Source organism: Coffea arabica, chromosome 2c (genome assembly GCF_036785885.1).
Source record: "Coffea arabica cultivar ET-39 chromosome 2c, Coffea Arabica ET-39 HiFi, whole genome shotgun sequence".
Lineage (NCBI taxonomy): Eukaryota > Viridiplantae > Streptophyta > Magnoliopsida > Gentianales > Rubiaceae > Coffea > Coffea arabica.
This window is the reverse complement of record NC_092312.1, coordinates 40,397,033-40,469,121: the sequence shown is the minus strand read 5'-3', so window position 1 is coordinate 40,469,121 and position 72,089 is coordinate 40,397,033. Positions and strand designations below refer to the sequence as shown.

At 37.5% G+C, this 72,089-nt stretch overlaps 1 protein-coding gene and 2 long non-coding RNA genes across 5 annotated transcripts; 2 read left to right on the top strand and 1 right to left on the bottom strand.

Moving 5' to 3' along the window:
• The first annotated feature begins 43,920 nt into the window (after window positions 1-43,920).
• On the top strand, window positions 43,921-44,997 carry LOC140035339 (uncharacterized). Its single transcript, XR_011839467.1, has 2 exons — window positions 43,921-44,134; window positions 44,258-44,997. It is a non-coding gene; the product is annotated as an uncharacterized lncRNA (long non-coding RNA).
• A 6,380-nt stretch (window positions 44,998-51,377) lies between these two features.
• LOC113727313 (UDP-glycosyltransferase 86A1-like) lies at window positions 51,378-54,718 on the bottom strand. 2 transcript variants are annotated; one of them, XM_027251399.2, is made up of 3 exons: window positions 54,030-54,718; window positions 52,833-53,431; window positions 51,378-52,599 (listed from the first exon to the last, which is right to left on the bottom strand). In XM_027251399.2, exons 2-3 carry the CDS (start codon window positions 53,356-53,358, stop codon window positions 51,659-51,661), a joined length of 1,467 nt encoding a protein of 488 aa, XP_027107200.1. In that variant the 5' UTR covers window positions 53,359-53,431; window positions 54,030-54,718; the 3' UTR covers window positions 51,378-51,658. The 2 variants fall into 2 exon arrangements, with proteins under 2 accessions (XP_027107200.1, XP_027107202.1); XM_027251401.2 differs by having other exon boundaries at window positions 54,293-54,718.
• A 1,186-nt stretch (window positions 54,719-55,904) lies between these two features.
• LOC140035338 (uncharacterized) lies at window positions 55,905-59,614 on the top strand. Of its 2 annotated transcripts, XR_011839466.1 has the most exons (3): window positions 55,905-56,124; window positions 57,924-58,004; window positions 58,730-59,614. It is a non-coding gene; the product is annotated as an uncharacterized lncRNA (long non-coding RNA). The 2 variants fall into 2 exon arrangements; XR_011839465.1 differs by having other exon boundaries at window positions 57,924-59,614.
• The last annotated feature ends 12,475 nt before the right edge of the window (window positions 59,615-72,089 follow it).

The following is a 72,089-nucleotide window of genomic DNA, read 5'->3' as shown; positions in this document are numbered from 1 at the left end:
GGGCTTGACTACGGGATTGCGTTATGATGGGGTTTCGACGAGAAGCTATGTTTAAATATTACCTGAGAATTTTTTGAAAGATTGCCTTTAGATTTAACCCTCGCTTAGTTATTCCAATAAAAATAAAGAAAAGAAAAAGAAAAAGGCAAGAGTTAGTAGATATCCAGAAAATTCGGATGCATGTCCTATGGGGGAACCCTTTTTGTGCCAAGGGTAGGCCTAGCATGAAAATGCAATCCTCTAGAGTAGGCACTATACCATACCTGAGGGATGCGATCAACGGATTGAGTGAAAAATGATTGAAAAAAATTTGGAGCGAGAAGGAACATTTGTCCTAAAAGAAGAGGACAAAATTCGAATGGATTGCTAACTTTGATCAACACATGATATGTGAAAGAGAGCTTACTTCTTGAAAGGATCGCAATGCCTTGACTAATTTATTCAGTGAACTTTAGATTTAAACCCTAAAAAGGAATAAACAGATCAAGAGGATAGGATGAAATTGATAATTTATTCAAAAATTGACCGAATCACCTTTAAAAGGGTAAAATGGTCAAATGTATTGAATGAAATTTGATTATTTATTCAAAATTGAATGGACAACCCTAAAATGAATTAAACTACTCAAATGAATTAAATGAAATCAATTGATTAAGCGAAATGATGATTTATTCAAAATCGCCCGAATTGCCCTAAAAATAGGTAAACTGGTCAAATATATCGGATGATTTATTCAAAATTGACAAGATCACCCTAAAAAGGGTAAATTGGTCAAATGTAAATTGAACGAAACTGATGATTTATTCAAAATTGATTGAATGGGTGAACTAATCAAATGAATTAAATGAAATTGGTGGTCTATTTAAAATCGACTAGATTACCCTAAAAATGGACAAATTGATAAAATGGACTATATGAAAATGAAGAATAAAATGGTCCAATGGAGGGAATTGAATTGATAGCTTATTTGAAAATCAATCTATCCACTGGTAGCTTCAAAAATTTATTGCGATGCATTAGTCTATGAGTCTTCTAAAATCAAATTTTGGCCTCAATTTATTTATCGTCTCAATAGTGAGGAATTACTTGTGAATTTCTTCAAATTAATGTCCTTTAAGCAAGGGATTTTTACCAATTTTGATAAAATGGCCAAAAGGTGATTATTAGACGCTCATAATCCAAAGATCGCTCTTGAAAATGATCGGATCCTACCTTACCTCGTGCACTACCCCTTCGAATGGTACAAAATGTAAACGTGCAAATCTCCTTGGATTAAGTATCCGAAACACGAGGTGGTTTATTCCTAACACGAGATCTCCTAAATGGCATTCCCTTTCTAGGGTTTATGCATGATGCCAGTTTATCAAAACCAGTAAACATGCAATACACAAATGAAACGTGTCCTAAAGGAACCCCTTTTTGTATGCCGGGGTGAGTCTAAAATGAAGTGTATTCATGCGGAACATTGAATTTAAACGTGTCACATCAAATAGGGTAGGCTACTAGAGAGTACCATGCCAGGACTCTTATTTTCTAGGGCTTATGAATGCAATTAGAGACAAAACCCAAGAAAAGTTAGTTCAATAAGATAAATTCACATAAAACGTTGTAGCAAAGCAATAAGAAGATAAATCAACAAAAGGAAAAGAGGGGTTGGATCCCTCCCCTCGTGAATAGTGTCCCTAATAGGGTAAGGCAGACTCTACCCTAAGGCAATTCTAATATGGATGCATGAGACTTGGCTTACTAATGCATCTAGACTCGATAGGTCATAGGTCCCCGAGCCTTCAGACTTGGAAACCAATGGTCATCAATCCCAAGATTCTTTATCGGTGGCTCGAGCGATTTCCCAAACACTGCTATGCACACATCGTGTCACAGCTACATGTTTGAGTGAATCTATCAAAAATTCTCAACTTTCGACTAAAAGCCAAAGGCTATCAACCCAAAGTTTAAAGCGGAAGATCGAGTGACCCATCGGATCATGCTACACACACATCGTGTTGTGATCACACGTCCAAGTGGGTCGCCTAATCCTAATAGGGTGGAGTGGCGTGACAAGCCACTAAAAGAAAAATAAAGGAGGGAATAATAATAATGCGTATGCACGTATGCTAGTGCTTGTTTGAAGGGGAGGGATTGAGAACCAACACGAGGCTCTAAGGAAATATCCCCCCACCCAAATGCAATGCAAAACGCGAGATCACATCACATAAATAAACCATCCATCCATCAAATCAATCGTACGCAAATAGGTGAGGGAGTGAGTTGATACGCGCGAAATGCAAAAGGTCCTAAAATGAAAAATGCAACCCTAATATCCAAATGCTACGCATAACAAGGGTAGAAAACGGAAAAGAATGGCTAAATCAAATGTATGGACCCACATAGGATGTCCCCAGTGGAGTCGCCAAGCTGTCGCACCCCACTTTTTGAGGTGTGAAAGTAGTGTGTGGGATGTGAACGTGTGTGAAAGTGAGAATAAAAGGCCGTGAAATTGTGAAATGCGACGTTTTGGCCAAACAAAGGGTTTTAGATAGAAAAGGAGTCGCCACTTGGTATAGAGTTAGGGTGTACCAAGTCATCCAAAAAAGTGATTTTGTTTTTGGAAAGAAAAATAAACAAACCCTTTTTAAAGAATTTTTTTTAGGTCTACGTAACCAAAGAAAGGGATCGGGGGTCACATTTGATAAGGGAGAAGGCAAAGGCAAAGCCTAAGGCACTCCCTTACCCTAGCCAAAGTTAGTTGCGTGACTCAACCCTTCTTTTCATAATTCTTCAACCCAAAGTATGTGTTGCATGTTGGATATGACTAATGAATGCGAAAAAGAGAAAAATGCAATCATAAATCTAAAATGTCTCTTATGAAGCTTTTTGGTCCCAATCACATGAGTTGTGATGGCCAATAAGGAAAACTCTCATAGAGGTCACGAGTAATGCAAATGAAGACCCAAATATGAGTGCAAGTGTGAAAATGTAAGAAGAATGCAAAATAAAATAAAAATAAAAATACAAATATAAGTGCAAGTGTGCAAATGTAAGAAAAGTGCATGTGTGCAAATGTAAGAAAAGTGCATGTATGCCAATTGAAAGAATAAAGGTGTTTGTGTGCAAGTGGATGAAAATATGGTATAATAATAGTAAATGCATATAAGTGCAACTGGGTGCAATTTGTGAGGTAGAAAAATAAATAAGTGATAGGGAAAGAAGAGAAATGTGTGAACATGGCATGTGGATTGAGAAAAAATATAAGTAGTGAGAGAATGTGGATGAAAAAAGTGAGGAAGGGATAAAAAAAAGGAGAGTGTATGAACCTAGAAGAATGCATCAAATCGGGTACGGGAATGACTCCTAACTTTGTGATTTTAATTTTCCTTTTGATAGAGGGAATACAAGCGTGCTAAGGTTTAGAAAAAGCCACACTCGTCTATATCCCATATTTAAGGGATAACTCTCAAGCAAATATACCTTATAACTAGCATGGAGATGCAAAAAACCTAAAATGAAAGGGAAAGGGTTGAAGGGGCATGCCAAATGCTAGAAAACTAAGAAAAATGCATGAAATGTAGTGAGACATGCAAGTATGTACTAACGAAAGGGGACAACCTATTGGGTCTAGCATTGGACTAGCCCTTTTCTAAAATTCTCTCACAAGCATTGGACTTGGGAGAGCTCGAGGGGAAAGACCATGGCCAGCGTTGGACTAGCCACGGTGACGCATTCATCCATCACATTCATCTATGACAATAGAAAGCAAGTAGACATGCCAATCACCTATAAACACGTAGCACATAACACTTAGCATGCTCGACTAAATGCAAGAGCCTAATAAAGCAAATTAACACATAGCAACAAAAGCAAACAACCAAACTAATGAACCTATTACATTGGCTAACTAAAACAAATGGGAAAGGGGAAAAGTGAATAAAAATGCTCTTCAAGCCCTATCTATTACAAGCCAAGAGGTGTACACATACCCCATAAAAGAATAACTTAATAAAAGCAAAAGTAAATGAAATAAATGAAAGGAATTAAGGAAAGGCAAGGAAAGCAAAGTAGACATGCAATTCTCACTTAGCACGTTGGATCACATAGAGGAGAGACAAAAAAGGATAAAAGAAATTATACCTCCCCGTTTGTGATGTTAGTAAGGTGAACAAAACTTAACTTGGGCTAGAGTCACCAAAGAAAGAGATAACTTGGGCTAAAACCATCAAAGTAAGGGATTAATGCACCACTTTAAAGATAAGTAGAATAAAAGGCAAAAAGGAAACTCAGAACACCTTAGAAACTTCAAAAGGGGTACTAGCAAACCACCAAATTCTTCCTTAATTGTGACTTAAATGAAATCAAATAATGCATAATTTTCCAAGAAAGTAAAATTATCGATCAAATTTTAACATAGAAAAACTACCAAGGACTCAATTGCAAATATTAACCAAATCACTCAAACCCAATTAACACATTTTGGGAACTTAAAGGGTCCAAGAGCAAAGAAAGGGCCAAGTATGGTTGAAATTGCAATTACTTTAGAACCCAATTGCAAGAAAATAGAACATGATTGGGCCACAGTAAGATAAAGGGAAACCTAGAGGGGCCCAAGTGCAATTTCCTTGGACATTTTTCATGCAAAAGCATGCAACCCACTTAGAAAGCTTTCTGCAAATATTTTCTTATGCTTTGAAGCTTTGACAACCTTGCATGACAGATTTTTAAGAAAAAACAAAAACTCTCAAACCGAAACCCAACCTCAAGTTCCTACCAAACTTATCATGCATGCAAGAGCCAAAACGAAGATGATTTTTATGCAAATTTGATACGACAACTGAAAAACATTCCAGCAACAAGAGAACTTTCAGCATCCAAGCTATTCTTATGCAATTTTCATCCGCAAGCTTCTGCAACTTGCGGCATTTAGTAACCCATCAGGACAATTTGAAACAGAGATTCATGTGCGAAGAAAATCATTTGAAAACCAGCATAGCAAAGGGAAGAAAACCTTGAGCTTTGAGTAACCAAAAGAAAATTCCACACTGCTGCAACAAGCCGAAAGCTTCGAGCCTGTTGCAGCAGATTTTCATGCGCAAATATCAGTTAAGCACCATTTGAATTCAGGCCACAAAGTCCTCCAACAATCTTCCTCTTTTGCAAACGTAAAACCTTTGAATTTAAGCATGAAATTTAGATCACAAACGCAAACTGGAAACTTTCCGTGACTTCACAAACTGCAAGGAAGTTTCTGCAATTTTTTTGGTTCAATCAGCCCAGATGTCTCATGCCTCTCAAATTAGAACTAGTAAACGCATCAATTGAGGTACATTAAAACCCGTAACCCATTCTAGTGAACATCCTCAGCCCTTGAAAACCCACACAAAGGACAATAAAATGGGAATCGCAAGGCAAGGAAAATGAAATGAGCTTCGGATGGAACCTGGCAGCGATATCATCAGGAGCCAAAAACAACAAGAACTCCCAACCCCGTAACCAAAGAAAACAGACCAAACCCATACACTAAACCATTTCAAGATGTAAAAGACCGTAAAAAAGAAGTGAAACAGCTCAACAAAATGACGGCAACCAACAAGGAAGTCCGCACATCTGAACCAACACTAGGAAGACTACATTTTTAACAAGAATCTGAACTGAGCATTTTCAAAATACAGAAACAGCACCATGAAAGCTAGCCTTCCTAAACCTATTGCCCCAAATGCCGGATTGAGCACCCACAACAGAAAATGAATTCTGAGTTGAAAGGGAGTGACTTGCAGATTCAAATTCATACACAAATCTTGAGTTCACTATTAACCAGGAGGAAAATAGTAAACTCTATCCAACAGGCCACAAAACAAACTCAGAGGCAGTGATATGGAGCCCAAATCTAAATCAATCAACGCATGGAAAATGAAAGAACCGAAAGAAAGAAGACAAATCATGAGCACAGAATCAAAGATCGAAACTTTTGGTTACGGAGGAGAAGTATGTGCAAGCAGAGAAAGATGAAACGAAAAAGATTACCTTGAAAATCTTAACGTGAGGAAAATGGAGACCCGCGAGCTTGGAAGATGATCGCTTCTCACAGAAATCGAAAGGGACCTGCTACTAGCTCTGATGAAGGCAACGCAAAATCTGGAGTTCTTCTGGTTTTTTCCTTCCTCAACCTCTCAGTTCTCTCTAGTTTTCTTAGTTTTCTCAGCCGCTCTCATTCTCCTAGCTCTCCCTCTCGTTTCTTGCTTTTCAGCCATCACCTCTTGCTGGTTCCCCTCTCCCACTCTATCTCTCACACTAGCCGCCACCCAGATCCTCCAAAAACTCTCCCTCAGCCATCATTAGCTTCTCTCCTATCCGTCCACCCCCCAGTTCTCTCTCTATCTCACTTGCCTTTCACTCTGTTTTTCTTTTCTTTCTCTCGGCCTTTCTACTTAAACCAGCCGCCAACTTAGATCCTCTCTTTTTGCAGATTTTTAGCCGTCATTCCGGTGCTCCCCCTTACACCTAACCCCCAGTTTCTTTTTATACCCCACGACCAACTTAAACCCTCATCTCAATGGTTTCTAAACCATCTCAGCTCAACGCCTCTCCCTGGCCATCCGATGGCTATTGTGTCCGGAAGGCTTTTGATAAAAATCCAAGGGGATGAGGTGGCCGAATGTTTGGAAGAGAGGAAAGCTAAATCATCCGTGGAAAATGGTATCTTTCATACATCTGCTGCATTGCATGGCTTTTCCTTTTTTTTTTTTTGAGTATATAACAGTATGAAGACAAAAAAAAACTAAAATAAAATAAACTAAAACAAAAATAAAATAAAATAAAAGCTCTAGAATTGATGCCAATAAATCTATTAAATTAATTAAACAAATAAAGTTAAAAATAAAAAATTTGGTATCTACAGTCATTCCTTTTGCTTTAAAGGTTGTAATTCATACTATGCCATTTTTACTATTAGGCCTCCAACCTCTAAAATTTTCATATTATGCATTCTAATATATAATCATTATTTCTAATTTTTTTGATTTGATTATGGAAAAGCTTAATTGAATTGCATAATTTTTTATGATTAATAGATGGATACAAGTATGACATATCCAAATTCAATCACTATTGAAGAAGATAGTAATACTGGGAGCAGTAGTGATAGCATTGTGGAAATAGGTCACAACAACCGGCAATCTCAATGTCCTGACCTTAGTGCAAGAGGGAAAAAAGAAGTTACCTCCAAAAGCTACAATCAATGTGCTTGGCAAGAAGAGGAGATTAAGTTCAGAAGTTTGGGATTACTTAGACATTATTCCCAAAAATGATCCAAATGAAGAGTTGAAGTGCAAATGCAAGAAATGTGGGAAGGAATATACTGCCGAGAGTAAAAGTGGGACAGGTAATTTGCATCGACATATAAAGAGGTGTTTAAAAATGATAAAAAAGGACATTGGGCAGTATCTAATCATTTCTAACAAATGTGCTCTGGTCACACGAAATGCACAGTTCAGTCAAGATAAATTTAGAGAATTACTTGTGCATGCCATAGTAAGACATGATCTGCCATTTTCATTTGTGGAGTATGAGGGAATTAAAAATGTCCTTACATGTTTGGAACCCCAAATTAATCATATCACTAGGAACACGGCCAAGTCGGACATTAAAAAATTGCATGCAAGAGAAGTTAATAGATTTGGTAGTGAATTGCGTGGATGTTCTAGTCGAATAAGTTTAACTTCTGATGCATGGACATCTATTATTACTGATGGATACTTGAGTTTGACTACACATTTCATTGATAGTAATTGGGTGCTACAGAAAAAAATTTTGAAATTTTCTTTCATGCCTACTCCTCATAATGGTGTTGTCTTGGCTGAAAAATTTTATAGTTTGGCTAGTAGTTGGGGTATTGAAAAGAAGTTATTTGCCATCACATTAGATGATGCTTCTGCAAATGATTCTTGTGTTGAAATGCTTAAGAATTAGCTTAAGTTAAAAAATTCTTTGATTTGTGATGGTATGTTATTTCATGTGCGATGTTGTGCACATATTCTCAATTTGATTGTGCAAGATGGTTTGAAAGAAATTGACAAATTTGTGGAGTTAATAAGAGAATGTGGCAAATATGTCAAGGGTTATCAAACAAGGAAGTTAAGGTTCACTGAATGTGTAACACAGACTTTTGTTGATTCTAAAAAAGCCTTAGTTCAAGATGTTCCTACTAGTTAGAACTCTACATATAGGATGCTTTTCAATGCACTTTATTATCACCTTGAATTTTGTTACTTACAATTAAGTGATTCAAATTTTCGATGCATGCTATCCATCTCTTGAAGAGTAGGGAAGAGTTGAAAAAATTTGTAACTTTTTTCAAGTTTTCTATGTGCAACCAATACATTTTTGGGGTCCAAGTATCTAACTAGTAACTTGTATTTCCCTTAAGTTTTTCAAATTCAATTAATGTTGTCTGAGGTGTGCAATAGTTCGGATGATTTTATGAGGAGGATTGCTTCCCAAATGTTTGTGAAGTTTAACAAATATTGGTCCGAATTCAATCTCTTGTTGGCAATTGCTGTGGTATTTGATCCTCGGTATAAATTTTAATTTATTGAATTTAGTTATAGTAAGTTGTATGGTTTGGGGTCTAATGAATTATTCAAGGTCAGGAATGCACTTTTTGATGTCTATAATAAGTATGTGAGGACTTTCAACATACCCGGTACATCATTTTCATGCTCTCAAGGTAGCAATGAAATCTATTCTCATGGAGCCAAGGAACGAGAAGACAACCAATCATTTGATGTTTTAGAGATATGAAAATTAAAATTTTGTGATTTTATTGCGTTCTAAATTATGATTGTTATTATGGTTTTTAACTATTTTGTTTTATTATCATATCTCATATATCTCTATTTGTAACTTATGTAGAAATTTAATCAATTTGACACTTTTGAATTTGCCTCTACTGCACAAAAAAGCCAATTGGAATTGTATTTAGATGAGCCAAGAGCTAAGCAATCCTTACATATTATTGTTCTTGATTATTTGAAGACTCAACAACTTCGATTTTTAGATTTGAGTAAATTAGCAAGGGACATTCTATGTGTTCCAGTATCAATCGTTGCCTCTAAATCTGCATTTAGTCTTGGTGGTAGGATTTTGGATCAATTTTGTAATTCACTATCACCCCAAATTGTTGAGGCTTTGGTTTGCGCTAAGGATTGGTTGTTTGGAGATAAAATGTATTTTTTTCATTCTTAAAATGTAGGATTTTTAAATATGAATTTGGAGGATTTAACTCAAAATATTTTGTGTCTAAATATCAATAAGGTGATGTAATAATATTTGAGGATTCAAATTCTAATGTTGTTAATCTTTAATCCATGATGCTTGGTGCACGGTGAGTTAATCTTCAAATTTGATTAAGAATATTTCATAAGACTTAATACATGGTTTAATAACCATAATGTTATATTTGTTGCTCTTGTAAGCTAAAAATTATTCAAGCAGCAGAGTTAAAATGGAATTGCAACATTGTTAATATTGGCAAATGCATTTGCAAACTTCTCATTTCTGTATTTCATGCTTTTCCTGAAGCCAGTTGGACTATTAATAAGTGAACTATGACTTTGTCTTTATGCATCTTTCTGACTTGCCACTTGTAGTCATATGTTTCATGTGGATTGTAATTTATTGACTTTAAACTTGTATTTAGCTGCCAGCCTTATGTTTGGATTGTTCTAATTGAATTTGTTTGACTTGTGTGAAGTTGGAGTTATTAGATTTGGAGAGATGATGTATTACATTATTTCTACTTTTATAGTGTCTTAATCTTAATTTAGTTTAGATTTGATTTGGGATTGTTTTATCAGGGTCTTTATTACTTGATTTTGTAATTAATCTTGTGTGGAATTGGTTCTGTTAGAAATTACAGTGGTAGATTAGTAAACTAGAATTACATTTCAGGTCACATTGGGTCGTCCAAGTGACTCGTCAAATTGAAAATTTCATATTGACCCATCAATAGGTCATATTGGGTCACCAGGCATGTTGACCGATCACGAGTTGGCGGGTCGTGTTCGGGTCAACAGGTCTCCTGTTATACTCGAGTCTTGACTCGACCACCAATCCATTTTTAACCTGATTGTCACCCCTATAGATGATGAAGGATGGACTCTATTCAAGTGAAGAAGGAGATGAAACTCTCTTACATCTAATAAGGCAAATAAGGTCTTAACAAGAAGTAGGATGGTTTGGAAGAGAAAAGAGAAAACATGGGGAAAATCAATACCATTCGTAATCTTCGAGAAAACCAAGTTTTCAAGCAAAAGCTGCGAGTTCCTATCACTTTAAAAGAATTCATGCCCAAAGAATTATTTAATTTTGATGTGGTCTCGTGTTACACAACTCAAGTTGATGATATTGAAGAACAAAAATATGATACTCACAAATCTCTTTATGAGATAACTCATGTGCCTACTGGCAATGAAGATGTAGATATCACAAATATCACTTTTACTAGTGAAGACTTGTTACTTAGATCAACACTACATAATCATCCTTTGTTTGTGATTGGTTATTGTGAGGACTTGTAAAATCCCTCATATTTTTCTTAAAATTCCCTTTTATTTGGAATCCATTACTTTATAATAGCTTTACTACTCATTCACTCCCTCAATAGTTGCAATTAATCATAGAATCAAGGATTTTTCCTTTAGGTTCCTAGTTTGCGTAAATTAGGATTTTTGTATATTTTGATAGTGTGATTAATTGATATAGATTGTGTACTAAATTTGGTGGTTAAGAGTGAGTTTTATATAAGAGAAAGTGTGTGATTAGAAGTGATAATAATAAGTTAGTGAATCATAAGTTAAAACACTAGTACACGTGAGTTAAGGAAAAACGGTTTGATCCTACGTGTACTGTTCACTACCGATTGAATATACCATTTGACCACCACCTTATTACTTTAATCTCCTTGCTATTATTTCATAAATATCAGCCTTCATTACCCTTCAGAAGGGCCAAAAATGTTGACCACAAAAGAAAGAGGAAAAGAAGAAAAATAGGAGATTTGATCCTACGGCGACACTTGGAGGTCATCTACCCAACTTTGACCAAACCAATTCCTATCTTCGTATCTTTATTTTAGCTTCATTTCTTCCCCATATCCTCCATGGTGGCTGAGAGTTAAGGAGAGAAAAGAGTGAAGAAACACTTCCATTCCAATCTTGATTTTTGGCCTTGTTTGAGTTGAATCCAAAATGTAAACCGATTAAACTTTCACTTGGGAACTTAGGAAGTTTTGTGTGGTAAAGTTTTGGAAGGAAGGGTTGTAGTTTTCACCTACAAGTAGCCTTTGTAAGGTATCATGGTTTCCTTTCCTTTTCTTGTACTTAATCTTGTTAAAATTTGGATAGAAGCTTATGTTCTTGACTTATGATGGTTAATTAGTTAGTTTTGAATGATATGGTGGAATGCTGAGCTAGGGTTTGAGATTTTCACTTGTGTTTATTGTTGTTTATATAGTATATGATGTTGATGAGCTTGGATAGGGACTTGGGGTAGTGATTCAAGACATGAATGTTATTTTTAAACATTGAATCATCAAATTTCCAGCCTTAATGATGAATCTGCCATGTTTCTGGCCTGTATGTTTGTCCTTGTTAGAGGCCAAATTAGGTCTAGATTAAAACATGAAAGTTGTAGGGAATGGAGATAACTAGCTGCATGAAAAATTGTAGCTCAATCGGAGTACTGTATTTTGTGAAATAATTAAAATACCCCTGACTGCCCCAATGCCCTCTTTCACGGGCAGCTTTCTATTTTTTTCTGAGATTTCATATTTTGACATTGAAAATGCATGAACTGAGTGTTGATGTCTTCATAAGAACTGTATCTCTCTATTTTAGCTTCGAAACGCCATAAAATTTATCTCAATCCGATAAGCGTAGATTCAGTTGTGACTAAATTGCCGAGAGACATCAAACCTGCTGTTTTGTTATTTGTCTTTAAAATTAGTTTTTGGTCGCATTGCTAGAATTGTCTTGTAATTGAATGACATTAAGTCTAGTTGAAGGGTTATTGTGTTAACATTGCTTATGTGTGACTTTGGGCTGAATTGAGGAAAATAATAAAGCCATAAATGGCTGAAAAATAGCAAAATACAAAGGGTATGCCGCCCAAATTTTCACTCGAGGGTTAGGCGTGTGTACTCGCGACTTGAGCGAAGATTTGAGGACGAATTGAACTTGATTTGTCTAAGGTATTCGAGTCTTCTTTCGTAGAGGTATATAAACTGAAATTTGGCCGAAATTCGTACCCTTGAAAAAATGAAAGTAGCGACCAATAGAAATACGTTTTCCTCGTCTTTTCGACTCAAATGGGAATTTCAAAGTTGTAATCACTTCATTGCCAAAACTAAAAGAGCGAGCATGAGTTTCTAGGACATGATAAGTAATATGAATATTACCTAAATGAGTTTCAATTACTTGATTTTCATTAAACGAAATGCTTAAGTTTCGAACCTTAGTTGATTTCAAAACTCTTAAACGATGTTTTATCGCAGATTTGGATTCTAAACGAGGAGTAATACCTGAACGTGATCCATAGAAGCACTACATCTTTGGTGAGTACTTTCAAATATCTGATTGAACTTGACACTTGTTTTCAATACTTGACCAATGTGATTACATGATATGTGATTGGTTTGATCGGGTAAGAGTGTACTTTATCGCACTTGCCCTAATATGATATATTCTTGTTCATTGATTGAAATTGAATTGATATACATGCATATGACTTGTATCTTGTCTGAAATTTCAGAAACCCTGTGGCTAATTAATCGAGTCGAGCCTGCAAGAACTTGGTCGATTAGATAACGAACCCTGGGTCTTTAGTTTTGTCGAGTGGAGTATTATCTTTTCGACTAATCGATATACTCGAGTATTACTACCAGTGTTTATTTTGGAGTTCGGCCCGGTAAGGGGTTTAGTCGGTGGACAGAGGTTGGAGTTAAGTGGTGTATTACTGGACTAGTTACCTTACTTGAAAGTTGACGGAGTGTCAACTACTACTTGATCAAGCTATGGTGGAGCTAGTTTGCAAAAGCAACTGTATCCTTTTACTTGAATTGTTGAATACTTAATGTTTGGCCATACGAAATGTTATCGCTAATTTTCTTGGCTTGTTATGCTCGCTACTCTGTCACTTTGATACTTTCACTTTTAACTAATGGTCAATTTGCTATTTGGAACTTAACTGAGTTTTAACTCACTTTATTAGTTTTGTTTTCCTTACAAGGGGTACGAGCGAGGCGTGAGAGTGGTACAGGCTAGCATAGTCTAATTTTTAGAAATTTTGTAATTGTACTCGCACTAGTTGCTCGATTAGGGTTGAATGTATTTAGAACTCTAATCTTTTGATGTATTTGAGAGTGTATGGAAGTTTGAGACAGAAATGAATATATTTGTATGTTCCAAACTTGAAAACTGTTGTTCCATTTACGTTCGAGATCGTTAATTATTTTACCCGAGATTAGTAAGCGAGTCCTGACGAGAGTTGTGCAGGCGGTCCGCTAAACCCTGGGGTATGCCCTAGGGGGAGGTGGGGTCGTCACAAGTAGTATCAAAGCCTAGGTTTGAATTGATCTGGGTAGAGTGAGTGATTTATACCTGATATGGCTTGATTATGATAGTCTAGGGTTTTACACTCGCGAATGGGTGTTTAGCCTAGTTTGAATTGTCTAACTTGCTCATTTATACGATGTTACTTGTACTGTAGGTATGGAGGGTAAAGATGTGAGTGAGAGTGTCGGGCCATCTCGGCCAGCACCTACCGGTCAGACGCATCTTCAGGGGCCTATATGTCGTGTACTTACTTATCAGGAGCATTCCGGTGGTCCAGTGTGTCGGTGGTCTCTAGCGCGCAAGATCCGATACTGCAACTATTGGAAGATCTACTCCTACCTCGATAGGATAGTACTCGCGATTGCTGATGAGAGAAGACGATTGGGTAGCCCCAATCGTAGGTGCCAGATGGAGATAGAGCGTCTAAAGTCAGTCTTCCGAGTCCAGGGTGCCAGGATCCGAGAGCTTGAGGCTTCAGTTCTTGAGGAGCAGGAATGGACTAATGCCTTCAAAAAGCAGGCTCAGGCGGCTAACGGTCGCCTTATTCAGGCAATTAGCGACGTGAGAGACCGGGCCGACCATATTTTGATAGAGTGTGAGGCCTTAGTAGAGAATGTGGTGCAGAACTTGGCTGAGAAAGGTCAAGAAAGTGCAGTCTCTGGTGATCTCGAGGAGGATCCTGAAGAGGACCCAGAGGAAGAGCCGGCTGCACTGCCTGTACCCGCGGAGGAGGCAGAGTCGGTTGGGTTAGTGACTGACTAGACTAAGGATCTAGGGTTTGAGAGATTTTGAGGTAGTTAGGGATATAGTAGGATGATACGTCCCCTTTTGTTTTTGAATTTGACGTGTCAAGATGGATGTATATAGGATTTGCTTTTGTTCTATGTCTCTTGGCTTGCACAGTACTGTCTAACTCGTTGGCTATGTGTATAAAGAACATGTTTATTTGAAATGTGTTTTATTGCCTCTGCTTTATGATTTGGACGTTTATTTGAGCTGTACTTTATTTTGTTTATATTTATATAGTTGATTAGTGTTCATATTTATATAGTTGACAAGTCAAGAAGCATGGAAGGTAGACGAAGTCAGGAACAGGGAGCTACTCGAGAGCGCAGTTCTAGCCGTGACCGTGGGGGTAGACAGGCACGAGAATCTTTGCAAGAACCGAGAGAGGAAAGAGGTGAAACAGTTGAACCGTAACCTGGACCCCGAGCGAAAGGAGGGGATCAGGTGGCAACAGCGATTCAACAGATGACTAATATTCTTACTCGATTGGTAAAGCAGTAGGGTCAAACCCCTGTTAATCAACCTAGCGATCCTGAAATGGGGCAAGATAGGGCCCTAGAGAGATTTCAAAAGTTTTTTCCTCCTAAGTTACTGGGAGGGCTAGACCCTGAAATAGCTGAGAGGTGGTTAGAGACAATGATCAATAAATTCGCTGCTTTAAACTATGCGGAAGATAGGCAGGTGCATTTTGCTATCTTTCAGTTTGAGGGACCAGTCAGGGCCTGGTGGAATATTGTTCGGGCTAAGTGGGAGAGAGAGAGGAAACTGCATGGATCTGGTTGAATTTCGTGCGGGAGTTTAACGAGAAATATCTTCCACCTATAGTTCAGGAGAAGAGGGAGGACGATTTTATTAAACTCCGTCAAGGAACCCTAAGTGTATCTGAGTATGTGACTCAGTTTACGAAACTATCTAAATTTGCTCCCGAATTGATAGCTACGGAGCAAAAGAGAGTAAGGAAGTTTGTATAAGGACTCAATGTGAAAATACAGGAGGCCTTGGAGGCGGTTCAAATTAACACTTTTATGAAGGTTTTGGAGAAGGTCCAGAGAATAGAAATTGTCAAGGCACAAGTAAGGACTTTCCATACAAAACGGAGAGGTGCACCTGGTGGAAATCAAGGGCAGGCACATAGTGATCAGAACATGCCACCTCCTAAAGTCGGTCAAGGAGTTGGAGGTGGAAGGTTTACGGGTACATCTAGGGAAGGTACTCTGAAGGAAGCCCCAAGTGGAAGGGGGCAAGGGAGAGGTGTTTCGCAGGGAGGCCAGACATCATTTCCCCGAGCATCATGTGGGTATTGTGGGAAATCTAACCATAACGAGGATAATTGCTTGAGAAAGGCTCGAAAGTGCTTAAGGTGTGGAAGTATTGAGCACCAGATCGCCAATTGCCCACTGATTAGTGATTCCCAGTCGGCTGGCAAATCAAACCCTAAATCAACCAATGTAGGAAGGACCAGGTCAAGGGTACTAGCCAGAGTATACTCTTTGGACCAGTAATCAGTACCTGAACCATCGGAGGTAGTGGAAGGTACGATTCCTGTTTTCCATCGTTTAGCCAAAATTTTGATAAACCTTAGTGCAACCCATTCTTTTGTTAACCCCGCATTTATGTTTCGAATTGATGTGAAAACCGAAAGGCTACCATATGATTTGGAAGTGAAGATACTTACGGGTAACCAATCTTTACTTGCCAACGAGATGTATAGAAACTGCGATATTGGGTTGGTGAGCGAAAATTAGTAGTTGACTTTATAAGTTTAGCCATTAAGGGGTACGACGTCATTTTAGAAATGGATTAGCTAACTCATTATCATGCTCGGATAGATTGTCATATGAAGGTGGTCGAATTTTACATACCGGGTGAAACAACTTTAAAACTAGACGTGAGGGGTATTCTACCCTCATCTATCCTCATTTCGGGAATAAAAACTAGAAAATTGTTTAGTCATTGGGAACGGGGGTATCTAACTTTTCTAGTTAATACCTCAGGAGAAAAGATTAAATTAGAAGATACGCCGGTGATAAATGAGTATCCAGACGTGTTCTCAGAGGAGTTGGTGTCTTTGCCACCCAAAAGAGAGATTGAATTTAAGATTGATTTAGCACCTGGAACTGATCCCATTTCAAAAATCCCTTATCGAATGGCGCCTACTGAACTTAAGGAGTTAAAATTTCAATTGCAAGACTTGTTAGAACGGGGATTTATATATGAGAGCGAGTCACCTTAGAGCACTCCAGTGCTATTTGTCAAAAAGAAAAAAGGAAATTTAAGATTATGCATTAATTATCGAGAGTTGAATGCAGTAACCATTAATAATAAATATCCGTTGCTCCACATTGATGAGTTGTTGGACCAATTACAAGGGGCTGTGGTGTTTTCAAAGTTGAATCTTCGACAAGGATATTACCAATTAAAAATTAGAAAGGAGGATGTCCCAAAAACTACTTTTAACACTCTATATGGGCATTTTGAATTTGCGGTAATACCTTTTGGCTTAACTAATGTCCTAGTGGCATTCATGGATTTCATGCATCGAGTGTTTAAACCCTATTTGGATAGGTTCGTGGTGGTGTTTATTAATGATATCCTGGTGTACTCTAAAACAAGAGAGGAGAATGAGCAACATTTGAGAATAGTATTGCAAATCTTGAGAGAGCACCAGTTGTTTGCTAAATTTAGCAAGTGTGAATTTTGATTAGAGGAAGTGACGTTTCTAGGCCATATAATTTCGAAAGATGGATTTAAGGTAGACCCGGCTAAAGTGGAAGTTGTTGCCAATTGGAAACGGCCGAAGAATCCTACTGAAGTTTGAAGTTTTTTGGGTCTAGCGGGGTACTACCGCCGGTTTATAAAGAATTTCTCAAGAATTGCGGGACCCCTAACGAATTTGACAAAGAAACAAGGAAAATACATTTGGGATTTTAAGTGTGAAAATAGTTTCCAAGAGCTTAATAGGCAATTGACTATGGCTCCAGTGTTAGCTTTACCAAATGGGAAGGATAGCTATACAGTTTATACCGATGCTTCGAGAGAAGGGTTAGGGTGTGTTCTAATGCAAAATAGGAATGTGACTGCCTACGCTTTTTGGAAGTTAAAGTCTCATGAACAAAACTATCCAACCCATGACTTAGAACTTGTAGCAGTTGTGTTTGCTTTGAAGAAATGGCGGCATTATTTGTATGGGGTGACATTTGAGGTATACACAGACCATAAGAGTCTTAAGTATTTATTTTCTCAGAAAGCTAAATCTGAGACAACGTCGGTGGGTGGAGTTTTTAGAAGACTATGATTGTATTATTAATTACCATCCAAGAAAGGCCAATATTGTACCAGATGCTCTAAGTCGAAAGTCTCAACTAGTAGGTTTAATAGTGGGAGAGTGGAGCCTGTTAGAAGATGTATGTGAATGGGACTCACTAAAATCAATTACTTTCTCATACAAGTCAACAGAAATCAATGCCAAACCATTCAAGCTCAAAACTGTCCAAAATGAAGAAGCAGTCAACGGCAAGGACATCCAGGGGATCTACGAACAGAATAACTACACTAACAAGTACTTACAAACACTTGGAGAATATCTCCTAACCAGGCCTATTCCTAAAACTCCTTCTATAAACACCTCCTCATCAAATCCACTTTTCAAATCTCATGAAATACCAACCAAATTCCATAAAGACCTCCAAATCAAACCATTAACTCAATTAGAAAAACGAATAGCCAAAATAGAACAATCCTTTTCTACCCATCATCCAAGCAAGGATCAAACAACCAAGGATCCACAAGTGTTAGCCAATCATCTTGTACAATAACCAAAGAAAAATTTCAAGAATCTTTGGTTATAAATAAACTACAACTCTCTTCTTCACAAAACCAAATTATCAATTGGAAAAATCCACAAAAACTACACTACTGCAGAGCTACCTATCCAGATGTCCTTCTTGAAGAAAAATCCAACATCTTGCAAAATTCATATAATGCAAACAACATATGAATGGAGCATAGATGGAGTGTCAGAATACAACATTCTTACAATTCTTCAACAAATGACAATGGTGGCAACAACTTATCGAACATCACATGGATGTACCGACCAATTAGCTACTCATATCCTAATTACAGGATTTATTGGACAATTTAAAGGATGGTAGGATGAACACCTCACCACAGAAGACAAGGATAATATTCTCAATGCAGTCAAAATTGATATTAATGGTGAATCAATTCTTCAGGATAGAGACACCATCTCAGATGCGGTGGCAACATTAATATTCACTATTGCAAAAATATTCATTGGTAATCCAGGAATATTCAAGGAAAAATCTTCGAAGCTGCTAAACAATTTCAAATGCAAAAGCCTCTCAGACTTCATATGGTATAAAGATACATTCCTAACCAGAATATATGCAAGATTAGATGGAAACAAAGCCTATTGAAAAGAAAAATTCCTTGATGGCCTTCCTAAATCATTGCGAGACCTAGTTCGAGCAAAGCTTAGAACTCAATACAATGAGACTGTGCCATGGGAAACAATAACCTATGGACAGTTAACCAGTCAAATCCAACAAGTGGCACTCAAAGTATGCCGACAAGACAAGATGCTTAGACAACTTGCAAAGGATTGAGCCCAAAGGAGAAAAAATCTTGGATCCTTCTGTGAATAGTTTAGGCTACCAAATTGTTACAAAAAATCCCATAAAAGACCCAAAATGGGTCTTTTCAGACAGATTGCAAACAACTAGCGACTCAACAACAACTAACGAGAATGCGGACAGAATATATATATATTTTATAACAATGCAGTGGAAAAATAAGGACCCTAACGACACAACAAGGACAAAACACGGATATAACGGATGATACCTCAACCTAGGCTCTGAAGCCAATTGATACGCTCCTCAGTCAACACGTTCCAAGACTCGTACCACGTTTGCCTAAGGATCTATGGAGATTTCCAACCGTTTGGATTTGTGGCTCCTAGAATCAAGGAGGACGACACGACTTGACTCAAGGCAGTAGAACCGCGACTCCAATTGAGGTGGTTACTCAAGTAGATAGGCCAGATGAACAATCAAGGTCAATCGCGAGATTGCTCAAGAACCCTTGCCAAGCAAGTAATGGAATTGTAACTCTCGAATGTAAGAGAAGACAATGCTGAAATTGTATTATCAAAGTGTGTAACTCTTCAACCATACAAAGTGAACCTTTTTATAGGCTAAAGGACTAACGAAACCTTAAAGACTAAACTAGATGGAGGGTCAGCCATCCTTGGACACAAGTGGGCCGAGACTCCACTTTCCAACTAACAACTAACGACTAATAATGACACTTAGACTGAACTAACACTAAGGACTAAAGGCCTAGCCATCCATCTCCACAAGCGGGCCACTTGGATCTTCATGGACTTGGATCATCATGTAGACAACTTGGTTATCACCTTCCAAGCCTTCAATGTTCCTGTGGATCCCATGTTGGTCTTAGATACTTCGAACAAGGGGTTGAAGTTATTCTTTGAAGCGTTTAGCCCATGCACGCGTAACCAGGCCCAATGGAACTCAAATTGGATATCACGTGGGCTAAGGTCCGTGCACACATCATGTTTTGCTTTTGAACCTTGAACTCTTGTGTTGTTTCTTGCAATCTTGGATACCAAAACATAATTTGGGAAGTTCTTGAGCTTCTTGAAAAAAAATCTTGAAGTTCTTGGATCCACCAAATCTGATTTGGTAATTCTTGATTACACAATCAAGGGTTCTTGATACTTGAAACAATCTTCAATCTTGTCTTGGCAAATCTTGGAGTTGGATCCGAATTCAAGGAAATTATTGGGGCTGGAACTACGTGATTGAAGGAATCTGTTGAGCCACAAAGGAAACAAAAAAAAAAGAAAGAAAAGAAAAGAAAAAGGAAGGAAAAAAAAGAAAGAAAAGAAACGAAAAAGGAAGGAAAAAAAGGAAAGAAGGATAATTGGCTCTAGTTTCCTAATTGTGCACCAAGTCCCACCTTGACTCCAACTCATCCTAATTCTGTTGGGATTAATGGCAGCCAAGAAAATCAAGAAACCAAATCCAAACCTTCCTAAAATACCTTGATCTGACCACATCAGCCCAAACAACTTCTCTATGACCTCGTTTCCTAAAAATCAGCCGCTACTTATTACCCATTTGTTTCCAAAGTCGGTTGCAACTACAAGTGCAAACCGAATTGGTTAATCTGCTAGGGGTGAAAGCCGCACCAATTGAGTATCCTAAGACAGCCACCTTACACTCCAATTTCGTTTCCAAAACCCCAAAGCCAACCGCCACAACCTTGTGTGCCAATCTAGCCTGTGTTCTTGAATTAGTTGAGAAGCACCTTGTGACCCGATTCGGCTGAGTTTTAAGGGCTGACAAATACACCAAAACAGCACCCTTAACATACCAAAAATCCAGCCAAGTCTTGACCAAAAATACCAAGAAAACCGCCAACCAGATTTCCAGCAATAAGTTACTCTTTTTTAGAGTCTTGTCTAGATTTTCTTAAAATTTCAGCCGTGAGTTGTTGGTCCATTTTGTGTCCAGTTTCTTAGTCTTAATATTGAGTCTTGGTCAGCGTGGTCACCTCATAATTGTTCCATTCATTGCTGCTATCTTGTGTCACTTGTTGATTAGTCAAGAACTATCCTTGCGGTGATGCCTAGCATGTTTAACCCGAGCAACTAGCAAGTCTAAAGAATTGTTGGTGAGATTATTAGAGAGTGATACACTTGAATGAAACACGAGCGTGAGTGACCTATATATTGTGTAAAAAAAAGAGAGAGGTAGTTGTTTTATTTGTTTTGTAGGTTTACCTAAGCATGTTTAGTGGAGTTGGTGACCAAACCATGGACTTTAAACTACACATGGAGGCAATAAGGGATGAATTCAAGCAGAGTTTGGATGAAGCTTTCGAGCCTCTTCATAGACACCTTGACCGAATGGTGAATAAGAATATCAAGAGGAGGGGGTCTACACAATTTCATCCCAACGTTCAATCTACCTCTTCAAAGTCGGTATATTCATGAAGAAGGGAGGAGGTTCATTCGACAACAAAGCATGCAAATACATTATCCATGGATGAAGGAGTTGGTAAAGTGATTAAGAGTGAGTTTTAGATGATATTACATGTGTGATTAGCAGTAATAATAATAAGTAAAAACTCTAGTACGTGCGATTTAGGGAAAAATGATGTGAATCGACGTGTACCGTTGACTACCGATTAAACACAGCATTTGACCACCACTTTCTTAACTTGATCTCATTGTTATTAGTGCATAATATTACCCCCTCATCAGATCATTATGGCCGAAAATGTTGACCATTAAAACCAAGGAAAAGAAGAAAATTCAAGATCAAACTTTGTGGTGACAAGTGGAAGCAATCCAACCATCTTTGACCTAAACTAAGACCAAGCTTCTTAACCTTTCTTGGACTTCATTCTTCTTCATTTTGCAGCTATGGTGGCTAAACCTTGAGAGCAAAAAAAAGAGAAGAGAGCTTCAATTCCATCTTAAGTTTTAGCTTAGTTTGAGTGAGAATAAAAAATCTAAACCAATTAATCTCTTAGTTGAGCACTTGAAAAGCTTGAGGTGCTAAAAGTTTTACAAGGAGAGGTGGTGGATTTCTTTTGCAAGCATTTTAGTGAGGTATCATGGCTGTCCATCTTATTCCTTCCCCTTAATCTTGCTTAAGTTTATGTAGCAACTTGTATTCTTGGCTTACAATAGCTATTTAAGTAATTTTGATGATTATGGTGGATTTGTGAGTTAGGGTTTTGAATTGGTTAATTGTATTTCTTATTGTTTAGATAGAATATGATGTGAATAAGCTTAGATAGGGCGTGGTAATAGTGGTTTTATACATATAAGAAGATTATCACTCGAACGCATTAATTCCAGTTTTAAGTTTTTGTACTACTCTGTTTTGATCAGTTTCATTCAGCCATGATGGAGGCCGAATTGGGCTTAGCTTAAAACAGAAAAGTTGTAGGAAATGATGTTTTATATCTGGTTGTAAAATTTAGCTCAATCCAAGCACTGTATCATGTGAAATGACAAAAATACCCTTGACTGCCATAGGTAGAGTTTTGCGGACAGTTTTGACATTTCATCATTCTGGCTTCATTTTTCACCTTGATCCGTATTAAATCAGCAGTTGGTTAAAACATAAAAGTTTTAGTCTTGTGTTTTATCTTTCCAACGCATCTAAAAACTCCTCAATCGGACTTGTGTAACCTGAGTTATTGTCATTTGAACCTAGTGCTATTATCCAGCCTGACAGTGAAATTCTGGTTCTATAATCTTTAAATTCGACCTGGATAAACTGTGAACCGGGCTGAGTTGTCTTCATAAAAGTTGTAGACCTTTATTTTAGCTTTGAAATGGTATAAATTGTACCCCAATCCTATAAGCATAGTTTCGATTGTGACTGATACACTAAGAGACATCAAATCTGTCATTTTGTTCTTTACCTTAAACCTTATTTCCGGTCACTTTTCTAGCTTGGTTTTGTAATGGAATGACTTTTAGCCTATTGAAAGGCTATTGTAATGAGATTATTTGTGTGTGATTTTGGGGGCTGATTGAGGAAAATAATGAAGTCATAAATGGATGGAAAATAGGTAAATACAAAGGGCGTGCTGTCCAAATTTGCACTCTAGGGCTAGGTAGATGTACTCGCGACTTGAGTAAGAGTTGAGGATGAAACTAACTTGAATCATCTAAGGTATTCAAGTCTTCTTTCTTAGAGGTATATAAGTTAGAATCTGGCCGAAACTTGTACCCTTGGAAAAATGAAATTTACGACTAATAGAAATACATTTTCTTCATTTTTTTTGACTCAAATAGAGATTTCAAAGTTTTACGAGCGAGCATAAGTTTTACAAATATTTTACTCATGTCCTTTGGTTTAAATGTACTCTTTTCACTTACAAAACTATACTTATATTTTGTACTAGTAGTTATTCGAATTTTCTTTGGTTCACCTAAACTTTGGATGGTTTAACTGTAATATTTTCTCTTGGTTATTATTAGGGTTCCTTGTTGATTGAGGGTATTATCCGAAAGGAAACTTTGGACGTTATTTTGCTTAAATAGGTGAGTGTTCATTGTACGTTATGTTTCCAATGACTATGTGGATTGTTGTGACTATGTGACTATTTGTGAATGTTGCATTAAATGTTAAATGTTTTCAATGATTTCTAAAAATGAATTTTGCTAGGCGAGTGTGCGCTTTATCGCACTCGATCTAAATGAATGTGAAATTTACAATGATTAAATGATTAAATGTTTCAATACTACTTGTTCATGAATGTAAGCCTTTGGCTGAACTGGGCTCTTGCCCTTCGTTGCCGGTCAACTCGAGCTAGAAGCGGACTTGATCAGGCAATTGGTGAATCTGGGTTAATATTTGGTATACTCGAGTATGACCATGAAGTCCGGTGGAGACTGGCCAGTGTCTAGTAGGGGGAAAATGAAATGAATGAATGAATGGCAAGAACAATTGAGGGGTTTTCACTTACAAATAAAATTATTTTTTAATGCTGGAGGAATAAGGAAATGGTTGGTGGAATGAATGAACGAAGGGCTCCATGTGAGCATGTATTCTTTTAATGAATGTATTATCATTACTTTATATTGTAAATGTTTTCTGGATTACTTATTATTACATGAATAATGTCCTTGTTTAATTATTTGGCTATGTGTATGGAACCTCACTGGACTTTTAACTCATTCCGTTAGTTTTGTTTTCTTTGCAGGGGATGCGAACGAGGGCGTGGGCCTTGTGCAGACTAGATTGGTCTAGTTTTTTGAAATTTTATTTTTTTATTGTTCTCGCGCTAGTGTTTGCATAAGGTTGGATATAGTACAAACTTAAAACTTTTGTTCTAATTGGGATTGTATTTTTGTTTGAGATGGATATGAATGTAAGTATATGTTTAAAGTTTGGGAATTGTTTTTCGCTTAATCTCGAGGTTATATCTTATTTCACTTGATGAGAGCGATCGAGTTCTGGCGAGAGTTGGGTAGGCGGTCCGCCAAACTCTTTGGTTCGCCTTAGGGGAAGGTGGGGCTGTCACAGGTGGTATCAGAGCCACTTCGCGTGGTCTCTGCGCGGAGTGAGATTGGGCCAAGTGGTGTTATGGTCCTGATTTCGTGAATCAGTATGAAGGATTAAGTGCTCTTTTGAGCATAAGGTATGAATCATGAATTGTTATAGGTCTTAAATCTCTCTCATGGTACTTCAAGACAACAGATATATACCTCAGGTAGGAATCTCGATTGTAGATAATTTACTCTTAGGACTGGCCAACTCGAGTGGTGAATTATCTCGGATTCTTGTACCGAGTAAACGGGAGTTGAGGGCAATACTAAGGACTTGCAATCTTTATTACAGGGAACAGGAATGGGCTAATGTTTAGTGAGAGTAAGTGCCAAGGGTTAATGGACGTCTAGTTCGGATGGTAAGAGAAGTGAGAGATTGGACGGGAAATATTTTAACCGAGTGTGGAATGGTATGTCGTGTTTTCTTTTGTTTTGCCTCTGTATTGCTACCGTATGTATTTGGTTTGTAGCATGTTAATACTTACGTGTATAATATTTGCCATACTTGATTTCATTTTTGTTCAACTTGATATGTAGCTTTGTGAATTTGGTGTGTTATATCTTGTCGTTTTAGTCAATTTACTTTGTTACATACTAAATCACCTTTAAAAAAAAAAAGAGAGAAAAAGGGTATGGAGGGGAGACATAGTCGCGGACGTGGAGTTAGTTGGGGCTGTGGGGCTAGGCAAGCTGAAGAACCAAGAAATGAAAGAGAAACAACAACTGAACAAGATCGTGGGCCGAGGGTTGAGGCAGGAGACCAAGTAGCGACGGCGATCCAACAAATGACAAATATCCTAACGCGATTGGTAGATCAACAAGGTCAAATGCCAATGAATCAACCCCAGAATCCCGAGATAGGAGAGGATAGGGCTCTAGAGCGGTTTCAAAAATTTGTACCTCTTAAATTTCTTGGAGGGTCTAATCCAGATGTAGCTGAACAGTGGTTAGAGGCAATGATTAACATTTTCGCAGCCTTGAACTACACGGAGCAAAGACAGGTGAACTTTGCTATATTCCAATTCGAAGGACCGGCCCGAGCATGGTGGAATGTTATTAGGGCAAAGTGGGAGAGAGAACATACTGCATGGACATGGGCGAACTTTCTAAGGGAATTTAACGAGAAGTACCTCCCATCTTTGGTCCAAGAAAGGAGAGAGGATGAGTTTATTGGATTGCGTCAAGGAACCTAGAGCGTGGCCGAATATGAGACTAAATTTACTAAACTGTCTAAGTTTGCTTCCGAATTAGTGGTTACAGAGCGAAGGAGAGTAAGATGGTTCATACAAGGCTTGAATTTGGAAATCCATGAAGCTTTAGTGGCTGTTCAAATTAATACTTTTACGGAAGCTCTCGAGAAAGCGCAGAGAATTAAGGATGCGAAAGTACAAGTAAAATCTTTTCAAATGCGAAAAAGAGGTGCATCTAGTAGCATACTTGAGGAACCTAGAAAAAAGATAACGCCCTCCAAAGTGCAAAAAGTGAACCATTTACCTCATCCACCATGGACATTAGGAGCACTAGATGAAAGATCTACAAAAGAAAGTCAAAAAGGACAAGAGGGGATCTCGAGAAGGCCAAACAGTGGCTTCCCACGTGGCCTGTGGATACTGTGGGAAGACAAATCACACTGAGAATGATTGCTGGAGGAAAGGGCGAAGGTGTTTGATTTGTGGGAGTGACAATCATCAAATTAGCAATTGCCCAAAGAAACAGCCTCGAGAGAATAGTGCCCAACAAGTGAATGGAACCAAATCCAAACAAGTGAATAAAAGAGGGAATCGAACAAAAGTACCAGGAAAGGTATATGCCTTAGACAAGCAACAAGCGCTGGAGTCGTCTGAGGCAACGGAAGGTATGAATTTCGAGATCGAAATTCTCTTAAGAGGGAGAGAGTGTGAGAACTTGAAAAATCTCTTATATTTTTCTTAAAAATTCCCTTTAATTTGGAATTTATTACTTTACAGTAGGTTTACTACGCATTCACTTTCCCAACAGTTACAAATAATCATAGAAATAAGGATTTCCTTTTTACTTTCATCGTTACAATAAACTAAGATTTTTACGTCTTTTCGTAATATGAGAATCGATACGGAGTGTGTATTAAATTTAGTGATTAAGAGTGAGTTTTAGATGATATTACATGTGTGATTAATAGCAATAATAATAAGTTAGTGAATTATAAGTGAAAACCCTAGTACATGTGATTTAGGGAAAAACGGTGTGAATCGACATGTACCGTTGACTACCGATTGAACACACTATTTGACCACCACTTTCTTAACTTGGTCTCATTGTTATTAGTGCATAATATCACCCCCTCATCAGATCATTATGGCCAAAAATATTGGCCATTAAAACCAAGGAAAAGAAGAAAATTCAAGATCAAACTTTGTGGTGACAAGTAGAAGCAATCCAACCATCTTTGACCTAAACTAAGACCAAGCTTCTTAAGCTTTCCTGGACTTCATTCTTCTTCATTTTGCAGCTATGGTGGCTGAACCTTGAGAGCAAAAAGAAAGAGAAGAGAGCTTCAATTCCATCTTAAGTTTTAGCTTAGTTTGAGTGAGAATCAAGAATCCAAACCGATTAATCTCTTAGTTGAGCACTTGGGAAAGCTTGGGGTGCTAAAAGTTTTACAAGGAGAGGTGGTAGATTTCTTTTGCAAACATCTTAGTGAGGTATCATGGCTGTCCATCTTATTCCTTCCTCTTAATCTTGCTTAAGTTTATGTAGCAACTTGTATTCTTGGCTTACGATAGCTATTTAAGTAATTTTGATGATTATGGTAGATTTGTGAGTTAGGGTTTTGAATTGGTTAGTTGTATTTCTTATTGTTTAGATAGAATATGATGTGAATAAGGTTAGATAGGGAGTGGTAGTAGTGGTTTTATACATGAATAAGAAGATTATCACTTGAATGCATTAATTCCAGCTTTAAGTTTTTGTACTACCCTGTTTTGACCTGTTTCATTCGGCGCATGATGGAGGCTGAATTGGGTTTAGCTTAAAACATGAAAGATGTAGGAAATGATATTTTATAACTGGATGTAAAATTACAGCTCAATCCGAGTACTGTAGCACATGAAATGACAAAAATACCCTTGACTGCCATAGGTAGAGTTTTGCGGGCAGTTTTGACATTTCATCATTCTGGCTTCATTTTCACCTTGATCCGTATTAAATCAGTAGTTGGCCAAAGCATAAAAGTTGTAGTCTTATGTTTTATCTTTCCAACGCATCTGAAAACCCCTCAATCGGACTTGTGTAGCCTGAGTTATTGTCTTTGAACCCAGTGCTGTTATCCAGCCTAACAGTGAAATTCTGGTTCTGTAATCTGTAAATTCGACCTGGATAAACTGTGAACCGGGCTGAGTTGTCTTCATTAAAGTTGTAACCCTTTGTCTTAGCTTCGAAATGGTATAAATTGTACTCCAATCCTATAAGCATAGCTTTGGTTGTGACCGATATGCTAAGAGACATCAAACCCGTCATTTTGTTCTTTACCTTAAACCTTATTTCCGGTCACTTTGCTAACTTGGTTTTGTAATGGAATGACTTTTAGCCTATTGAACGGCTATTGTAATGAGATTATTTGTGTGTGATTTTGGGGGCTGATTGAGGAAAATAATGAAGCCATAAATGGATGGAAAATAGATAAATATAAAGGGCGTGCTGCCCAAATTTGCACTCTAGGGCTAGGTAGATGTACTCGCGACTTGAGTAAGAGTTGAGGATGAAACTAACTTGAATCATCTAAGGTATTCAAGTCTTCTTTCTTAGAAGTATATAAGTTAGAATTTGGCCGAAACTTGTACCCTTGAAAAAATGAAATTTACGACTAATAGAAATAAGTTTTCTTCGTTTCTTCGAATCAAATGGAGATTTCAAAGTTTTACGAGCGAGCATAAGTTTTACAAATATTTTACTTATGTCCTTTGGTTTAAATGTACTCTTTTCATTTCCAAAACTATACTTATATTTTGTACTAGTAGTCATTCGGATTTTCTTTGATTCACCTAAACTTTGGATGGTTTAACTGTAATATTTTCTCTTGGTTATTATTAGGGTTCCTTGGTCATTGAGGGTATTATCCGGAAGGAAATTTTGGACGTTATTTTGCTTAAATAGGTGAGTGTTCTTTGTATGTTATGTTTCCAATGACTATGTGGATTGTTGTGACTATGTGACTATTTGTGAATGTTGGATTAAATGTTAAATGTTTTCAATGATTTCTAAAACTGAATTTTGCTAGGCGAGTATGTAATTTATCGCACTCGATCTAAATGAATATAAAATTTACAATGATTAAATGTTTAAATACTACTTGTACATGAATGTATGCCTTTGGCTGAACTGGGCACTTGCCCTTCGTTGCCGGTTGACTCGAGCCACAAAAGGACTCGGTCGGGTGATTGGTGACCCTGCGTTAATATTTGGTATACTTGAGTATGACCACGAAGTCTGGTGGAGACTGGCCAGTGTCTAGTAGGGGAAAAATGAAATGAATGAATGAATGGCAAGAACAATGGAGGGATTTTCACTTACAAATGAAATTATTTTTAATGCTGGAGGAATAAGGAAATGGTTGGTGGAATGAATGAACGAAGGGCTCCATGCGAGCATGTATCCTTTTAATGAATATATTATTATTACTTTATATTATAAATATTTTCTGGATTACTTGTTATTACATGATTAATGTGCTTGTTTAATTATTTGGCTATGTGTCTGGAATCTCACTGGGCTTTTAGCTCATTCCATTAGTTTTGTTTTCCTTGCAGGGGATGCAAGCGAGGGCGTGAGTCCTGTGCAGACTAGTTTGGTCTAGTTTTTTGAAATTTTATTTTGTTATTGTTCTTGCGCTAGTGCTTGGATAAGGTTGGATGTAGTACGAATTTAAAGCTTTTGATCTAATTGGGATTGTATTTTTGTTTGAGATGGATATAAATGTAAGCATATATTTCAAGTTTGGGAATTGTTTTTCGCTTAGTCTCGAGGTTATATCTTATTTCACTTGATGAGAGCGATCGAGTCCTGGCGAGAGTTGGGCAGGCGGTCCGCCAAACCCTTTCGTTCGGCTTAGGGGAAGATGGGGCTGTCACAGTGTTAAAGAGAGAGAGAATGAATATTTAAAAGGGTTTAGTGTGAAAAACTTATTGCACGGTTCAGCCATAGTGGAAAAACAAGAGAGAAAGCAAACATCTACTGCAAAATCTAAGGATGTGAAGAGAATTTCTTATTGTACTAACCATCTTAACTTTGCATTGTCTAGTGTTTCTTCTTTTGTGCAAGTTAAGCAAAGTGCAATCAGCTTGATTTTAAAATGTTCCATTCCTACATCCTTTAGAGAATTGAAGAGCTTCGTGGAGTTTGTGCTTTAAGTGTGGTATCTCTTTGTTATCAACAAGTGACCAATTTCTCACCTAGAGTTGATTTGTTTGTTGGTGATCCGAATGTAGTTTCAAAGGGAGTACCTACACTTGAGTCTTATTCTATAGTTCCTTACCATTCATCTAGTGATACTTCATTATTTCCTTCTAAATTTTCTGAGGTTTTTAAAGCTGATTTCGCTTGTTTCTTTTGAAGGATTTATGGTTGTTCAAGTGTTACCAACTTTCAAGAATAAAGTGGTGAAAGGAGTACAAACTGTTCAATTTCAAAAATCACCATTACTTCATGAAATTGCCTTCCTTATTGTTCCAAATTCTGGTCCTTTACATGGTGAAACTTGTTCAGTATTTGCATATTGTAAAGCTATCCGGGTACCTCCAATGTTTCCTTAAGAAAAGCCATCGAATTCGAGGCAAACTATAGTACCTATTGCTGCCAGTTTTGAGGACTTTTCATCAATATTAGTTTGTGAATTTTCAAGCATAATTTTGTCTCTTAAAGCTGGTTGTCAATTGTTTCTTGTGTCTACTTTGAATTGTACTAACCCGTGTGCTTTATGTGATGGGGACTTCAAGCCTTTGCTACAGTACATGTTGGGAGATGTGAACACATGTGTTGAGCATTCAAATGTTGTTTTTAACTTCTTGATTCATGCTTCTAAGGAAGTGCAACAAGTTGCTTCAGCTTTATACGTGCAAGAAGTACCCTATCACCAACATCTAGTGATGCATTTCATCACTTTGCACAATCAAATTCGAGATTTTTCTAAGCTGATGGAGAGTCATCATGAAGATCCTTATCTAGTGCACGTGAAACATAAGTTGTCAAGTAGTATTAACCCTACATATACTAATTGTGTGATTTATTCTGTAGGTTTGAATTTGACATGCAATGACCAAGGGTTAATGAGAGAGTTTTGGAGTGCTATATGGAATTTTCACAAGCTTTATACAAGGTGTTTCTTGTCTTGGAGAATGTCCTTGTTCAAGAGCATCATAAGGTTGTCCAAGCGACATGTGACATGGCTGATGCTCATTCATCTCATTCCCACATTGCTATCCTATAAGCGCACCAACATGGAGTACTACTTTTTCCCAAGATTTGAGAACAAATCCTTTTCAAGAGGAAAGGAATGATGCGACTGAGCAAGCTGGCAGTGACACGTGCACGAGTCACATAGACCTGTGACATGTGCACGAGCTAAGAGGTTCAAAGAGTCACTTTAAGCCTTAGTTCATGTCGTACAAAATCAAGAGAAACCATGTCTAAGCATTGAGGGAATTAACTTGGAAGACTCTTGCAAGCCCACAAAGATATTGCTTACCATTGAGGATGCAAGTAATCCTGCTCCAAGGACGGATTGGGCCTAAACACATCAGCTCATGTTGAGCATAGGTGAGGATCGAATGGGCCTTAGTCATTTAGTTAGTTAGTTAGTCAAGTTAGTAATCCAGCCCAATGGGGATAGGCCTTGTTAGCCGAAATTAGTAGTTATTTTCCAGATTATATTAGGTTTAAAAAAGACTATAAATAGCCCTAAGTTGATGTTTACATTTAGTTTTTTTGCGATTATTGAATAAAATTTCAGAAATTTGCCTTCTTTGAAGCACTTTTTCTTTAACTTGTGAAAGCTAAGTTGAACACCCTAGAGTTGATCCTAGGTTGTTTCTTGACTTATCAATCAAGCAAACACTCTTGATTGTGACGTCTTTTACCATTGAATTCAAGTTTGAGTGGTCCAAGTTTGGAGGTTGAGTCCATCAAATTCGCAACGTGCCCTCTAAAGGTCTAGGGTTTGCTTCCGTGTGTCATCTCCTTGGTTCCTGTGGATCAAGGAATCACATCACATCTTGCATGTCGTTTGCTCAATTTGGTTTGTAACTTGATGTGCTTGAGCGATTCATGATCAGTATGTAAAATAAACTCTCGAGGTTGAAGGTAGCATTGCCGAGTTTGGAGTGCTCGAACTAAGGCCATTAGCTCCTTTTCATAAGTTAAGTAGTTCAAGGAAGCTGTAACGACCCCACCTCCCCCTAAGGCGTACCAGAGGGTTTGGCGGGCCGCCTGCCCAACTCTCGCCGGGACTCACTCACTTACTACATTCCTTAAGTAAATTACAAGGTACAACTCAAATAATACATCTAATTCTCCAAATTTACATATCATAAGCGAAGCGGAAACTAGTTCTAAGCGTAGAATGTAGATATACATCCGATTCAATTTCAAATATTTATACAGGCCCAAAGGTACATAAACCAAAACCAAATCTAAACTATACAAGATGTCGCCATCCAGCCACACAAAGATCCAAATACAAGTTCTTCCTTTACCTCGATCCCTGTGGAGAGAAGAAGATAATAGGGAGTGAGCTAAAAGCTCAGCGAGTGACCAGTAAAATCAGCAGCCAAGTATGTTTCACAATAAAGCATTGATATGATGTCATGATGCAGTAATCAAATGTTCATTTATTGCTCATGTGAGCCAGTGAAGTTCTTGTACTTAAATATCCAACGCTCGTTTAGATCAGGTAACCGTGAAACAGAGGTAAGGAGCCATCGGGCTCCAAAGAATATGTAAACAATAGTTGAGACATTGGTTCTAAGCACAAGACTTTCCAAGAACTCATTGGAGCCAAATTATGTCATGGCACACACCCGAACCCCAAATGATATGCAATGGAGTAATAAATGCAAGAATTAGTTCAAAGTAACTTTGGGAACAGTCGAGGGATCACTCACACAAAATATAGTGCTTCAAGTATTCACGTTCAACTATACTCCAGGTTTGAAGTCCAACTCTGCGATAAAAATCCAATTTGAGAACTTGAAACACGAGTAAGATTCAAAACTTAAACGTTCCGTTCATTAAGAATCAACCAATTGAAATTCATTTGAAAGGCATTCGTGAAACACTTGCTCGCTTTTCAAATCATAAGGTTTTGTAGTATAGATACTTGGAAATAACACTTGAGTTGAAAGTACAAGGAAATACAAGTTTACATTGGCCATTATGTCTTTTCCTCAAGGGTACAAGTTCGGCCAAGTCCTAATGTATAACCCTCGATAAACAAAGTAGCAAAGGTGCTTGCTAGTTCAAGTAATAATCACTTAACCTTTACACAAGTTACAAGTCTCGTTTCCTAGTCCTCGAGTGTAAATTCGGACAGCATGCCCTTTGTGTTTACCTAATTTCCAGCCATTTAGGCTTCATTATTTTTCTTCAACCACAACCCAACATCACACATATAAACAATTCAAGCCAAGAGCCATTCCATAGGCTCACAATATCATAAAAACAAGATTCACAACAATCACAAGTGCAGAAATTCAACTTAGCACAAGACAGATTTGACGTACGAATGCGGAAATAACATATCCGAGGCTACGCTTATCGGATTGAGGCGTAACCTATGCCGTTTCGAAGCTAAGACACAGAGCTGCAATGTTCATGAAGGTTACTTAGTCCAGTTCCTAATGTAACTTAGTCAAATCCTCAAATTACTAAACCAGAAACCAATTCATCGGCTATATAACCGCATTACCCTGTAATGGTCATATCTCAGAGTACAAAAGTCCGAATCAGGTGTTCTTAGAGGCATTTGAAAGCTAAGTCAGAATAATACAACTTTCATGTTTTGGCAAAAAGCTAAATCAGTACGAATCCTAGTCAAAAAACGTGATAAACTGGACAAACTGATCACACGGACTGCTGGGGAAAAACTTAAAACAGTAAGGGTATTTTGGACTTTTCATGACCTACGTTGCTCCGATTGAGCTGAAATTTTTTAGGCACCTATAAAATACCATTCTCTACAACTTTCATTCTTTGACCTAAGGCCAATTCGGCCTCCGACATACAGTTACAAAACCGGACAGAATGGAAGCAAGAATTTCCAGAAATCTGGAATTTTTAGTTTTTAATGCAATCTTCCTTAATTTCTCACTTCAATCACTACCAAAACCCCTTCTATAAACTTAATTACAACATATATGCATCATACACCAAATTGGGCAGAAATTCCTCAAACCCTAGTTCATCATATAAAAAGGGAAAAACTTCCAAAACATGATAGCATCCATGATTCCACTACAAATCAAGTTACTAACCTTAATTTAAACAAGATTGAAAGTAAAATTTAGAGATATCATCTTCCTTACCTTGATTAGAGTTCACCAAGTGTAGCCCAAGCTTTCTCTTTCCAAAATTTCACCAACAATCACTAACTAATCACTCAAAGGTAAGTTTAATCGGTTTAGAAATTTAATTTGTCACTTGGTTGGTTAGAATCAAGAAGAAGGAATTGTTTCTTGCTCTCACTTTCTCTCTCCCTCTTGGTCGACCAGCTGCTGGAAAAATGAAGAGGAAAGTGCAGAAAATTGGTTTAAGAAGGCTAGTTAATCACTTGGCCAAGAAACTCTAGGGTGGCGACAACCACCTTTCATTTTTCTCTTTCTTCGTTGCTATTTTCTAGCCTCAAATTTTCGGTCAAAGCAGCTGCCAAACAAGAAGATATTTTGCTCAAAATTCAATAAGCTTGTATGGTAAGAAAGTGGTGGTCAAGTGGTGCGTTCAACCGGTAGTGCGCGGGACCCGCCGGTTCGCGCCGTTTTTCTTAAAAACACACGTACTAGGGTTTTTACTTCCCATTCACTAACCTTATATTATTGCTACTAATCACATATTATTTCTCACTTAAAAGTCATTTTTGATCACCAAATTTGATCCTTGCTTCGTACCGAAAATTCATCCGGCGAAAATCGCGTAAACCCTAATTTTGCTCCAATCTTAAAACCAAAAGTGAAACCCTACTTTCTAGGTTCATTGGCACTTATTGTGGGGTGATTGAGTAGTAGGGCCATTATAAAGTGATATTTGTCAAAGAAAAGGGAATTTTTAAGAAAAATATAAAGAATTTGCACGGCTTCTGGCCGGATTCTCCACAAAACACTATTCACCAGAAATTTTTCCCCTTTTCTTCTGCCGCGGGGCGTCACAGAAGCTCTATTTAGCTTTTTGCCAAAGTAGGCAATCGGTCGACCTTCTTGGAGTAGAACAGCTCCAATACCTATACGAGAAGCAGCACACTCTATTTCAAAAGTTTTGTCAAAGTTAGGTAAACTTAAGACGGGTGCATGTGTGAGTTTGTGTTTAAGTAATTGGAAGGACTTAGCTTGTTCTTCCCCCCATTGAAATGGTGCGTTCTTCTTGACAATGGATGTAAGTGGTGCGGCTATGGTGCTAAAGTTCTTGACAAAGCGTCTGTAGAAGCTAGCCAAGCCATGATAACTCCTCACCTCACTTACATTGGTAGGTGCTGGCCATTCATTTATAGCCTTTACCTTTGCTTGATCAACTTGTACCCCCTATGCACTTATAACATATTCTAGAAAAACAAGTTGATCAGTGCAAAAAGTACTAGGAGTGTTAGTTAATTACAATTAGTCTTGAGTTAGTTTTGAGTCGTTAATAAGGGGAATAAAGGCTAAGGTCATGTTGACCATAATCAAGCCAATTTGAGTTAGTTAATTTGCTATTCTAGCTGAGTTAGAGTTTTAGAAAAGTAGTTATTTGCTTCCAAATTTATTTAGGAAATTGTGTCAAGTTTAGAAGTCAAGTCAAATAAGGAAACTTGTATTGTTTTCAACTTAGATTAGGTTTCAGAGTCATGTAAGGCTATAAATAGCCAACTTGATGTAACTATTCAATAACATGACGTTGAAGATGAATTAATAAAAAGAGAGTTGTCTCCTTTTATGGAGTTCCTTGATGGGACTTGAGTTTCTTCTTGAACTGTATCAAGTATTTAGTTTGGATACTTGTAGTGTTCAAGGCAAGATGTTTATCTCAATTCACATCTTTTGATGATTACAAAATAAATGGATGTTACTAATACTTTTTGTAGAGACCCTTTTCAGAAATGACACTAAACAGGTCTGTGGACTTAAAGCAAAAAAAAGATAAAAAAGGATGAAAAGTGCTGAGGAAGATGTCGGACGCACAAAAAGAGAGTATCGGACGTTCGACATCCTTTGAGTAACTTCGAACGTGTGAAGAACTCAGACTCGGACGTCCGAAGAAGACAAGCCAGGGCTTCTATGATTACTGATCATGATCGGACGCTCAACACCTGAGTATCGGATGTCCGACAAGCATTGCTGCACTTTGGACACAACACATTGGACGCATCGGCCGTCCGAAGGAATTAAAGAGGAACTTCCAAGTGTGCATCTTACCCTCGGACGCATGGTGTTAGGGGATCGGACGTCCTAAGAGATTCAAGAAAACTTCCAGAACTCATTGATCTCGTTCGGACGCATAAAAACTAAATATCGGACGTCCGACAGCACCAACGGCTAGTTGACTCTTCAATTGCCTTCTATCCGTTGACAGCATTAATTGAAGAATTTTTGGTCTCCTTTAAAAGGAAAAAAGTCAACCACCTCAGAATAACTTTGTACATCAAGTCTACATCAAATCGTGAGTGATTCTAGTGTTAGAATACTCAAAAGGAACTCTTGTATTCTCAGCTTGTGCAATTTTATTGTAGCTTTTCAGGTGTGATATAGCTTCTTCAATAGTGTAGCATTGTGAGGATTATCTGAGTGTTTGTAAAACTTCCTTGCTTGACCAAGTGTGGTTTGGGGCAAGAAGGAAGTGATCCTTCCCTTGTACACAAGATATTGGTTGCAAGTCTGTTCAACCTGAAGTAGCTTGTTATATATAGTGTATTTCAAACTCAAGTGGAGTTTGAAACCTGGTTTTTTTCTCTCTACTTCTGTTTACAGCTCTACTCTATAAACTGTTCATCTCTTCATCTCACGAACAACTGAGCTATTTTGTAATCTGATCCATTGAGTGGTTTTCGAGAAAAGAAGGGCAGGCCAGAAAAAAAGTGACCTATATCTTATCTGGTTTTAGAAAACCTAATTCACCCCCCTCTTAGGTTGTCTTCGATCCTTACACAAGATGATCACATCATCTTTTCTTTCAATCCAATAATCGATCGATTAGGTTTCTAGAGACAGGTTCTCTTTAGGTCTAGTAAGGCAGTTATTGTTTCATAATCTGATCAAGATATATCCTTCCACTGCCTGATCGATTCGATTTCTTCTCAAGCGGTCCTTGGAGAATCGAGCTCGTATCATCAGTATAGAGAGGTGATAGTTTTTTCTGCTGCCAAACCTTATCCGAAGCTTGTGAAATACGGATTTTGTCTTCGACGGGGTTCGTATCATCTGGCATCAGAGTTGGTTGACAAATACTAGGTTATATCTCTTTTTCTTTTTGTGTTTTTTTGTGTCAATTTGTTGCATTTTCAACTCTGGTTCTAGGGCTAAAAAAAATTTTTTAGGTACTGGTCATAGTACTGTAGCAATTATTGTTTATCATACTGTAGTAAAGTTATTGATATGATCCTTGATCCACAGGAACCAAGGAGACGATGCGTGGAAGCAAAACCTTAGACCTTAGAGGACACGTCGTGAAGTTGATGGAATCGAACCCAACTTGGACCACTCAAGAAGACTCGACGGTAGAAGACGCCACAATCAAGTGTGTGTGCTTGATTGATAAGTCAAGAAACAACCTAGGATCGACTCTAGGGTGTTTAACCTAGCTTTCACAAGCTAAAGGAAAATTGTTTCAAAGAAGACAAATTTCTGGAATTTGGTATTATTAATGTCAAAAACTGAATGAATACATTAACTTAGGGCTATTTATAGCCTTGTCTAAACCTAAGAAAGCTTGGAAACTAACTAAGGAAACTTGGCCAGCACTTGCTCTTTCTCTTGGCCGAAATTAACCCTAGTTAACTAACTAACTAACTAACTAAAGCACTACTAGAACTAAGGCACACAATGCCGGCCCTCTAAGCTCAACATGAGCTAATTAATCTAAGCCCAATCCGCCATTTGAAGCTTGATCACTTGCCTCTTCAATTGTTAGCAACATCGTGGTAGTCTTGCAAGGATCCTCCATGTCAATTCTTTCAATGTATGGTTTCTCTTGAACTTGGATGGCATGAACTAATGCTTGAAGTGACTCTTTAAACCCTCTTAGCTCGAGCACGTGTCACGGGTCCTTGAGGGACCTTCACAGGGTCTACGTGAATACCATAGTCAGCTTGCTCATTCGCATCAGTTACTGTTCATCATCACTATGCATCCCAAAGTTACTGTTCATTTGAATAAAAAATTCCAAAATATATTTTCTTGTTTGTTCCTTCGTTTGGGTTTCTTTCTTGTAGCGTCTCGGGCTTTGTTGTTAGTTTCTGTCCAAACCTTTTGGTGTTAATTTTTTTGGTTCCTTCACGCTTTTTGGAGTTCTAGTGTGTCAATTTGGTTATTTAATTTCTTGTTTCAGTTGCAAAATTTTTTTTTTCTAGCTGTATTTTGTTGTGAAGGAATTCATGAAACAAGTTAGGATTTCTATATCAACTTTTGTTAGTCATAACTTGTGTGTGGCTATACATACCTAGTTCTTGAATTTCTTGAATCAAATTCTGATTTTTTTTGGAAGTTTCTTGGACTAAACAAAGGATCTTGGAATGATTCTTGAAAACAAATCTTGGGTTTCTTGAAATCTTGAACAGGTTCTTGAAAATATCTTGAAGAATCTTGAATTCTTGGTCACCAATCTTGGGTTCTTGAATTCTTGAAGGTTAAAAGTTGTGGCTGCCAATTTTTGAAACAAATAAAATTCGAACAGCCATGACCACTCTTGAATTTTGATTTGAAAAAAAAAAAAACTCACCAGCTTGATTGAAACTTGTCCGATACAAGCTGTAGAAAAAAATTCCAGCCGCTAAGTCTTTGTTTCATTGAAGTTCTTGGTTGTTGTTATTGACTAGAATTTGATCAACAAACTTGTTGCTCCGGCCATGAATTTTGATCATTAAAACACTTTAAAAAAAGTGTTAATTATTTTTTTGGAAGCTTAAAACTCAGCTGGACAAGAATTAAAAGCAACCGCTACTAGTTTCCTAAACACAAACAGATTTCAATTTCAAGAAGTTCAAAAGATTCAAAAGCTTTAGCAAATCTTACAAAGACTTCACAAGAAGACCTTTTCGAAAGAAATGGAGATATTTCAAAAGAAAACTTTCCAGTTTCGGTTCTAGTTGACAAACAACTTTTGGGAGGTCTTAAATCTTTGTTTAACTAGTAAAAAGGTGGGGAAAATTCGTCCAAAAAAAAAAACAGGCTGCTATTATTTCAAAATTGATACGAACCCGTTCGGAGGTATGAACTCGTATCCCACGTAGTTCCCGGATTTAGACGAAAAAACCAAGTTGGTGCGTGGAGTAACACTCGGATCCCTAACTCTATGAAGCGAACCTTGGACTTAACCTCAACCCACAAACACTCGAGAAGGTGAAACGAAGTTACAAGTCGAAGAACGCCACAATCAAGGTGTGTACTTGATTGATAAGTTTAAGAATACTCTCGAGCAATTCTCAAGTATTCAAAAGGGAATTCTCTTAGACAAGAGAAAAGTGTAAACACTCAAATTTCTAATTTTTTATTCCGTCCTAAAACCGTTGGAAGTGTGGGCTATTTATATCCTTACATAGAGATGAAAAAACTAAAGTAATGTGGAACTAGTCTAGAAATCCTAATGTGAATTGAAATCACTTGTTCCCGAAAGCTAAGAAACTGATTTCGGCCCTTTTGTCTTTGGTGGGCTTGACCGAACCTTATGAGGTCATCCCACAAGTAAATAAAGCAAGGCTATGGACCATTAACACTTTTTCTCAAAAAAAAGCTCAAATACAATGATGAATTAGTGATTGCATTTGTACAAAAGTGAAAATTTGACTATTTTAGTTATATTTATTTCATCATATTAGATTGTATTCAAATAACTTCTGTTTGATTGTTTTTATGAGTTTCAATTGTAAAATTACAATGAATAATAATTTGGTGATGTGTTGATATTTTAGTACTTGACTATTTATTAAAATTTAATTATAATAAAATTGTATAATAAAATTTTATTAACCCCGCGGGTGCCCCCGCGGGGGAAGTGGAGCAAGGCGGGGCGGGGCGGGGGGAGCGGGAGGCGGGGGACGGGGCGGGGGACGGGGTGAACTAATAGGCAACGGGGCGGGGGACGGGGGAGGGGTCCCCCGCCCCAACCCCGCCCCGTTGCCATCCCTATCGCCTGTCCCTCTTGCATTTTGGAAAAAGCCGACTAGATTATATTTTTGATTGGAATTTGGGTTGTAAATGTTTAGTCGACTTTTAATGGTTGTATTTTGGGACCTGCTATATCTTTTGTGAACATGATGTAAGATTTGAATATTTAGTTAAGGAAGCGACTTTTCTTCATTTTGACTTGTAGTATTTGGTAAGTATCATTAAGTTCGATTTGAATTGTCTTGAATCCTGGCGAGAGTTAGACGGGCGTCTCGCGAATATCCTTGGGTTCGTCCTTAAGAGAAGTGGGGGCGTCACAGTGCAGCCCTTTGAATCACATCTATTATCTGTCTTTCTAAGTATGATTACTGTTTAAAGCGTGTAGTTTATTGCCCTTTTCAGTCTTGGTAGGTTTTTTCCCGACAACTGCAAATTTCTGCAATATCATAACAGAGCTAAGAAATCAAGGATCTTAAAATCGCACATTAGACTAAGCACGTCAAGGAGGTCAAACATAATACCGTATAGAAAGGTTTCCCTGTGCAAGTGTTTCCCACGAGATTTTGCACTGCTTATTTGTGATTGAAATGGCAATGCAAGAGAGAAAAACTGAATGCTGCAGCAACGCTGTTTAAAGATTTTATACAGACATAGATATTTGTTTTTGACTTTAATATAATATAAGCTGATTTTTGTTGAGGTTAATAATCCAAAAGCTTGACTGTACAAATATTTCGGTGAAAATGTCACTACTACATCCAAGATCCTAAAGCCAAAACTTTTAGGAATTCGACATCTAGAAATAAATAAACAGAAAAAAAGTAAAGACATCATGAAGGAAATGATTCATTAATTATGGTTTAAATTTTTACCTAATCCCGAAGAGATAAAAGGTTGCAATAAGCATCAGAAAAATTGGAAACACGTAACTGTTACATCATGAGGCATTTTGTCTTAGAATTTAACAATGATTGTACATGTAGATATAGTTTATAAAATTGCTGCAAACAAGATCGACAAAAGATTTAATTCAATACGATAAAAATTATAAATGAGTTTACGTATAGGCTTATATTCAAAGTTTAGTGGATAAGGACGATTTCTGTTAACGTAAAAAAGTGTTCATAATGATACATGCTTTGTTAAAGCCATAGGCTAGATCATACAACTACTGAGACGGACAGAGTTATTAGCTATTGATATCTATGTATTTTTCTTTTTTTATTTGTCAAAATACATTAGAACTCTTTGCTGGGCTTCTTTTTCTACTTTTTTTTTTTTGTCAAACATCATAAATTCACTTCATTCATGAACTTGATATTACAAGATTGGATACATCAGAATTTCTCCCTTTGTAATCCTTTTGTGCACTCTCATGGAGCCACATGGGAAAACACTCTTCCCATTCAACATTTTTAGTTAGCTTTACCGCAAATTTTGCTAAGCTATGTGCACAGCTGTTTCCAGCTCTATGAACAAAAGAAAAAGTACATTGTTCAAACAAACATCTCATATTAGCAATGTCTTCAAGGACAGTAGTTATCCTGGTATGCTGGTCCTTTTCCTTGTTGATCATGTCCACTACCTCCTTGCAGTCAAACTGGAATTCTACTTCCTTCCAGTTTGCATCGTAAGCCATTTGCATTCCCATCCGAATTGCTGCTGCTTCCTCCGCTTGTGGCGTGCTAACTTTTAGTTCAGCTTTTGCCCATGCTTTCATCAGTTTTCCTTCTGCATTTCTAGCCACAGCACTTATGCCTATTCTCTTCATGTTTTGTGAAAATGCAGCATCAGAATTTATCTTTATCTGTCCTCTTGAGGGTGGTTTCCATGGCTCGCTGCTATTTGAGCTTGTTGTTTGTTGAATGAACTTTCCATCTAAACTTGTTTGGGCTTCTATATACTCATTCCATTCTACCATAGCTTTTTGTACTGACTTCCTTGGATCTGCATCTTTTTCATCAAAAGCTTTCCTGTTCCTCGTCTTCCATATTTGCCAGAGGATATTTACAGTTAGCGCTATATGCTCCTTACCTTGTTCCCTCTTTGTTGCGTCTAAAATCCCTTCCCACCATCTTACAAAATTGCTTCTCATATCCTTCAAACCATCCCATTGTATTGGTGCTAGCTTCCAGGTGGTTTCAGCTGTGTTGCAAAAAAACAGCATATGTTCAATTGTTTCCACCCCTTCCCCACAACTTCTACACATAGGACTGCCTTTACCTGTTCTCCTACTTATTTGTTCATTTACTGGTAGGCTATGATGTAAACACCTCCAGATGAAATGCTTTAGTTTGTGTTTTATCTGTAAAGACCACACCCCTTTCCAGATTTTTGAGCTCTGCTGGCCATAGCTCGTTCCCCCTCTATCCTCCTGCATCCTCCCCTTGAGCTGTTGCTGATCTGTACTCATTGCTACATCATAGGCTGACTTCACAGTGAACACGCCTGAATTAGTGTATCTCCAAAACAGTATATCTTGGCAGCCTGTTATACTTAGTGGTATAGCCTTTATCTTCTGGATATCCTCTTCTAAAAACCAACGATCCAGAGTTCTTTGATTCCATCTTCCATCTGTTATCAGTTCATCTACTTTCCTTAAGGTGCATTGTGGGTCTCTTCGAGTTTTTATCCTGCCATCATCACTCCCTGGTACCCAAATATCTTGCCAGATATCGATTGTTGTTCCATCCCCTACTCTCTTCCCTATCCCCTCTTTCAACAGTTTCCTGCTTCCCATTATGCTTTTCCACATCCAAGAAGCTGCTCGAGGTGGATCATTGTTCCAGTTCTGTGGTTGTGCTAGATACTTAGCCTTCATCACCTTACTCACCAGCAAATTTGGATTGGTGAGTATTCTCCATAGTTGCTTGGCTAAAAGAGCTTCATTGAATTTCTCCAAGTCTCTAAAACCCAGCCCCCCTCTACCTTTCACCTGAGACATTTTTGTCCAGCTAGTCCAATGTATTTTCCTCTCGTTCTCCCCCCCATTCCACCAGAACCTAGCTATCATCTGACTTATATCCTTACACAGCACTTTGGGAAGTTTGAAACATGACATGGTATATGTGGGAAGTGCCATTGCCACTGATTTGATAAGAGTCTCCCTCCCTGCTGGGCTTAACAGGTTCCTCTTCCATCCTTGTAGCTTGTCTTTTACCTTTTGTTTGATATAGCCAAAAACCTGTTGTTTTGATCTTCCTATCATCATAGGGAGTCCTAAGTATTTCCCACTTGCAGCTTCCTTCATATTTCCAAGCTCCGCACATATGGATGTGTTTCCTTCATTTTTCTACTTGATGTGTTTATCTCCTTCTTTGTTGTGGAGATGATGTATTCAGATATAGATATTTGTTTTTGCCGTTAAAACAGCGTAACTTGACTTTTGATCAGAATAATAATCCAAAATCTTGAGTGACACATAAGTGTCAGTGAATCATTTGACAGACATAAAAGGAAATTCCCTGTCACATTTAGGATCCTGAAGCCAAAATTTTTCGAGTATGATAAATATTTCTTGAGTTTTAGATTGGCTATAGTGGTAAAGTAAACCGGTATCTGGGTTGGGGGTTGGTGGAATCTGAATCTCAAGAAGATTTGTATAGCTTCTTTCTCTCTTATCTGCTGCTTTGTTTTGAGCCATAGTGGTGTCTCTCTCTCCTTGCCTTGATGACATCAAGAAAAGTGAGCGGTTGATCAAAGTTGTCATTGATCAAAGTGTTCGGTCCCCACTCTTTGTCGTGTATTCTTGATATTTGGTAATAAATGGGTCATGGGACCTAATTTAAAAAGAAAAAAAAAAGCTCTGTGATTACCTCATGATTTTTGGTATGTTTTATACTTTTTTCTGTAAATTTATAAATCAATATCCACATGTTGTTCGGGCCCTCTTTTCTTATTCATCTCCTTTTCAATTTTTTTTTGCCCATTCTCCCTTCCCCTGAAAGAACTAGTGGCTCCGGGTGAAGGAAAAAATGGGCCTCCGGGGAAAGAAAAATTATTAAGAGCAAGCTGTCAGAGATGGTGTGAAATTGACTTCTTCTTCTATCAAATGTTATGATTTATGTGTGTATTCTGTGCACAGAATTGTTAAGGTGGGATTTTCAATATTAATTTGAAGTTTTTTACTTTGAGCTAGAAATTCTTAAGGTGGGATTTTCAATATTAATCTGCTGAAAGTCAGTAGGATTTATATTCCTTTGCCTTTATTGATGCAGAAGATGCTTGAATATGATCCAGCTAAGAGAATATATACCAAAGCTGCGCTTCAACTAGGGGCGTGCAAAGTCGAAAAATTTCGATTTTGAGACCGATTTCGAATTTGGAATTTGGAATTGGTTGAAATTAGGTCGAATTCGAAATATAATTTTTGAAACCGATAATTTCGAATTGGAGAATTCGAAATAGGAATTCGAATTCGGAAATTTGATTTAATAATATTTATATATAATATAATAGTTTTTAACAGTACATATATAATATATATTATATAACATAATAACAATATACATGATATATCTAACAATTGAAATTGCAAAAACCCTAATTATACTCTTCCGCCGCCTCTTCCTCATCATCTCTCCCCTTCCTTCCTCCGTCTCCACCGCCTGACTCACTGTCTCACCTTCCTTCATCCACACCTCCGACTTATTGTGATTTCCTCCTCAGCTTCCTACTTCCTCAGTTTCACCTTCATCTTCACGCCATTCAAGCCCGACAGAGACAGACATCATCAGCCTTCATCTTCAACTATTGTAGTGTAGTGTGGCGTCTCATTCCTCACCTGGGTGGTTGACGCTTTGAACCCATTGGATTGGTAATGCGGAATTGGATTCTTTAATTGCCGCATTTTCTCTGCCGTTTTATCAATCATTATCCATTTGCTGGATTGCAAATTAGTAAACATTAATAATTATTATTATCGTAATTTTACCGACTGGTAGAGATATCCTTCCAAGTTGTTGCTCTTGTCTCTCGTATTTTGTCCGCATTTACGTTTCTTTTCTTGGACGCTTGATGGCATTCTGCTGCAACTCGGAGACAACATCTAGAATCTGCGCTAGCCATAGGAAATGATATGATGAGTGTATGACTGGCTTAGCAATTTGGGGTTAATTTTGTTTGGAATATGGTGGTTTGTCAGATTACTTGTTTTTTTTCCTCCCCTACTACTGGATTCATGCTTTATTATCTCCCCTGCTACTGGTTTTTCCGTTTTTGAACAAGAAAGGAAAAAAAAAAAAAAAAAAGGAATTGGGTGAATTCGGAATTCACCGAATTTCAAATTTAATTCGGTATCAAATTCGAAATTGGAATTGACTATTTCGAAATCGAATTTGATTGAAAAAATTTAAGTCAAAATTTTGAAAAATTCTAATTTCAAACTTTCAATTTATCGATTTCGATTTCGATGCACAGCCCTATCTCCAACATCTTTGTTTATCACCTTGGAAGATTCTCCCAAAAGGTTGATTCTTTGACAATCAACTCACCATGATTTTAATTCATAATCTATAAATCAAGGAAACTGTCATCATCTGGGGATTGAAATGTCAAGTCAGATCGACAACTACTGCTCTATCTTTAGTTCTCATTCTTTTTCCGTTATTTCAGATTGTTTAAGCAAGTGTTTGGAATCAGTATATGCTATCACCAGAACATGTTAATTATTGTTAAATCACTGTCACCCTTTTTCTTATTCTCGAATCCTCTCTTCTTGTTTTGTGCGTCGGCAATTTCAAGTTCACGTGACGCGTGAGCCTGATTTCAAACAAAGCGATCGTTTTCAATTTGGAATTCCAATTGGTGTTGAATTGAGCTGCCCAATTATTTTGACTAGGCCATTTTTTTTTACTGGATTTGGTTATTTAGTAATTTAGAGTAATTGCTGTGAATTCTTTCCAATTGGAATTGCAATTGCTCTTGAATTCAGTGGTGCACTTTGAGCGACGCAATTATTTTGACCGGGACATTTATTTTGATTAGGGTGATAATTCTTGACATGATTCGAAAATACGATTTGAATTTAAAATAAAAATAATGGGTATAAATTTAGTCTTTACGAATTCGGGTCAAAACCAAGTCAAACTTGAATAATCAGCCAAGTAAACAGGTCCAAATTAGATCAAGCACAAGTTGATCCATTAACCCATTTAATGTTTAAGTTTATAATTTCATAAATAAATTGGAGGCATAATGTAAATAAAAGGAAACCACCCAAGGTTATAATTTAGTATTACGAGAATAGAATCATGAATATTATGCGAAAAGATGATATTTTATCTATGGTGGTGTCATAGTTTTATTTTTGTTCATGATTTTTTTTGTTAAAAAAAGAAAAATAAAAAATTACTACAAGTACCATACATGAATTCTAGGATTAGGCTACAATTTTCTATATTCTTATAGAAACTTCATTATACAAAAGTCCAACATACTACCAACGTGAGAAGGCCCAAAAAAAAAAAAAGAAAGAAAGTTAAACTACTTTCTGATTGAGTGACAGGGATTATTAGAGGATTTTTGATTGAGTTGAACTACTTTCTATGAGCTCTCACTTGGACCTGTTTTTCTTTGCGTCTTATTTTGGTCCTAATTTCCTACCTTAATATGCTTTAGATTACCTTAACGTACATTATGAAACTTAGTATGAGCAAAGAATTAAAGTTTAGAATTGCCACTTGAATTTAATTAAGGAAAATTAGCAAAATTTGTCATGTTTCTACTATTGGAAGGGGTTGGGGGATTAAAAATTGGAAATCCTAGAAACGGCTTGAACGAGGTGAAAGCTATGGCGGTTATAATTATCATTAATCAAGTCCAATTTTTATTTTTAGAATGATAATACCCTTGATGGTTGTTTTAGTTAATTTGAATTAAGTCGATAATATTTTAAAGATGCGTAATCTTTCTTTATTTGACACATAAAATATATTTAGTTAATGGATGTCTATCAAAACTTAGTGAAGCTGATAACTTGAACAATTAATATTATTGCATCTCGTGCAAACACTGCTACAGTCGTGAACAGTGCCTATGAACAGTACTCTGTGAACAGAATCCGAAATTTTTTTTTTTTTTTTTTTTTTGCTTTTGACGACTCGACACAAGGTTACGATTTCACTTGGAAGAAATTTAATGGGAGTTAAACCCTTGAAAAACCTGTTTTCAAGAGCGTAATCACACCAAAAAATTTTGACCTCGATCAATCAAGGGATAGGTTAGACTCAACTGATAAAATTAAGAAAACAAGAATCAAAATTTTTTTTTCTTTTAAATCAAAAGGCGGCTAGGTTTTTGGTAGAAACATAAATAGAAAAAACAAAAAAGAAAAGGATATTAACTTGAATCAAGAGCCGAAACTCTGATACCAGATGATACGAACTCGACCCAACAAGAACCTGTCTTGAAGAACCGAATCGATCAGGCAACGGAAGGATCTATCTTGATTAGGTTATGAAACAATAACTAACTTGTTAGACCTAAAGAGAACCCGTCTCCAGAAACCTAGTGGATTGGTTATTGGTTTGAAAAAAATAAGATGATGTGATCATCTTGTCTTGAACACCACAAGTATCCAAGCTAAATACTTGATACAGTTCAAGAAGAAACTCAAGTTCCATCAAAGAACTCCATAAAAGGAGACAACTCTCTTTTTATTAATTCATCTTAACATCATGTATTGAATAGTTAAATAAAGTTGGCTATTTATAGTCTTACGAGACTCTAAAACCTAATCTAAGTTGGAAACAATACAAGTTTCCTTATTTGACTTGGTTTCTAAACTTGACACAACTTCCTAAACAAATTTGAAAGTAATTAACTACTTTCCTAAAACTCTAATTCAACTAGAATAGAAAACTAACTAACTCAAATTGGCTTAACTATGGTCAACATGACCTTAGCCTTTATTCCCTAATTCAAACAACTTGCTTAACTCTCAATTTAACTCTAATTAACAACTAACATTGCTGAAAACCCAATTAAATAAATGATAACAAGAAATAAGCATGGCACGGGGTTGGATCTTCAATGATTCTCAAGCCCGATTGCACCATCAACTATCATTGGAATGTGAAGACTTGTAAAATGAATTTTCTTGGATTTGAAAGGAATCCAAATATTCATGTTCTCATCACTAGGGTGCAATTGAGACTAGTGGTCACATATTACCATGAATTTTATTGAGAAACTTCCCTTGTCCAGTGGATTTGATACTATTTTAGCTGTAATTTGATCGACTAACTAAATTTGGTCATTTCATTCGTATGACACATCCTTTTTCTGCTAAACATGTAGCAAAGAAATTGTTGAAGGAGATAGATAGACTACATGGATTACCAGAATCCATAGTGATAGACAGGGATAAGATTTTTACTAAGGTATTCTGAAAAGAACTCTTTAAATTACTTGTCACTTAATTGTACTACAGTATAGCCTTCCATCCTCGAGTGAAAGGTTCAATCAATACCTTGAGGTGTACCTGAAATGTATGACAAGACAAAGACCACATAAATGGAGCAAATGGATTGCATTAGCCGAATGCCGGTACAACACAAACTATCATAACAGTTTGAAAATGATCCCTTTCCAAGCCTTGTATAGATATGAGCCTAAACACTTACCATTAGGCCTTTTTCATAACTTAGTAATACCTGCAACTAACCATTGGGTTCAAGATAGGATTTCAATCATTAGATAATTTCAATAAAAACTCAAAATAGGATGAAGTTATTTGCTGCCCTTCATCATACAGAGAGAGAATTTCAGTTATTGATAAATACATGCTAACATGCACTACACACATAAATTCTTCCAACTGGATTGATCCAACAGTGAAGAAGGGGGAAGGGTTGGCTTCGATAACAAGAGGAGGGATTGTAAGTAGGAGGTTCAAAACCTTTTACTAACGTATTCTAAAAAGAACTCTTTAAATTACTTGTCACTTAATTGTACTACCATCCTCGCGTGAAAGGTTCAATCAATACCTTGAGGTGTACCTGAAATGTATGACAAGACAAAGACCACATAAATGGAGCAAATGGATTGCATTAGCCGAATGCCGGTTCAACACAAACTATCATAACAGTTTGAAAATGATCCCCTTCCAAGCCTTGTATAGATATGAGCCTCTACACTTACCATTAGGCCTTTTTCATAACTTAGTAATACCTACAACCAACCATTGGGTTCAAGACAGGATTTCAATCATTAGATAATTTCAATAAAAACTCAAAATAGGATGAAGTTATTTGCTGCCCTTCATCATACAGAGAGAGAATTTCAGTTATTGATAAATACATGCTAACATGCACTACACACATAAATTCTTCCAGCTGGATTGATCCAACAGTGAAGAAGGGGGAAGGGTTGGCTTCGGTAACAAGAGGAGGGATTGTAAGTAGGAGGTTCAAAACCTTTCACTTACAAAAAAAAATGAAAGAATTTTATTTTTTTTTTAGTATAGAAGGAGTGAAAATTAAGAAGTGGGAGAGTGGGAAAGGAGACTAAGACCCTGTTTGATAACCCAATTTAGTATTTAAATTTAATAGATTCAGATCTTAATATATTCTGACCGTTTGATAACAAAAAATTTAACATTTGAATTAATTAAATGGCACTGAAGTTTCCAGGCAAAACTTGCCTGCAAAATTAAGTGATAATCTATTCATTTATTACCGAATGTGATATGCTCTCAAATGTATTAGATTTAATACTTAATGATTCAATAATTTAATGGATTTAAACTTCAATTTTACCAAACACACCCTAAATCCTCTTTTAGCCACTAGGCCATGACCCTTTCCAATTTGGCTAATGACAATTCAAATTTATTAATTAAGTAGATTTTATGTCTTTGAGCGATAAGAGGAAGAGCCAAAGAGACAAAGCAGTGAAGAGAGCACACGCAAAACGACAAGTTGGTGATTTAATTGCTTCTGTATCTTAGATGTATTTCAAATCTGAGCTATTATCGATGCTGCCAAGGGATGTATTAAGCGTGATTAGTAGATTATCCAGATGTTAAACAACTTGGCATGTCCTCTGATCGCGAGCATTATTCAAATACATAACTGTACTGTTTGCTTTTCTTGTTACGTATCCAAAAAACTTTAACTAGGGTCCATGGCGCCTTATGGTAAGTGTTTTTGTTGTCAAGCATCCAAAAAACTTTAACTATTCACCAGTCCATAACAAGAATTTTTCTAATGGTTTGATCATTGGCTTTCTAAAAAATTAACACCTGAGAACTAGAGGTGGTAAAATGGGCGGGATGGGTGGGATTTGCTTGGGTTTGAGATGGAACCGAGTCATATGGGTTTGGGCCAAACCTTACCCATATGTGTTTTGGGACTAACTTGGGCGGGATCATTTTGGGATGGGTTTAGATTGATCCCGCCCAATACCCAAATCCATTTCCTACATATTTTTTTTCCTTTAATTCATTTTTTATTTTTTATATAATTTTAATATTTTTGATTTATTAAATTTTTTTTAGTTTCATTAAATAAATATGCAAGTGCTTTATACTCAAGATTCCCACCAAAAATTAGATTAACAAATAAAAGAAAAGATAGATATACAGCTATATTCTAACATATATCAAGATGACCAAGGTCCTTAGGATGTTGAATATTTATCCTGATCATTGTCCAAGGATGACAGATCTAAACTGACTGAAATGCTAGAAATTCTTGTAGATAATGACTAGAAAGACTACTAGATTATATTCGCTGGTATGACTATAAAAATTGTTAAAGATGATTTTTGAATCTAAGACTCCGTTTGGATTGACTATTTTTCCAAAAAATAAGTTTTTCAAATACAATGTTACAGTAATATACAATAACTCAAGAAACATCCCATCCATATTAGTATATCAAATATTTCAAAAAAAAATTTATAGTAAATATTTTTCATATACACTGTTACAATAAAATATTTCAAAAATACCCCCTAAAAACAGCTAATCCAAACGGAGCCCTTGCTATTTGAACCCAATGGGTACCCAAGTATTTCCCACCCTTTCCCATTCATTAATGGGTATAGTTGGGATGTGTCCCAACTTAAACCCAATATCAAGTTATAATACCCATCCCGTCCAAAGTTCCTTTGGGCATGGGCATGGGTAGCCCATTGGGACTTGGGACAAATTGCCAGCTCTACTGAGAACCCTCCTCATAACTCCCTGATGAATACCTGCTTGTCAAATTGTTACAGCATTACAATTGCATTGCAGCTGAAATAATACACTTCCAAAGACTAATGAGATCTTCCTTTAAATTAAAAAAAATAATAATACCATGCCATATCGCCATGTTTACTCTAAACCAAACATTAGGAAAAAAAAAACTAATTTCGTCTTTTGTATCGTAACATATATAGCATATAATCGCTTTATTACCTAGACTTGTGCTATTAAGAATAATCAAACAATAATTCCACATAACCATCGGAGTTGGTTCTGCCAGCTTCAAATTCTAAAATGACAGTTAGAGGAAACAAGGACGTGAGGAGAGGGGAGAAGATAATTTTTTTTTTTTAAAAAAAATTGCTCCCAACCTTCATTGCTTCCGAAACTCAAGGCAGAACGCAATATACCCTTTGTCAAGCATGTGTCAACGAGAAGAAAGGTGTCCGTTAGCAGCTATCCCAACTTTCTCCCGCATTTGGGTCTTGATTTTCTCCACAAACTGATGGAAGTTGCCCTCCGATGATCCATTTGCGGACAGTGCAAGTTCTAATTTCTTTCTGACTTCCTTGATTGCCGCTCTCAACTCATCCAAAACTTGTCCATTCATTAAAAGACTAATTTTCTCCACGACCTCATCCCTAGTGATCGCCTGCTTGTCACAAAGGTTAATTCCAATTTTCCAATCATTGATCACCAACTTACGATTGGTGAATTGATCAGTAACCAGTGGATAACAAACCAACGGCACGCTACACCATATACTTTCCAATATCGAATTCCATCCGCAATGAGTTAAGAAACCCCCGATCGCAGGATGTGATATCACCGCAATCTGGCAACACCACGGTACAATCAGACCACGATCTTTAATCTGGTCTTCAAATCCAACGGGCAAGAAATCAGTTTCATCGGAGCTGACAATGTCTGGACGAACCACCCAAATAAAACTCACCCCACTTGATGAGAGCCCATGGGCCATTTCAAGAATGTCTTGTTTGCTGGTGTGAGCATAGCTCCCGAATGAGACGTACAAAACTGACCCATCAGGCTTATCGTTAAGCCACTGAGTGCAGTCTGACTCAGACCACAAACTAGTTGCTACATTGCCCTTGGTAAAGCCAGCTGGGAAGACGGGCCCAATGGCATAGGTTGGCTGTTTGCGATTAAGGGCTGAGATTGTTTCCGGCTCCAGCTCTTGGATGGTGTTGCAAATTATGATGTCGGCTCTTTTCACATCGTCAAAAGCCTTGTAAATTACCTGGTGCACCGCCGTCCAAATGTCGGTGGCTTGAAGATATGACATCAGGTCTCCGGGCTCGATAGCTTTAACTCCTGGAATGTAATCTATGTTGTCCCTGCGATTCACTAAACCAACCTCCAACCAAAAAAAAAAAAAAAACATTTAATTTAAGCAACGAACAATTGTACAAAATCCGTCTTAGAAAAAGTTAAAAGCTGACCCATATTTTGTTGCACCAAAGGAAACAAGCAGTACATTCGTAGTTAATCAATTGCATAATGAAAACGACGTCATGGAAAGGAAAGCAGCCGGAGGAGGCGAAATTACGTCATGGAAACGATGTCAGAGGAGAACTCACCAGGAGAGGCGAAATGGCCATTTTGCCTGAGGAGGTCCAAGTGGTAATAGAGAGTGAGGACCAAAGCTGGTTCGGTCCAGAAAGAAACATGGACGAGATTATGTTTCCTGGCAATCACAGATCCCCACACGAAGAACGTATCCGAGATCAAGCATGTAGCTGGAGGTTCTGTTTCCGAATTTACTAAATTTCCCACTAGTTCATCGATGTGGGCAGAGAAAACATGTATTAAGCCTTCCACGAATTGATCCTCGTTCAAGGATCGATCAAAAGAAAGCGGGAACCCATCACTGACGGTGGCGTAACGTATGTCCAGACCAGATTGACGGGCTTTGGCGAAAATGTCATCTCTTCTGCTGCCCGTTTGCGCTTTGGAGATCTGGTGGTGCACTGATTGGGTGTTAACAAAAGTGATTATGAAACCTTTGGAGGCAAGCTTGATCGCTAGGTGTACAAAGGGGTTAATGTGACCTTGATAAGGATATGGGATCATAATTGCATGGGGTTTCCGGTATGTGCCGGCCATTTTCCTCCGGGGGACGAGCGGCAGATGGTTGGTGTTGGGTAATGGGTGGGCAGCGGTAGAGGAGCTCGCAAATCTGTGTCAAATAATTGAAGGCAACAGAAAGTCGTTGGTTATTCCTTTATTGGGCTGCACTTGCATTTCTATTTTTATAATGAATGCAACGTTGGGAAATGGGAATTGGAATCTTAGAATAGCATCTCATTGACAAAGAAACAGAAAAAAATGGAATCAGTAAAAGAAAAATTTCTTGTGGACCATGTCCAGCTTGTAAAGCACTAATCTGCAATTAATATCATGCTAAGATATTAATGACCTTGGACATGTTTAAACAGGACATGTATACTCCAAATCACAAGAAGATAAATATAGCTCCCTAACCTGCGCGACACAAAAAAAGTTTTACAATTGCTAGCTCACACAAACTAGTTCCTTGGCATCTTTGATAGGAAAATGGAAGTCTTCAGATTCAAAAGATAATCAAGTAAAAGATTTACAGGAACTTATACCCCATATTCAGGGGTGCATATTCCAAATATCCACTAGCATATATTCTAAAGCAAGAAGATACCTGGGCTAATTTGCCTTTCAATAGTAGCAAAATTGCAAGTAAACAGAATGGATAAGCACTGACACAGCTAAACACAGTAACTAAGGCTTAAAGTTTTACTTACTACTTTATCCCTAGCTAATCTCCACTGTGCATTTCACGAGCAAATGTTTCCAAAAGTCCAATCTTTAGCAAAAATATCACCAAAATTTCACAGATCCAGTAAACCGCTCAATCGAGTAGTCCAAAATTACCATTTAATATACCATCCAGACCACTAATGTACACATCCTCACAAACTCTAACCATAATGAAAAATCAAGTCAAAGCCAGCTACGAAAACGATCAAACAATTCTGAAACCCATTGCCAGAAAGAGGGAAAGAACCCTAATCAAGATGGTGTCGCCGCGGAAAAGCTGAAGCTTTTCCATGCTTTCCGGGTGTAGGGCCACGACGGAGTTATCATCATTGATTGCCTCATCGACAACGAGCCGATTGGGCGACTTCTTCCTCTCTACAATCGGCGTACTGAAATCCCCTTCGTTCCTTTCCTGCAAACCACATTCAACCCACGAGAACAAAGGGAAAAATCATCCAAGAAAATCCCCTAAAGAAAAAATACAGGATTTATTTAACCAAATATAAATGGAGAGATGTGAAAACAACGACAGAATGACAGAATGAGTCCGAAGCTTCAGCCTGGTTACTCATGGCTGGGTGTGATGAATTGGATTGGGTTGGATTGACATTAGAGAGAAATGGTAAATTTGGTTTGGTGGAAATTGGTGTGGGGGAGATCTGAGGATTTGTGGGATTATTAAATACTAAAGCAGGCGAAGATAGCATGGCACTGTTTAGATCGTAAATTATTTGAGATATTTTTACTGTAGCAGTTTTTGTGATGTGATGTATGTGAGATAAAAAAATAATTATGAAGATAAGAAGGTATATTGAAAATTATAATGATGATGTAAGTAAATAAATTTTGACAAATAAACCTCTATCCAAACAAACCTTTCTCAACACCTTAATCTTAATCTTAAGGGAATAAAAGAGAATAAAAGTGCGAATGGGTAATGCTGTAATTTCATCTTCCTCTCCTCCGGTTCAATATTTCAGATGCGCTCAATTTTTCTCTCTACCATTGCAAAACACCGAATTCTTCCAGCCTAGCTATTAAATTTCATCCGCTCCTTTCTTCATCCCAAAAGTCTTACCGACATTGAAATCTATTGATAGATATTGAAATCCATTGATATCCAACACCAGAGTCAAATCTGCTCTCCTCTTATTCTTAATCTCTCCATCAAATATGCTCTGTTGTTCTTCTCTCACGAACTCTCTCCCACGAAAGATGCACTCATTCAATAGCCCTCCACTCAAGTTCTATCCTTATCCCGTTTCACTCTCCACACGACTGTGAGGACCCGACTTATTTTAATCTTATTTTAATGACTTAATTAATTATTCATTCACCCGTTTTCTCCGAATAATTTATTTCAACCATTTTAAATTCATTTATACGAAATAATGTCTCGCTTACATTTTTAAAACGTTTCGTTAGAAAATTTTATTTTTCGGAGGCTCGTTCGGTAAGAAATAACGAGTCTACGTTTTTCGAGGTAAATTCGATTCGAGAGTGTATTAGTCTTGAAGAATTAAGAATGAATAATAATAGACTAAGAAAAGTTAATTGAGGCATTAGTGGTGAATGATTTCAAACAATTTCGCTTTATCGTGCGCGAATCGAAAATTCACGTATATCGAGCCGGAACGGCTAAGTGGAGATTAAGAAACTTATTCTAGACCACTAAGAGTGAATAATTATAATATTAAAGGAAATACATTAAAGGTATAGTGCACAAGTGAAATAAATCCGAGAAAAAAAACGGACACGAAACGCGTGTGCGCGAAACTTTTGCTAGTTGACTTTTGAGACAAACTTTAGCCCCAAGTATCCAAGCTTCCAAGAGAAGATTTAGTTATCAGCTAAACACTCTCTCTCCTCTCATCTTGCTGGCCGAAATTCTTCAAGGAAGAAGAAGGAGAGCTCCACTTCATTTCACCTCACTTTGTGCTACCATTTCTCACTCAAATTCACCACACAACTTCCACTTCACTTGGAGATTCACTTGGATTAGGAAGGAAGCATCATCTCACGGTTTGTCTTGAGGTCTTAGAGGTGTAAAATTTCTGATTTCACTCAAAGGAAGAAGAGGTAATCATTCAACCATCTAATCTTGGATTTAGTGAGTTGATCTTTGCTAGGAAGTTTGTAGCTTCATTGTTATTGTTGTTGTTGGGTTTAAATGGTTGGAGTGGGCTCTATGAAATCCCATCTTGATGATATAGGACTGATATGATGATGATAAGTGTTGTTTGTATTAATTATGTGATAAACAAGATGAGATTTGTTGGAAAAGTGAAAGAAAAGCCAAAGGAATTGCATAGGAAGTTTAGCCGAAAATTTGCCCAGTTTTTCTTGAAGCTTTGGTTCGAATTTTTGATGCTCAAATGACCTTGAATCTGATGTAGATATGTTGTATAGGATGTGTAGAAATTTTCTACCAAAAATCAATTGATTTGGTTGAGTAAAAGTTGAAATTTCGAAATGAAAGGCAAACTGGAAAACGTATTCTGGGCTGATGAACAGTGTCTCTTTAATTGAACATATCTCTCTGTACAGACATCAAAATCAAGTGCCGTTTGTGGCATTTGAAACTAGACATTTGTAGCTTTCCAACAGTATAAAATTCACCATTTAGTTCGAACTGAGTGAACCGTAGTAGTTCACCAAAGTTTCCTGTTCTGTTATGCTATTCTGTTCGAATCACAGTGGTAAGCTGTGTCTTGTCGCTTAAATTCGAACTACCTATGAACTGATTTTCAAAATGACTTCTTCTGATGAAATGTATCCTTTTGAATCTAGTTTCCAATACCACCAACCATTCTCAATTTCAAGTTGTATTGAATGAGATATGGTTCAATTTTCAAACTGCGGTAAAGCTGGAAACCTGGAAAATCCTTCCTTCTTGCTAGCTGACTGGTCTAATTTGATTTGAGACATGTTGTTCCGAAAATTCTAGTGTCAATCACCTACCAAATGTATAATAGTTGTTTCTAGGATCTTGGTTTCAAAAATGGATTGAATTGGGACTGATTTCATTGTGCAAAATATTTTGAAAAGAAAGGAAAGCAAGAAGACAGATTGGCTTTGAAACATTTTACGAATTTCAGTTGTGTTGTTAACTACATTCCCACGTAAGTTTTTGCATGAAATTTGATACAAGGTTAGTCCACATATAGAGGTTTAAGTGTACAAAATTTGGTGTTATTTCAACAAACTTTCGATATCCCAATGATGCTACAAAGTTTGCTTTTCAAATCTGGAAAAATTCTTATTTGTGCCCAAATTCCAGCCGACTTCAGACTATTATATATCAATGTTCAAAAACTCCGAATTTAGTTCCGTTTATCCTGTTTGAAACCTTGTTTGGATTTCTTATTCTGTTACGAATTTCGGAGGCTAGTTCACTTTCTGTGAATTTTGCCGAATTTCCAAAATATGCCGAAAACTAAGACTGAAACTGTCTTATAGGTTCAAGTCAGCCACTTTGGGCTGAAATTTGAATGTCTTTCGTTTATAATCTTGGAAAAATGTCTTTTAGGAACTTTTAGTACTTTGAACCAAGATTCCAACGGTGTAACTTTTCCATTTTTTGACGTGTCAAACTCTAGATTTGATTTTCCAAAGATTGTTGTGCAAAGTTGAAATTAGCCGATTACTTAGAAAATACAATTTCGGGAACTTGACTTCTTTTCTCGATATCGATTGAATGTTTTGAACTCGATTTCATGGAAGATGCTAGTCTCTCTTCGGACTTTAAAACTTCACTCTTGAATCTCGAGTTGAGAGAATTGAAGCTCTCTTTTAAGACTTTGATTTAGTCTAAATGAGTGTGCATCATTTCTTGGTAAATGCATGATTGTGAGTGAAGTTAATTATTATTTGCTCAGGCGTTCAAGGGGACCTTCAAGAGGAACTCGAAGCGGACGTCTAAACACTTGTTTGAGTACTTACTCACTTGTTTTGAATTGGTGAGTGTTCCATATAGGAGTACGTGACTTGAATAGTTTTACGACATGTTTACTCCATGGTCATTATGTGTTTAACTGTTAAGTGCTACCGATAATTGCTCTTATGAACTTTTCCATCGTTTTAAGACGAGTGTGTACTTTATCTCACTCGACCTACTAAAATGACAAATTTCTACCGTTAACCGTGAACTACTTACCGTTTACCGATTTATTTGAACTACTTACCATTTACCGATTTATTTGAACTATTTACTATTTATCGATTTATTTGATTACTTACCATTTACCGATCTATTTGATTACTTACCGTTTACCGATCTACTTGATTACTTGCACATGTTGTAAGCTCTAAACTGAACTGGATCCTGCCCTTGGTTACTAACCTGCTTGAGCCAGGACTGGGCTCGGTCGAGTAGGTTAGAACTCTGGGACACCGTTTCGGTATACTCGAGTATCACCACTGGAGGGATAAGGTGATGGCTAGACAAACCGAGGGGATCTGAAGTTATAAGGTGAAGTTGACCGAAATGGTTCCACTAGAACACCGTATCCTTCAATATCTTTATTTCTGTATATTGATAATTATTTCATGTTAATGTGCCAATGTGTAACCTTGAATCATACATGTATTATGCTCAAATTACTTGATTTAGTAAAACTGTTAGAGTGTCTTGGAACCTCACTGGGCTGTTTAGTTCATTTCATGTTTTTGTTTTCCTTAACAGGGCTCGAGACCGAGAGTGCTCGTGAATAGTACTAAGTTGTTTCCTTTTGGAGACTTTAAGTTGTATTATAGTAGATGACTATGGTACATTTTTCATTGGGTTGTATTTAACCTTGAAGGTTAACTAATTGTAAGTATGAAATGTTTTGGAGTACTTTAAATATATATATTGAAATTATTTGAAATATTCCTAGTTTTGAACCATGAATTGTAGTGAGTCCCGGCGAGAGTTGGGCAGGCGTTCTGCGGATACCCTTGGGTTCGCCGTTGGGAGAAGTGGGGGCGTCACAACGACTGATTCAATCCCCATTATCTTCGCCTCTGCTTTATCTCATGCATCAATCTCTCTGCCTTTTCTTGCCCAATTAGTTACTCTGTAGAGTGAAGACAAGTCACTTGAGGGAAAAATCAGGCGAAAATTTGTGATCGAGCGGAGGGACTCATACTCAATTTTAGTTTACAAGAGCATCAAGAAATGGGAAGGCGTGCAATAGAAACAAAGGCAAGGAGAGAGAGACAGTGAGAAGCTGAAAGAAGGCGTGATTTCAAAAGCACCCCTTTACTGGAAATCTGCAAATCCTGCAAGAGTTGAGGACCACTGCAACTGAAGATTCTGGGAGGGACACATGTCTTACGCTTGTTGGTCAAGTTGGAAGTTAGTTAGCTTTGGAAATGATATAAGCGTGGGGAACTTTTTTAATGAATCATCTTTTGTCATTTTTCCATATTTGGTTGTAAGAAGATTTAGCAATTGCCAATCTCATTTCCCTTTCCCAGTTTTTCTTCATCTCTTTCCCCTTCTTCTCTGAATCCATAATTTCCATTCTTGTATGTTGTTATTGAAGTTCATTAATGAAAGGCTGAATTCATCTTTTGAATTCTCAAACTCTTTGCTCCATTAATTTCCGTTGTAGTTAAGTTCATATTGGTTGCTTTGATATTTCTGCTATTGCTGCAATCTGGTTCTTTACTATCACAATGGCATCAGAGCTCAATTACGAGCCATTGGGATGACAAAATCGCATGATGAGATGTTAAGGAAGGATTTAACTAAACTAGGAAGTGCAGTCAGGATATTTGCTAATAGGAATGATGGTTCGGAACAAGCATTGAGAACACTTGAGCATAGATAGAAGAGCACTGAGAAGACTCTTAAAAATCTGGATAAAAAATATGAAAGTATGATGTCCTTGATGGCCCAGATGATGGCAAAACTTAACAAAAAGGGCAAGGAGGTGGAGGGTGGTAGTTCAGGAGTAGGAACTAAGGAAGGGGACAAGAAATAGGAAATGCAAAGGGCTAATGGCAAACCAAAAGGCCAGGGAAGATCAAACTTAAGGGAGGATAAAGCCCTTACCAGGTTGGCAAAGATGGAACTACCAAATTTCAATAGGGAGAATCCAAAGGAGTGGATCAGGAAGGCTAACAAATTCTTCAAAATCAATGGTGTGGAAGAGAGCATGAAGTCTGAAATTGCAGAATTGTACTTCAAGGATAGAGTTGATACTTGGTTCCATGGAGTGTTTAGTGGTAGAGAAACAATCCCATGGAATGAGCTCTCTACTTCCTTATGTGAGAGATTTGGTGATGGGATCCTAGAGGAGGCCATTGAGGAGTTCAACGGGCTGATGCAAATTGGCTCTATAGATGATTACTTGGAGAAATTTGAAATGCTCAAAGCATTGGTAATGCCTTCTCTCCCTTATCTAACTGATTCCTATTACAAAGCATGCTTTTTGAATGATTTAAAGGAAGAAATAGTAAACATGGTCAAGATGGCTAAGCCCTCAACTCTAGCAGATGCAATAGAAGTAGTTAAAACTTCAAGAGAGAAACCTGAAAGCCCTACAGAAAATTCATAAATCTCCACCTACTACTTACCAATTCTAAAAAACCTCATTCAAACCTCAGATCAACCCCAAATGGAGCCCCTCCAATCCCAGAACCTCTGATAAACTACCCACCAAAGACTATAAGAATACAACCAGCAACCAGAACCAGTTCAAAAGGATCACTCCTAGTGAATTTAACCTAAGAAAATAAAAGGGACTGTCCTATAAATGTGTTGAACCATACACACTTGGCCATGTATGTAAGCAATCACACATGCATTTCATACTAATGGATAAAGAGGAAAGAGAAACTATAATTGGGGAGGAAAGGAATGAGCTTGAAGTTTTCTGTGATTGTATTGCAGAGAGACTAGAAGATGAACATGTGGAAATTTCAATTCATGCTCTGGCAGGAGGGAATGAGCACAAAACTATTAGATTAAAAGGAGTAATAAAGGAAAGGTGTATCACTACACTGATTGACAATAGCAGTACACACTGATTCTTGGATGAACAAGTAGCCTAAAGCTTGGGACTAGGGAGTAGAGAACATTTATTGGTAGTTAAGGTAGCTAATGGGGAAAGGATGCAATCCAAGAGCCTAGTTATACCTGTAACCTAGAAAATGCAAGAATATGAGTTCCAGCATCGGTTTAATACACTAAAATTAGGGGTTTGTGATATGGTGTTACAGGTGGATTGGCTTGCTAGATATAGCCCCATGGAGTTTGATTTTAAAGGGTTAAGTATGAAGTTTAGGAAGGGTAAACAATAGGTGGAATTGAAATGGGAAAATAGTCAAGTACAGTTGAAGCCGATCAAGGGTAGCAGGTTGCATAATTGGGCTAGGAAACAAGCCTACAGGGTTATAGCACGAGTGAGTGCAGTAGATGATAAAGTGCAGGAATAGGAGGCAATACCTCCAGTTGTTGAGGTGGTACTGGAAAAGTTTGAGAGTGTATTTAAGGAACCTCAAGGGCTGCTTCCTGAGAGGAGCTAGGATCATGCCATCTCACTCAAAGAGGGGGCTAAACCTTTCCAAATTAGGCCTTACAGGTGCCCCTATTTACGAAAGACTGAAATAGAGAAGCTGGTACAAGAGATGCTTGAAAATGGGATCATTTAGCTTGGCATTAGCCCTTTTACATCTCCTGTGCAGCTTGTAAAGAAAAAAGATAGGACATGGAGGTTCTATGTAGACTACAGACAATTGAATGAGCTAAAAATTAAGAGTAAATACCCCATATCTCTTGTTGATGAGTTCCTAGATGAGTTGCATGGCTCTAAATACTTCACGAAAATAGATTTAAGGGCTGGATATTTTCAGATCAGGGTCAAGGTTGAGGATATACAGTCGAATCACGCAAACCCGATATAGCGCATAAACGAATCCCCAAGAGAACAATCAATCGAAGACTACTAAGTTGAGAAGCATGAGTTCTACACCGTAAGGTACCATCTCAAATGAATACACTTAATGTACATGATAAAACACTTATATACATACATCGAAAACTTTACAATTAAAAGCGGGATACTTCATTAAAAGACAATTAGGGTTTTGATTACACAAGAGCTAACAAAAGAACGTTTTACACCAGCTCAACCCTTTTCTCAAAATCACGGCTCAAAGTGTGGTTCCCTATAAGGAAAACAAAGATAACGGGAAGGGGGTGAGTTTACGCTCAATGAGGTACCAAAATAATAACAAGTAAGACTCATGGAACTTCATATTAAATTAGTCACATATGCAAATCAAATAAAGAAATGAACAAACACCATAGATAGAAAGGATACGGGTGGCTCTCAGGAGCCAAATTCCCACTTGCTTCACCGAAGTTTGATCGAAATAATAGTTGACACTCCGTCAACTTCCAAATAAAGTAACCAGTCCCGTCCAGTAGAGCACCACTTTACACCAAAATCCGTCCACCAAACTTACCCCTACCGGGCCCGAACACCAAACAGAAACAGAAGTAGTAATACTCGAGTATACCGGAATCAAGGGAGATCCCTAAAACAGACTACTGTGGATCGTTATCTAATCGACCAGGCCCTTGCCGGCTCGACTCGAGTAACTTCGCCACAGGATTTGAGCTCAGAGGTCACAGAAAGGTCGTTGGATACAATCTTCCAAACGACGTCAGAACAGATACAGATACAGATAACAAATTCAAATTCGCACAGTAAATTGGCATACGAACAGACAAGAGAATGAGTGTGATAAAGTACACCCTCGTCTCAAACAGAATAAACAGATAGTACAGTCATTCATATCACAGATTGCATGCATAGAAATCAAGTTAAATAACAAGTGAGGGGAGTGGTACACTCACCAGTGCAAGTACAGATACTTCAAAAGTTTTCACGCCAAAGTGGCTTTAATCGCCAAGAAACCCTAAAAGAACCAAAGTAAAACAATTGAAGGTTCCACATCCAAAATCGAGTAAACAGAATGCACAAGTGAGGCTCGACTACTAGTCGTATGCCTCGCCAAATAATTATTAATGCAAGGGTACAAAACATGATTTTTGGGAACGAAAAGGTAACATGAAGACCTAGGGCTCAAACAACCCAAAAGCCCTTCAGTTCTACCAAAAGGCAACTCAAACTTAAAGGAACCAAACGGTCTAGAAAATTGGACAGCATTCCCCCTAAATTTGCTTACTTTTCCAGCCATCCAGGCTTCATTTTTCCTCAATCAATCCCAAAGTCACACACAAATTAATCTCATTTCAATAGCCGTTCAATAGGCTCCAAATAGTACAAGTACAAATTCAAGCTAGGGAAAAGTCCGGAAAGGAAAACAGGTTTGACGTTGTTTTGCGTAACGGACACAAATGAGGCTACGCTTATCGGATTGGAATACAATTTATACCGTTTCGAAACTAAGATAGAGAGCTACAACTTTGGTGAAGACCACTCAATCCAGTTCGTAGTGTAGCAAGGTCAAAAGTGCAATATATGAAACCAGAATCTCACCAACAGGTTGGCTAACCGCACTATGGTTAAACGACAATAACTCAGGATACTGAAATCCGATTGAGGTGTATCTTATGGAATTTCGAAACCAAGACATATACCTACATTTCTTATGAAGACCTCCAAAGCCAAATCATGCATTTTCATGGTTAAAAATGGAAAACTCCACGAAAACAGAAATCTGGGCGCGAAATAGGGCTCATGGGCAGTCAAGGGTATTTCGGTCACTTCACATGCTACAGTACTTGGATCGAGTTGAAATTTTTTAGACAACTAGTTAACACCATTTGATACAACTTTCATGTTTTAGCCTAAGCCTAATTCGACCTCTAACATGCCCAAATAAATCCGGTCAGAACAGGACAAATTTGAAACCCCAACCTGAAATTTTCCGTACAAGCTGAAATTTTCTGCAAATAACCGCAATTGATTCACAAGAGAGCTATTTAACACCATTTAGAACCATCAATTCAAGACTAACCATATCCATCATAGGAAAACAGAAAAATCCCAAAAAAAAATCAGAAATTTAACTAACTTCACTTTAATCCAAGAAATCTTCCATAAAATCACCTCTTAAGCCAACACAAGTCACTAATAAACCATTATTAAGAATAAAGAGTGGATTGCTAGACATGATACCTTGAAATCTCAAGAAAGGTGATGGCTTAGAGTTCTTCTTCCCAAATTAGCTCCACAAACACCTTGGAATCTCCCTAGTAAACAACTTTTATGGAGAAATTGGCAATTCTATCGGTTAGAATTCAAGATTGGAGTGAAAGATGAAGGTTTTTTTCTTTCTCTCTTGCTCTCAAAGTTTCGGCCATAAGAAGGAGAAAATGGCTTGATTTTTGGTCAAATTTTGGTTTTAGTAAAGTTGAGGTAAGATGGTCAAAAGTCCAACTTGCAATAGGGTCATGACACTTGGCACCTTCTTCAGTTATTCTTATCCCTTTGTCTCTCCAAGATTAATCCATCTAAGCAACTTCTAATTATCTCTTAACACCTAGTATATTAATTCCGGTATACAAAACGTAACCTAATTTGTCGAATTTATCGCACTTAACGCCACTAGTGGGTCCCACGTCCAATATACACTCTTTATTTCTCATGAACTAACGTATACTAGAAAAATGATTTAAAAACTATGTTTACTTATAAAATCTCTGGAGAAATCGAGATGGTGGGGTATAATGAAGAAAAATGCAGGCGAGAAGATAAGATGAATGATATAAAATTAGGAAAATTTACGGGTCCTCACAATACTAGTATACAGTCCAACTTTGCAGGATCATGTGAAGCATGTCATTGAGGTGTTGAGCATTTTGAGCCAACACCAGTTGTATGCTAAGAAGAGCAAGTGTGCCTTTGCTCCGTTGCAAGTAGAGTATCTTGGTCACATCATCTTAGCTGATGGGTGAAGGCTAATCCTAAGAAAATTGAGAGTATGGAATTGGCCACAACTAGTGAATGTGAAATAGTTAAAGCGGTTCCTAGGACTGACAGGGTATTATAGGAGATTTGTCAAAGGTTATGGGGGAATAGCTAGACCACAGACTACATTGTGGAAGAAGGATAACTTTAAGTGGGGAGCAGAAGCAGAAGAGGCATTTCAGAGGCTCAAATTGGCCATGTGTAGCACACCTGTATTAGCTCTCCTTGATTTTACTCAACCATTTGTGATAGAAACTGATGCCTATTACCGTGGAATAGGGTCAGTCTTAAAGCAAAATAGAAAACCATTAGCCTTCCTCAGTCAAGGACTGGAACCTAAGAACCTTGTACTATCCATCTATGAGAAGGAGTTACTAGCCTTAGTTACTACAGCCACCAAGTGGAGGCACTAATTAGAAGACCATCACTTCATTATTAATATTGACTGTAGACACCAAATTTTAGCTCAAGTTCATTTACTCTTTATTTCTTAGTTATTGTTTTTGTCATGTTTGTTTTATTCATTTTTAGTTTTTCAGTCTTTTTAGTTTTCATGTTATTATTTTATTTTTAAGCTTTTAGGATGGAATTTCTCAAAAAGAAAAAGAAAACAATGGAAAAATGAATGGAAAAGAATGAAAAAAGGAAAAATCATAAGAAAAAAAAGGGAAAAAGGAAAAGGAAAAAATAGCAATTTTGTTTTATTTATCTATTTTAGTCATTTCTACTTAATTTATCTTTTATTTTTGTTTGGTTCATTTAGAAAAAAAGAAAAGAGCAAAAAAAAAAAATGATGAAAATGGAAAATAAAAAGGGAAAAGTGGAATTGGCATTTTGTTATTTCTTGTTTATGTTATCCAATGTTAATTAATTTGTTTTTGTCATTTATTTTTATTATTATCAATATTGTTTTAATTAATTTTAAAAAAAAAAGAAATGCTTCATGCAAGCTGCGTATTGCCGCAGCTTGCAAACAGAGGACCAGGCAGCCCTTCAGCTGCAATTTGAGGAAAGTTGTTTAGGGTTGGGGATTCTGGTATAAAAGCTAAAAAGAAAGGCAGCCGCAAGAGAGGTTTTGAGAGGAGACGGACAGAGTGAGAAAGCTTGAAGGAGAGAGATAGAGGTTTTGGGAGCAAGCTGACGGAAAAAAAAAATAAAAAAATGGAAGGGAGTCTGGGGAGTTGAGAGGGTCGGCTGTGAGAAGGGGCTAGAGAGAAAGGGCCGAGAGATAGAGAGAGCATAGAATCTGGATGGCGGAGGTTTAGAAAAGCAAGAAAAGACTGAGGGTTAGAAGAAGGAGCGACTGGTTTCTGATTGGGAGGAAAAGAAGAAAGCAGAGTTATGTAAGTAAAGAGGAGGAACCAGCAGCGGATTCTTCATCAAGGTCGCAGCAAGCTCACGGGTCTCCATAAATTTGGTGTCAGGATTCTCAAGGTAACCGTTTCTTTTATCTTTCTCCGCAGCTAAAAGTTCCACTCTTCTACTATAGTTTTGCGTTGGAATGAAACATTTGATCTGTTTGACGTTGGAAGTAGTAGAAAGTGCTGTGCTGGTTCGAAAGATTACGTCTTTGGTTGAATTTTGTTAGTCGTGTGTGCCTTGAATGTCATGGTTGTGAAGTTACAGAACATTATCCCAGATTTTGCATGACTTTGTTTGGGGTTTTAACGTACGAATGGTGGATTGCAAAGAGGAGATTAGAAATTATGCAGGATCTTCATGAACGAATTTGGGTTTTATTTAGCCTTTCTGCAACTCAGTTTTTTTTTGTTTCGTTTATGTGTTCAGCATCTAATTCTGATGAGGTATTGTAGGAGTCTTTCTACAGATTTCTCCTTGATAAGCCTATGTGGTTTGTTTGAATCATAGTGTGGTTATGTTTGTGTTTGAAAGCTTGCCGCAACATGTCATTTGCTTCTTGCCCATCGCTGCATTTTGACGCATTAGCTGGAGTTTGGTGTTTTCTTCGTCATGTCTGGAAAATACATGTTTCAGTCCCTCTCTATCCCCGAATTCCCTTGTTTGCTTGTCTAAGTGTGCATTCATGGTGAACATAGTGAACCTTGGGTTGCAAAACTTTCTGCTTTTCTTGATGAAGCTGCGGCAATGTTGCAATTAGAAAATGCAGAAATGTTTTGATGTTTGCGACTTGTCTCTGGTTTGTTTGGGTCAGAGTTTAGCATGAATATGTGTCATTTCTGATGTATTTTGAATCTGAAAGTTTTGTTGGAAACTCATGGTATGAAATTGCTGAAGTTGCCCAAGTTATTTAAGAGTCATTCTCTTCAAAAACGCAGCAAGGAGAAGCTGCTGCATTTTCTTTTCTCTGCCGTGTTGCCTTCTCCTTAGTTACTAGTTGAGTTTTGCACTTCAGTTTTCATGCTTAATTTGGTGTTGAAGGGATGAGAGGGAAGGTTTGGCATTGATGTTTGTGTGTGTAAGGAAAAAGTAGAACAAAATGCAGCAGCCTGCTTGTTTGTTGCAGGAACTCTAGCTGCATTTTTCGTTCTTTCTTTGTTGTTGGGCAGACCAGTTTTTCTTGTTGTCATGTGGTAATGGATGTTGTGTTCAATGGGATAAGTAAGGTTTGAGTTGGCATGTTTGAGCCTAAAATGTTTGAATCATGTTTGAGCATTTGCTGGAAAATGCATTTCAGTTTGCTGAACCAGAAACTCACGACCTTATCTTGTTGTTTTCTTCCATTTCGTTCCAAGCTTTGCTGATTTTATTAAATAATACTTCCAGCATGTTTCCCTCTTAGTTTGTTTGCATGAATGTGTTTAATTTGAATAAAGAATTGGCATGAACATGGTTGCAAGGAAAGAGATTTGCTGAAGTTATAAAATGTTGCAGCAGTTCACCAAAACTGGTTTAGTCATCTATTTTGCTAGTTTCCAGCATGAACTAGGAAGAACAAGCCAAAGTTGCTGGATTTTGTTTTAGCATTTGAATATTCTTGTTTTTCTGGATTTTTGCGTTCCGAAGAGGGGGAAGAATGTTTGATCTCCTTACAAGTTTTTTTTTTTTTTTTGTTTGTTGGATTGTGTTTGCATGGTAGAATGGAAAGAAGCCACTGCTGGAAATGAAATTTGTTGCAGAGAAAGTTTCTTCTACGTGATTGCATGGCTTTTGCATGAAAATGACTTTCAAAAATCGCACTCCAACCCCTTGGCTTCCATCTAATACTTCCATGGCCCAATTAATTGGAAAACTTAATTAATTTTGTCCTCCTAACATGCCATTTCCTCTTTAATACATCTTGATTTGTTTTGGGTAGATACTTAAGGGGTTGTAGAATGAATTTGAAGGGTCTAATAATTTCTTTTTCCTAGACTTGTTGTTAATTTGATTTTTTGGATTCTTTGGCATTTGGTTGTTTAGCTACTAGTAAATTGCTCCTCGTTTACCTTTTTGTGAATTTTCTAGTTTGATTTGGTAAGTTTCACCTTAGATTCTTAATTTTATTTTATGTTTTTTAGTCCCTTAGTGTTTATAATAGTAATAAATTGGCCCTTTAGACCTCTTTAATTTTTTCAATTGGGTCTTTGTTTGTCTTAATTGGTTAAGTACGAGTAGTTTACTTTCCTTGGAATGCTTCGAGTGATTCAATTTGACGTTTGTTTCCATTTTCTCTGATTTATTTGATAATTTAAGTGGTACCTTGACCTTTTTATTATTTTGGAGGGTAAATTAGTAACTTCACTACGTTAGGGCGTCGATTCAAGGGAGGTACATTCTACCCCTTATATTTGCACTTCATTTGACCCTACGTGCTCCTACGTGTTATGTGAATATGCATGTCTACTTCGCTTTTCTTGCCTTCCCTTAATTCCTTGCATTTATTTCATCTACTTTTACTTTTATTTAAGTTATTCATTATGGGGTATGTGTACACCTCTTGGCTTGTAATAGATAGGGCTTGGCGAGCTTTCTTGTCCATTTTCCCTTTCCCCCCTTTGTTTTAGTTAGCAAATGTAATAAGTTCATTGCTTGCTTTCGTTGCTACGTGTTTAACCGCTTTATTAGGTTCTTGCATCTAGTCAAGCATGCTAAGTGTTATGTGCTACGTGTTTATAAGTGATTCGCATGTCTACTCGCTTTTTATAGTCATGAATGAATGTGATGGATGAATGGACGTCACCACACTAGTCCAATGCTAGTTGTGGCCCCCTTTCCCGTCACCACACTAGTCCAACGCTAGTTGTGGTTCATTGTTCCGTTTCCACTAGTCCAATGCTAGTAGAAATTCATAGAAAGGGCTAGTCCAATGCTAGACCCAATAAGCCATTTCCCCTTTCGATAGTGCATATTTGCATGTTCATTACATGTCATGCATTCTTTTTAGTTTTATCATTTTTGCATGCCCCTCGAACCCCTTTTCCTTCTATTTTAGGATTTTTGCATTTCATGCTAGTTATAGGGTTCATTTGCTTGAGAGTCCCCTTAAATATGGGATATAGACGAGTGTGGCTTTTTCTAAGCCTTAGCACGCTTGTATTCCCTCTATAAAAGGGCAAATTGAGTCACGATTTAGGTCTCCCCGTACCCATTATGCATGAATTCCCTAGGTTCATGCATCCACTCTATCATTACACTTTCATTTTTTCCTCCCATTTGCACACGTACACCTTTTATCCCTTCACTTGCACACGAACACTTTTGTCTCATTTTGCACACGTACACCTTTTATCCCTTCACTTGCACACGAACACTTTTATCATCACTTGCACACATGCACTTCATATTATCATTTCACATACCGTACTTTGCCCACTCACGTGCACATTTTCACTTACATATTATTGCCCTTTATTACCTTTTCAAACTCATGTCCTCACATTGCATACATGCATTCCATTCATTTGCATCCCACTCGCATCATTCGTGACTTCTTCAAAGGATCGTTATTGGGCTTCACCATTAATGTGATTGATACCACTCAACCTTTGAAGAGAAATTTCCCCCAATACCCCTAGGTCTAGGGTTTGCATTCATGTAGTGCATCCAAATGTAATAAATTCTTTGGTTAAAACAAGAAAATCTTTGATTAAATCATGCAACTAGCCTTGGCTAGGTCAAAGGGGTGCCTTGGATTTTATCCTTGCCTTCCCCTTTGTCAAATGTGACTCCCGAACCTTTTTCTTTGGTTTACGTAGACTAGGAGTCGTTTAAAAAGGGTTTCTCACTACTTTTTCCTATTTTTCTTTAAAAATACATTTTTAGGTGACTTGGTACACCTTAACTCATTACCAAGTGGCGACTCCGATTTTTAATTTCAAAAAACCCTTTTTAAACTATAATTTTGGGTCAAATCGTCGCATTCTCAAAACCCCATTGAGGCCCACTTTTCTTTTAAATCGCAATTCATTTTTTCAATCACAAAAAATACATTTTTTTAAACCACTTTATTTATTTATCAAAAAATGGGGCGCGACAGTTGGCGACTCCACTGGGGACATTCGAGAGTCCGAGCAAATTTGATTTAATCAACCTTTTTCTTCTTTTAATCTTTTCATATATCACATTTGGGTGTTTAGGATTGCATTTTTCCTTTTATTAGGATTTTTGCATTTCACGCGTGCCAACTCCTTCACTTACTCATTTGGCGTACGATTGTTTTGATTGATGAATGGTTTATGTATGTGATTCCGCGCTTTGCATTGCATTTTGGGTGGGGGACTTCACCTTAGAGCCTCGCGTTGGTTCTTGATCCCTCCCCTCCAAACGAGCACTAGCATACGTGCATACGTTTTAATTATTTTTACCCCTCATTTATTTTTCTTTTAGTGGCTTGTCACGCCACTCCACCCTATTAGGATTTTAGGCGACCCACTTGGACGTGTGATCACGACACGATGTGTGTGTAGCATGATCCGATGGGTCACTCGACCTTCCGCTTTAAGCTTTGGGTTGATAGCCTTTAGCTTTTAGTCAAAGGTTGAGGATTTTTGATAGATTCACTCAAACACGTAGCCGTGACACGATGTGTGCGTAGCGGTGTTTGGGGAATCGCTCGAGCCACCGACAAAGAACCTTGGGATTGATGACCCTTGGTTTCTAAGTCTGAAGGCTCGGGGACCTGAGCTTATCGAGTCTAGATGCATTAGTGAGCCCTAACCTCATGCATCCATGATAGTTTTACCTAGGATAGTGTCTGCCTTACCCTATTAGGGACACGATTCACGAGGGGAGGGATCCAACCCCTCTTTCCCTTTTATTGCTTTATTTCTTTGTATTGATTTCGTTACTACAATGTGTTATGTGTATTTATCTGGCTGAACTAACTTTTCTTGGTTTTATGTCCCCATTGCATTCACAAACCCTAGCAAATAAGAGGTCTGACATGACCTTCTTTTAGAACCTACCCTCGTAGATAGGTTATTGCACGTTTAAAGATTTTGGGTATATTGCATTCATAGATTAATGATTGCATATCATTCTAGGCCTACCCTGGCAGATAAAGGGTTCCTTAGGTCACGTTTCATTTCGAATTGCATTTTTCCTGCTTTAATAACTGGCATCATGCATTAAACCCTAGAAAGGGAATGCCATTTAGGGGATCCCATATTAGGAATAAGCCGCCTTGTGTCTCGGATACTTAATCCAAAGAGACTTGCACATTTACATTTTGTACCATCCAAAGGGGTAGTGCACAAGGTAAGGTAGGATCCGATCGTCTTCATAAGAGTGATTTTTGGAATATGAGCGTCTAATAATCACTTTTTGGCCAAATTGGTAAAAATCCCTTGCGTGAAGGACATTAATTTGAAGAAATTCACAAACGATTCCTCCTATTGAGACGATAAATAAATTGAGGCCAAAATTTGATTTTTAGAAGGTCATAGACTAATGCACCTCAATAATTTTGAAATAACCAATGGCCGGACAATTTAACCAATCCATTTTGCCTATTCATTCAATAAATCATCAATTCATTTGACCAATTTACCCTTTTTAGGGTCATCCGGTCGATTTTGAATAAATCGCCAATTCATTTGACCAATTTACCCTTTTTAGGGTCATCCGGTCGATTTTGAATAAATCATCAATTTCATAAAATTCATTTGACTAGTTTACCCCTTTTAGGGCGATCTGGTCAATTTTTTTTAAATT

What these genes read in the sequence shown, in the direction of transcription:
- LOC113727313 (XM_027251399.2), bottom strand. Translation starts at nt 53,358, where the DNA reads ATGGCCGGCACATACCGGAAACCCCATGCAATTATGATCCCATATCCT. An exon ending in TGGCCATTTCGCCTCTCCTG is followed by an intron (nt 52,600 to 52,832) that starts GTGAGTTCTCCT and finishes AGGTTGGTTTAG; the next exon opens with TGAATCGCAGGGACAACATA.